The sequence below is a fragment of the Pleurodeles waltl genome, chromosome 1_2 (genome assembly GCF_031143425.1).
Source record: "Pleurodeles waltl isolate 20211129_DDA chromosome 1_2, aPleWal1.hap1.20221129, whole genome shotgun sequence".
NCBI classification, from domain to species: Eukaryota; Metazoa; Chordata; class Amphibia; order Caudata; family Salamandridae; genus Pleurodeles; species Pleurodeles waltl.
Window position 1 is genome coordinate 819475541 of NC_090437.1, and position 72089 is coordinate 819547629.

A 72089-nucleotide genomic window follows, 5' to 3' on the forward strand; every position below is an offset into this window, starting at 1 on the left:
GCATCCTCTACATATGTTAGGTGTCAGGTAATATGCAATGTGTAATAGATGTCTGAATACAGCATTACTAATAGTGTACTCCCTTCTCTCAACATAGTAATGCTACTATGAGGAGAGTGAGACCCCTCCAGTGTACCAACCACTAGTAGACATGGAAACCATGGAGGACAGGCATGTCATACAGACATATCATCTGAATCGTCTGACCATCATGGAACTTTGTACTCAGTTGGAGCCAGATGTGATACCTTAAATTCACAATCCCTGTGGCATACCTCCGATTGTTCAGGTCTTGTCAGTGCTACACTTCCTGGCAACAGAGTCAATACAGTGGCTTTAACAGCTGGGATGTTTCAGCCCATGTTCAGTCTTGTGTTGGAACAGTAAGAACTACCACCCAATCACCGTACTGGTGGTGTGTCTGGCAGACCAGTACATCTCACAAGTCACAGCCAAGTTTCCTGGATCTGTTCATGATTCCCCCATCATGCGGAACAGCAATGTCCCACATCTGATGGCATGACTGCAAACAGAGAGGTTCTGGCTGCTTGGTAAGTTAGTATTGTTATGTGTGTCTGTGGGCTAGGATCCTGTCATTACAATCTACCAAGTCCCACATACATTAGAGTTGTTGTCCCTTTGTGTACACAGCTGACTCTAGCTATCCAAATCATTCTTGGCGGTTGACACCAGTGAGGTACCCAGTCATGCCAGGGGAACTCCATTACAATGAGGCCCATGGGAGGACAAGGCATATAATCGAATGCACCTGTGGGCTTTTGAAGGCAAGATTGATGCCTGGACCTATCTGGAGGAGCCCTCCTCTACTTGCCCCTAAAAGTATGCCAAATAATCATTGCCTGCTGCATGGTGCATAAACTAGCCTTGAGATGTCAGATACCATTGATAGCAGATTAGGGGGAGGCAGCTGGTCCTGTGGCTGGAGATGGAGACACGGCAAGTGATGAAGAGGCTGAGGAAGAAGAAGACGTTGACTCTAGGGCAGATCTCATCAATCAGTACTTCAAGTGACTTACAGGTATGTGAAGTGGAGCATATGATGTGTTGAATGAGTACAACTTGTAGTAGATGGCTGCCTTTACACCTCTCTTCTAGCTTCATCAGTGGTGGTGAAATGTGCTCCAATGTTTATGTGTGAGTTGTGGATGCAGACTGACAGTCAGTTAAGTGCACAGTACAATATGTTCACCTATTTCATGTATTGTTACATCAGATTCTGATATACACTTCTGTAGTTCTTGCTTTCTCCTATCCTATTTTCTTTCCACTCACTGATATAGACATGCGCTGTTTGGATCTGCAACCTATGCTTGAGGTATTCTTTGTCAATGGGTACTGATTTTTGCTGACAGACATGAGAGCAGAACCAGCCAGGTAGCTGATAATATGCATGTAGGTACAGTGTGTTGAACCTTGTTAGTACTCCCTTCACACAAGTGGGGTTGTGACTGCTTCATCCCTTCTTTATACCAGTGGGGGTAGGGGATGTGCAATGATGTATTATGCGTCAGTTGTAGTGCATGGCCCTTGTGTGATGTTAGCATCATGCCCAGTGGCTTCACAATGGGTGGTGTACCAAGTGATGAATTTGAGACCTAGTTGTATTTGTATACTGATGTGGCAGTCCAAGTTTCAGGTCACTGTATTCTAACAAAGGTGAATGACAACCCTAGAGTTCTGGGGCCTAATTTAGTATATGGTTTACGTACTGTGTTCCTCAGTGATGTTCTTTGTGTGTTCTATAGTATAAGTGCATATGTAGCTATGATATGGTAATATGAAGATCCTGTACCTGGTAATGTATAGTTCCTATCAGGGTGAACCTGCTTGGTAGGTAGTCTACCATGGCCATTACTAATATTACCTGGAAGTGCGCTTAGTATGCCCCAATGTAGTAGTTTTGCATGCATGCATCCAATATATTCATTGAGAGATTGAGAATAACATGAAAATTGTAGAAATAATTAATTGTAATTTATTAGTAATTCCAAAATACAGTTTAGGAAATTTGGAATAGGGTTAGAAAATGTGGAATAGGATGGTCCATGATACTAGTATTATTATAAAGGTGCTTTGAACATCTGATGAAGAAATGTTACTGCATCTGCCTTTTCCTTTAAAAAAAAAAATCTTGGAGAGATTACTTATTAACAGTACCACTAATCTTTTCTATTTTTTTCTTACATCAGCCAGGATCAAGGGGCAGGAAAAGAGCTGGTGATGTGGGTGAGGGAGTGAAAGGCGTCCCCTCTACAAGTGCCGGGGCAGATGGCTCTGCTGCCCCCAGTAAGTCCTCCTGTTGTTGTTAATATTAATGTTTATTTCCCCAACTTTTACCACTCCACAATTTGAATTATTTTTTACCATTTTACTGTGGCGGTCATTCTGACCCTGGCGGTAGACTACCGCCAGGGCCGGGGACCGCGGATGCACCACCAACAGGCTGGCGGTGCATCCATGGGCATTCTGACCGCGGCAGTACAGCCGCGGTCAGAAACGGGAAAGCGCCGGTGTCCCGCCGGTTTCCCGCTGCCCTTGGGAATCCTCCATGGTGGCGGTGCAGGCAGCGCCGCCATGGGGATTCCGACCCCCTTACCGCCAGCCTGGCTCTGGCGGTTTTGACCACTGGCATGGGCACTGCAGGGGCCCCCTAACAGGGCCCCACACAAGCAGACACTGAAAATCGCGACGGGTGCAACTGCACCCGTCGCACCCCTTCCACTCCGCCGGCTCCATTCGGAGCCGGCATCCTCATGGAAGGGGGTTTCGGGCGGCCTTCTGGCGGTCGCCCGCCAGCCCAGTGGGAAACTCAGAATAACCGCGGCGGTCTTTTGACCGCACAGCGGTATTCTGGCGGTATTCTGGTGGTATTCTGGCGGTATTCTGGCGGTTCCCGCTTGGCGGGCGGCTCCCGCCGCCCGCCAAGCTCAGAATCATCCCCCGTGTCTCCTAATTATTTTCCAACTCCACTTCACTTTAACTGTTCCGTAAATTCTTCTTATCCCTACATTATCCTGTTTACTTATTTTCTGTATTTCAAGTTTATTTACGTGTCTGTCTGTACTAGTCTGTCTGTAGCTTCCTTTATTCTGCTTTGTCAGTGAGCTTTCCCTCTCCCATTATATATCTTCTGGAGTGGTGATAAGGCTGATAGAATCCATGTACTGAAGACTAAGGGGGTTAGTCCAACTTTGGAGGAGGTGGTAATCCGTCCCAAATGTGACGGATTTACCACCAGCCGTATTACGAGTTTCATAGGATATAATGGACTCGTAATATGGCTGGTGGTATATCCGTCACTTTACCGTCACTTTTGGGACGGATTACCACTTCCTCCAAAGTTGGAATAACCCCCTATATGCCCATGTAAGATATTTCACGTATATTTTTTGAGAAGACGTTATTTTTCTTGCTCCAGCTCAATCATTAAAAAAATGTTTTTAAACATGGTCATGTAATTATTTATACCTTCTAATGTTGTGTATGTATTATTAGTATACAAGCACTTGATGACTGTACACCACGGTTGGTATGAGGAGGATGGATCCATTGCATTAGCCAACCAAGACCATGGGGGTCATTATAACATTGGCGGTAAAAGCCGCTTACTGCCGTGCAGAAGACCGCCAACACACCACCGTGGCCGCAGAATTCCACCACGGTCATTATGACCCACAGCTCGGAATCCGCCAAAATCCAGACACCCACACAAGTCCGCCACACCAAAGGTCAGTGATAAACTGGTGATAACAAAACCTCCACCGTCACGCCAACAGGAATATGCCCACACTATCACGACCCACGAATCCACGCGGCGGTCTTTCAACCGCGGTATTCCATTGGCGCTACACACCGCGGAACTCAAAATACACACACATTTACAAAACACTACCACATTGGACAGTTACAAATACACACACCTGATACACATACACACACCACTCCCACACATCCAATACAATATAAAACACACACCCACATTACCCACAAACCCTTACGTCAACAATTGCAACTGAAAGCCAGAGAGAGACACCACCATCTACAAACTAGCATCCACAGGCACTCAACACCATCACTCACACAACATCCAAGCACCTCACACAACACACCTCTAAATATCACCCCACACATCACAACACACACTACCCCACACATCTCCCACACCACCCCATGGCACCGCAAAGACACCCCAGGTTCTCTGAGGAGGAGCTCAGAGTCATGGTGGAGGAAATCATCCGGGTAGAACCACAGCTATTCGGATCACAGGTGCAGCGCACCACCATAGCTAGGAAGATGGAGCTATGGCGAAGAATCATGGACAAGGTCAACGCAGTAGGACAGCACCCAAGAACTAGGGATGACATCAGGAAGAGGTGGAACGACCTACGGGGAAGGTGCGTTCTGTGGTTTCAAGACACCACCTTGCGGTTCAGCGGACTGGCGGCGGCCCCTACCTCCTCCCCCACAACTAACAACATGGGAGGAGCAGGTCTTGGCTATACTGCATTCTGAAGGCCTCGCAGGAGTAGCAGGAAGAATGGACTCTGGTAAGTCAAACCTTTAACTACTTCATCCCCCACCCACCTGCATGCTATCACATACCCCCACCCTCGCCCTCACCCCATCACTCCAACACCTCACGTATGTCACAATATCACAAACCACACATCCCAAACCCAAGCCCTGCATGTAACACCAAAGCATGGACACCCATCACCAAAGCATGGCCACTTCACATACCCATACACCCCCCTAAACCATTATCACACAAGGCCCTACACAGGAATGCAAGCACTGGGGTACAGGCTCACCCACCCATTGCACACCATGGCACACACAGATGTAATAATCATGCCTTTACACCCCTACAGGACACCTAGCCAATGTCACCGGACAGAAGGGTCCAGATATGTCCACTCCACCCACAGAGGAGGCCCACAGTGATGAGAGCAGCTCTGTCCAACTGGATCTAGATGACCAGCCCGGCCCATCTGGGACCTCAGGACAGTCGGTTCCCCTCACACTGGCACAGGCCACTACAGAGCTTCCCCCCTCTGGAAACACCAGCACAGCACCCACCCAGCGGGCCCATACCTCTGTCCCCAGGACACGTCAAGCAGCAGTTTGTCCCCCACTACAGGGAACCCAGGCTAACCCACCACCCCAACAATACCAGGGACCTGGGGGCAGTGGTAGTGGGCACACGGTTCAGGGGACAGAGGCCCAGGGAAACAGGGGAACTGGGAGGGCAGCTGTGCGACAGGGGGAGGACAGGCCCAGGGAACCCACTCTCCACGAGGCCCTCTCCAACATAATGAGAGCCTACCACCATTCCCAGGAGACGATGGCAACGGTACTGGCCAAGTTTCAGGAGACCCAGCGCCTGCAGGAGGAACAGTATTTGGGGTTCAGGGGTACAGGCACCACTGCCTGCTCTTCAAAAATAAAACTGAAACATGTCATTTTTTTTTTTAAGCACAGACTGGTTTCCGTTAAGGAAAATGGGCTGCTTTTAAAAAACAAAAAGATTTCTTTATTTAAAAACAATCACAGACATGGTGGTCTGCTGACACCAGCAGGCCACCATCCCTGTGATTTTTGCGATTCCCAGTGGGTCGCAAATTGCAACCTACCTCATTAATATTTATAAGGAAGGTATATTTGCGACCCACTGGGAATCGCAAAGGAAATTCAGTGGAGCTTCTTACATTTGGAATTGCGATTCCCTAATTGCGATTCGCAATTAGGGAATCAGAATTCCAAATATACTTACATGGGGCACCAAGAGTCTTTTTGTCCACCTGGGGCTGATTATGGGGTCTACTACTAATCTATGTTTCAAGGGTGGTAGAAAGGCCTTAAAAAACAGAGATTATGGCCCTCATTATAACATTGGCGGTAACACCGCCGACGGCGTGGTGGTGCTGGGCTGCAAGATTATGACCACGGCGGTCAACATGCTGCAAAGCAGCCAGTTCACCCCCTGTAACCGCCAGGGCGGTCGGGACGCCGTGGCGAAGGTGGTCCACCATAGACCGCCAACAGTATTTGGAGCCTCCTTTCTACCAGGAATTCCCTGGAGGCAAAATGCCAGGAAATCTCTGGTGGAAAGGATACTGGCAACAGGAATCTACATTCCTGTTGCCAGTATGTGACTCTCCCCAGCGCCCCCACACAGCCACGGTCCCCTCTCAGCCCCTAGAGACCCCCACCCCATCCAAACATGCATGTACCACACCCACACACACACGCACACATGTAATCACGCATTCAAGCACTCATACAGTCACACGCATACACTCACCCCTACCCCCACTACCTCTGCATCCATTCACGCACTCACACACTCACAATCACACACATATATGCATACAAAAACCATCCCCCTCCAATCACACAAAAGCACACCCCCATGAATAAACACACCACTCATTACCCCCCCATCGGACAGGCACTTACCTTTACACAGTGGAATTCTGGGAGGGGACGGGATCCTTGGAGCCTGCTCTGCCCATCACCACAACACCGCCACGCCTATTACCAACTCGTAATAGGCGTGGCGGTGTTGTTATGATGGTCTTGTGGCTGGCGGGACTTCAGCGGTATAGGTTATAGACCGCCAAAGTCATAATGAGGGCCTATGTCTTTTTTTATTTAAAAAATGAATATGGTAGCTCCCACCCCCTAGCAGCGAAAATAGTCATTCTACCATCCCGAGGGCCATTTGGAGGGTTTATCCCTAGTCTGGACTTCTGGAGAAGTAAAAAGACCTGTCGAAACTAGAATTGATGCAGCAGTCAGTCCCGCTCAGGTACCAGGCCACACCCAAACCCATGAAAGGCCTACCAGTCTTTCTGTCTTATCAGGTGGAATCATTTGGAAACTGACTACCACTCAGCACCACTCAGCACACCTCTGGGGTAAAAAGCCTACTAGACACCAGATATTAAGTTAAAAAAAAGAATGTGGTGGGGTGGCTTGACCTGGCATGAGGATGTTTCCATCCCTTTTAATAGCTCAGCTGACTTTCTACTTCCCTGGGACAAAATGGGGGGTGTAACCTGAATCTGGCTTGCCCAAGTGGGGCAGAAAACCCATTAGGCACAAGGGTCTATGTTAACTAAAAAAGGAATGGTGTGGGCGGGCCTGCTATGCAATCAAGGAATTCTCCAAGCCCCTAATTGCCACAACAATGTTTTTGCCCACCTTTAGTGACAGATTGGGAGGGTCTATCCCCATCTGCCATCCCAGTAGGACAGAAAGGTAACAGCTGAAATTATGGGACAACAATTCTTGGGATTGGACTGTTCCCCCTTCCAATAATGCCCCCAAAAGTATTTTTTCCTACTGTTCGGCATATTGGCCGGTTCTCCTTCAATTTTCATTATCCAGAGAGCAGAAAACCCACTAGACAACGGAGATATATATATTTTTAATAATTGAGGTGGGGGAGGTCAGTCCCGTCCAGGCATCAGACTATAAACCCATCCACGAAGGCCCACTAGTTTTTCTTCCCCGCTGGGGGGCATATTCACCTACAGTCTGCCAACTCCTTGGTGGGCGCAGAAAGCTCACTGGACACCAAAGATCATGTTGAAAGAAAAAAGAATGGGATGGGTAGTCCTGATCTTGCATTGGACCAAGCGTACACTCCTCATATCCCGTGAGTAGGGCTGGAAAGCTTACGAGACACAAGAGGTTATGGCCAGGATTGGAATCAGGCTATGCTCTCTCCCTATAACAGCCCCAACAATCTTTTTGTCCTCCCCAGGGAGACATATTGAGAAGTTTACCCTCAGTCTGCCCTTCCTGGGTGTTAGAAGCCCACGAGACACCAGGGATTGGTAAAAGAAAATGAGAATGTGGATGGGAGGTGACGAGTCCTGGAATCTGGCCTGACTCCACACCTGACCGTCTAGTTTTTTTTCCACACTTTGGGGCATATTAGAGGGGTTACATTTAAGCTGCCCCTCAGCCCTCCTATTAGACATCAGGGATTATGTGTACTGGACTGTACCCCAAATCCTAACGGAGCCAACAGATGATCTTTTCTTCTCGGGGACAGAAAGCTCAGTAGTCACCAGGGATTATTTTAAGAAAAATATTAGGATAGGAATCAGACCTGAACCCTACTTCTAATAGATGCGTTAATCATTCTGCACCCCAGGGAGGCAAAATGAGTGGAGTTTACCCTCAATCTGCCATCTTGATGATATACAGAAAGCCCACTCAAGACCAACGATATACTTGTTATTTTTAAAAAAAGAGTAAGCTGGGTTCCAAACAGATTTTCTTTCCCACTGGGAAAAATGGATACCCCAATCTGACTCCAGAGGAGCAGAAATCCCACGGTATGACAACAAGTAGATTTTTTTATGAATTTGGAGGCTAGCCCAAACACTCTTTCTGCTTCACAGGGGGTGGATTGGAGGAATCTCTCCAGGGATGACAGAAAGCCCACCAGATGCCAAAGATGACTTTCCTGACAACAAACCACACTCCCACCCCAATAACCCTGTGGCCTAGAGCATCCACATTCCTATGGTAAGTGAGAGGCAACTTGGATTATTTGAGTGAAGTTTTTATAAGTAGACTAGCACTGAAGAGATAAAACCCATTATTTTGCAAACATTTGGGAAGAAAGACTGTTTGTTGCTTGGTGGTGTGAGGTAGACTGCATTTCTAGGAAGGGCAAACCCAGTACCACATTCTGTTTCTCACTTTTTCCCTTTGTTTGCAGATTTTTATAGCACAAACTCAATGCAATGGTATCGGAGCTCTTTACATAAGCACTAGTTACATTATACTAGGGCACATTCATTTATGTTTTGTATTTTTAGGTACAGGGATGTTGAGCCTTGCCAAGATTTAAAGCAGGTTCTCCAGTTCCAAAGTTGGCTGCTCTAGCCATTACACCACATCCTTTTTTTGTGGCCGTTCTGGACCCACGTGGAACAGACAAGTAGTAAACACCCCAGGTTTCTAACCTGGTGGGCTCAAAGCTCACCAGACTACCCAGGAAAAATTGTTAGAGAACAAATGTTGTGGGGTGCTTGACCTTTTTTGTCATTCATCCCTGGTACGAGACAGTATTTATAATTACAGGCAGAAGCAAAATGAATTGTTTACTGCGTCTTTGCAGTTTATATGTAAAAACTATTCCCAAAGAAATCTAGTTTTCCTCTCACTTGCCATGGATGGCAAAAACAGTGCACTTTTTGGGCCTTGGTCATCTGGCAACCAGGTTACTCTACCAACTCGGGCCATTTCAGAAACCCAGAGACAAAAATGAATTCAAGGTGGTTTGAATTCCAGGACATTTTATTTTACTTAATGTCCACTGGGCATTCTGGGTAAGAAAATGTAGCGGGAGCCACACAAGTCTCACACCCATAGATGCTGCTAGGTGTAATTATACTGCAGATATCTACATGCCAGAATGGGTCAATTTACAAAAAGAATCCTTGATGCTTCTCTTTGCAACCTGTTGAGGCATTTCCTGTTGGGGGCAAAAGGTTCAGCAGGTACGTGGGGTAATGTGACTTTTTGGACCAAGAGTGGGAACATAAAATAGTAGAATATTTGTTATCATCAATTAAATTTTTCTCAGAATATTGTTTCCAAACGAAAGTCATTGTGCAAGAAAGAATATGGTTTTCAAAATACCATCTGTATCACATGATGGTATGGGAAACCAACCTCAAATTCAGAGTAGTACAAATAACAACTATTTCTAAACGTAAACATGATTAAAAAATGCATAGGTTCCCTTCAGTACAATTTGTTCTTCATTAGATTTTCCTATGTAAATTACTGCATGGTCAGTACACAATGAAATATCATTATAAGCTTCAGCTTAGTTGTTGGCTGTGGGTATCAAGGACTTAAGGCAATCATCAAACACTATGGCCCACATTACAACCCTGGCGGTCAGTGATAAAGAGGCTGTAATACCGCCAACCAGCTGACAGTAAAAAAAATGGGATGATGACCACGGCGGAAACCGCTCAGACGGACAGCCACTTTAACACACCGACCGTCACGGCGGTAGCAACAAGCACCACAGCGGTAACGGCCAACACCCAGGCGGAAGACAATGTACCGCCCACTCTATTAAGACAGGCCTATCCAACACCTTTTCCGGGGCAGTACCAACGACATCAAAAGCACAGTGGAAACAGAACACAGAAGTCAAAGGACTCATCTCTGGAGACTCAGGGGACAACCACGACGCCATGGAGCCCGAGTTACACATCTTCCCCATGCTTATACACCTTTTTCTGCATTACGAACATCAACGCCGGCAAAGACAACCATGTGAGTCCTGCTGCCTAGCACACAAGGGAGGGGGGAGGGAAAAGAGAGTGACACAAACGCGCAACACCCCCACCTACAACACCATACACACAACCAGATGGAGCAACATAACATATTTATCCTGCACCCCTCAGGAATAATGCAAGGACAAAATGATTTGAAGAAAGTGAGTGTAATACGATAAAATACTATGAATAAGTGCATCAAAATCCAAACGTTTATACATATTTACAAATGTAGGGACACTGCCCAGTCCTCAAAGTCCGTGGGCCACAGGGCCACAACACATAGGCCAAGGCACCACCTCACTCCTTCAACAACACGGAGAGAACAATGCAGGTGCATCAGGTCGAAAATACACAGGCACCTCAGGGGGACGAGGAATGGGGTAACCTCAGCCGGAAGATGGTACAACGCCACTTGTCCTGGAGGGGGATAGATGCCCTGTGCGATGTACTGGGGTGTACAAGGCCACAGTCTCTCAAGTGGGTGGTTTGCCCACTGCTTGGTCCTGGGGAGTGCAAGGCCACAGTGTTTCAAGTGGGTGGTTTGCTCACTGCTTGGTCCTGGGGAGTGCAAAGCCACAGTCACTCTAGTGGGTGGTTTGCCCACTGCTTGGTCCTGGGGAGTGCAATGCCACAGTCTCTCAAGTGGGTGGTTTGCCCACTGCTTAATGCTGGGGAGTGCAAGGCCACAGTCGCTTTAGACACACTACAGCCCTTGGAGGCAGGACTACACACTGCCCACCGGCGGTGTTGGCTGCTCAGTGGTGGCAGTGGCAGGGCTGGTGGTGGTGCTGGCAGTGGCGGGGGGAGGCTCCAGCCCTTCCCCTGCAGCCTCGAACAGCTGCCCACTGGGGCTGCTGCTGGCGGTGCAGGTGGTGGTGCTGGTGGTTGTGCTGGCAGTGGTGGGGAGAGGCTCCAGCCCTTCCCCTGCAGCCTCAGACAGCTGCCCACTGGGGCTGCTGCTGCTGGCAGTGGTGCTGCTGGCATGGCTGGCAGTGGTGCTGCTGGCATGGCTGGCAGTGGTTGGGGTAGACTCCAGCCCTTCCCTTCAGCCTTAGATGGCTGCCCACTGGGGCTGCTGCTGCTGGCAGTGGTGCTGCTGGTGGTGCAGGTGGCTGTGCTGGTGGCGGTGCTGGCAGTGGGTGGGAGGCTCCAGCCCTTCCCCTGCAGCCTCGGACGGCTGCCCCCTGGGGATGCTGCTGCTGGCACTGGTGCTGCTGGCAGTGTTGGCAGTGGTGGAGTTAGGCTCCATCCCTTCCCCTGCAGCCTTGGACGGCTGCCCACTGAGGCTGCTGCTGCTGGCAGTGGTGCTGCTGGTGGTGCCATGGGTGTAATGTGAGTGGTGTGTGTGAGGGTGTGTTGGGTGATGTGTTGGGGTGTGTGCTGTAAGGTGCATAGATGGTGTATGGGTGATGGTGTTATGTGGCTCTGGTTCTGTGGGTGCTCTTGGTGTCTCTCTCTCTCTCTCAGTTGGCAATATTTGTTAGTCATAAAGGGTTGTGGGTAATGTGTGTGTGCTTTATAGTGGTGTGGGTGTGTGAGTGTGGTGTGTGTATGTGTGTCAGGTGTGTGTAGTTTGAATTGTCCAATGTGGTGTTGTTTTGTTTGAGTATGTGTATTTTCAGCGCGGCGGTGTGTACTGCCAATGGTTTACCCCGGTTAAATGTTTGCCACAATGATTCGTGGGTCATAATGCTGTGGGTGTATTTCTGTTGGCGTAACGGTGTGGGTTTTGGTACCGCCAGTTTATCACTGACCTTTGGGCTGGCAGACTTGTGTGTGTGGCTATATAGTGACAGATTGCTATGTGTGTGTCATAATATGGGTAGCGGTAATACGCCGCAGCGGCGGTATGTTGATGGCAGTCAGCATGGTGGTAAGCGGGACTCACCACCAGTGTCATAATGAGGACCTATATACCCATGTGATCAGAAAAGTCTGACAGATATAGGGGGTCATTCCAACCCTGGCGGTCGGTGATAAACATGCGGCTAAACCACCAACAGGCTGGCGGTAAAATAAATGGGCCCTGGCGGAAACCGCCAACAGAGACCGCCACATCAACACACCGCCCGCCATGGCGGGACAAACAAACAGCGCAGCGGTCACCGCCAACAGACAGGCGGGAGACAATGTACCGCCCACCCTATCACAACACACCAATCCGCCACCTTTTCCAGGGCGGTAGCCCCGCCGATAAAAACACGGCGGAAACAGCCATTGCAAATGGAAAACGCTCACCTCCATACACCCCAAGAGGAATCAGGACAGCATGGAACCCGAACTCCACATCCTCCCAGCGATTGTCTTCCTGCTCCTCTACCAGGAGCACGAACGCCGGCGCAGAAGACAACGGTGAGTACTGCACCTACGACACAGGGGAGGGGGGAGGAGAAAATATTACGGGCACACACATACGCGACACACCCACCCCCACCCTCACCCACTACAACACACATATCAATGCATAGAAATACATCACAGTTCCCCCCCCCAAACCCCACGGAAGAAAGCAAAGACAAAAGGAAATGATTCTAAACATTGGGATATATTGTAATACTGGCTGAATTATATATATAGATTCCTACACATCAAAAACACTTATATACATATATGTACAAGTCCGAGCATTGTAGCAGGCATTGTCCGTGGACCACTGGGCCCAAATCACATGGGCAAAGCCCACACAGGATACCTGACTCCAACGGAGAGAACACTGCAGGGGCATCAGATAGGAAAACTACAGGCACCTCAGGGGGAAGGGGGGGGCACCCCAGCCAGATGAGTGCACAACGGCAGATCCACGAGGGGCCTCCATGCCCACTGTTCAATCCTGGGGAGTGCAAAGCCACAGTCTCTCAAGTCTCTACAGTGGGTGGCTTGCCCACTGTAACATCCTGGGGAGTGCAAAGCCACAGTCTCTCAAGTCTCTACAGTGGGTGGCTTGCCCACTGTTCCATCCTGGGGAGTGCAAAGCCACAGTCTCTCAAGTCTCTACAGTGGGTGGCTTGCCCACTGTTCCATCCTGGGGAGTGCAAAGTCACAGTCTCTCAAGTCTCTACAGTGGGTGGTTTGCCCACTGTTCCATCCTGGGGAGTGCAACGCCACAGTCTCTCAAGTGGATGACAGTCTCCACTGGTTCTGGAGGGGGACTGGTGCCCAGAGTGCTTCGTGCAGCCCTGCCCGACACAGATGCGGGCCTGCCCCAGCCGCGAATGGGTCAGCGGTGCCCAGTTCAGCGGTGCTTGAGACGGCGGTGCCCAGTTCAGCGGTGCTGGAGACGGCGGTGCCTAGTTCAGCGGTGCTTGAGACGGCGGTGCCCAGTTCAGCGGTGCTTGAGTGAAAGGGCCCAGTTCAGCGGTGCTTGAGACGGCGGTGCCCAGTTCAGCGGTGCTTGAGACGGCGGTGCCCAGTTCAGCGGTGCTTGACTGAAAGGGCCCAGTTCAGCGGTGCTTGAGATGGCGGTGCCCAGTTCAGCGGTGCTTGAGACGGCAGTGCCCAGTTCAGCGGTGCTTGAGTGAAAGGGCCCAGTTCAGCGGTGCTTGAGACGGTGGTGCCCCGTTCAGCGGTGCTTGAGACAGCGGTGCCCAGTTCAGCGGTGCTTGAGACGGCGGTGCCCAGTTCAGCGGTGCTTGAGACGGCGGTGCCCAGTTCAGCGGTGCTTGAGTGAAAGGGCCCAGTTCAGCGGTGCTTGAGTGAAAGGGCCCAGTTCAGCGGTGCTTGAGTGAAAGGGCCCAGTTCAACGGATCCGGCCATGGCGTGCAGGTCATTTGCCACCTGTCCTGTGGCTGGCGGGGCCTTCCTGCCCATCTGTCGGGTGGCTGGCGGGGCCTTCCTGGTCTGCAGTACCGGGCCTGTTGGTGTCCTCCTGCCCACCTGGGATGGGGCTGGCGGGGCCCTCCTGGCCAGCTGGGCTGATGGCAGTCTCCTCGGGCGTGCTGCCCTTCCCAGCCTTCCCTGTTCGCCTGTGGCCCTTCCCCACCTTGGGCAGTGTGCCACCTGTCTCCACACTTCGTGCCGGAGCCATGGTAGGGATTTTAGTGCCTGGGGTTTTCACCCTCTCGCGCCGGCCGCTGACTATCTTCGGGTGTTCTCCAGGGGTGGGCTGCCCGTGCCTTGGCTCCGTACTGAACTGGCTGCCCTTGAGGGTGGGGGACTCCACAGTCCATGGCAGACTGTCATCACAGGGCCCGGTTTTGTGGTGGCTGAGGTGCTAACTGGAGTCCTATGAGATGGACGGGGTGGGGGAGTTGTAGGAAAGAGGTTAAGTTTGGACAGGAATAGCAATTTAGGACCAGTGGGACGGGTAGGTGTAGTGGGTATGGGAGTGGAGGAAGAGGTTGTGGTTGTAGGAGTCTTAAGTCTGGTGTCTTTGGGTGCAGGTGCTTGGGCTGGAGGCTGTCGTGAGGTAGATGGCTGTTGGGTGAGTGGCTGCCTGCGTTTGTGTAGTTTGGAAGAGGGGGTGACAGACACACTGGGAGAGGACACAGGGGACTTGTAAATGGTAGTGGGGGTGGTGACTGCACGTGTGCAGAGTGTTCTGGTGGGTGTGCTGGTGATGGACGTAGTGGCTGAAGATGTTGTGCATGCAAGTGTGAGTGGAGACGTGACAGGGAGGGAGGAGGGAGACGAGGAGGAGGGGGACACAGTGGAGGCAGTGGGTGTTGGTATGTCTGTATATGGATGTTGCTTGTGTGAATGCTTGTGTGATGTGTGGTGCTTATGTCTGGATGAGCTTCCCTTGGGTGTTGAGGTGTGTGCAGGCTGGTCTGATGGTGTGTCTGGGATAGGCAGAGGTACAGGTGATAGGGTATGGGTGGAGGAAGTTGGAGGGGGGAGGCTAGAGACAGGCACAATGGCTGCCATCAGTGCTGAGGCCAGAGTCTGGAACGATCGCTGATGGGCAGCCTGACCAGAATGAATGCCCTCCAGGTATGCATTACTCTGGTGCACCTCCCTTTCTACACCCTGGATGGCATTCAAAAGGTTAGACTGCCCAACAATGAGCGTCCTCAGGAGGTCAATGACCTCCTCACTGAGGGCAGCAGGGGTGACAGGGGCAGGGCCTGAGGTGCCTGGGGCGAAGGAGATGCTCACCTTCCTGGGTGAGCGGGCACGGGCCAAACGCTGAGGGGCTGCTGGGAGGGCAGTGCTGGTGCGCTGGGTGGCGGCTGTACCTGTTGTTGCGGGGGGCACGGATGTTGCCGCCACCACAAGGGAGCTCCCTTCAGAGGACGAGTCTGTGTCACTAATGTCTGCACGAGTCCCTGCTGTGGAGCTCCCCTCCGTCCCACTGGTGTATTCGGAATCCGTTGCATGGTCCTCCAGGGCCATGTGGGATGCAGCTCCCTCGTGCTCCGATGCCACTTCTCCTCCACCTGATGATGCTAATGCACACATGAACAGGAAGACCACAAAAAAGGAGGGGGGGGAATAAAGACATGTTGAGTGCATGCATTGGCGACACCGTTGGCGGAGAGGACAGACACAGAAGCCCCCTGCACTACACCGCGCACTTGGGGTCCACTACTCAATCCGTGGGACATGGCCTACAAGCCTATGGACGACAACTGCACACATAGATGACACAGGGCCATGGATAACTGTACATGGCACCCTACAGAGGTGGGGGGCGGGGGCACAGGGCCATGCCTTACGGAGGGGCCTAGCCTACAGAAATCGCCCTGGCCTAGGGATACCCACAGACCTCCTCCCCCACCCAGACACCTCCACTGCGTGCAAAGTGAGCAGAATGAGGTTGTACTCACCCCCTTGTGTCTGCTGTGATGTCCTCACGCACCCATCCAAATCGGGGTAGGCCACCGCCAGGATCGGGGACATCAGGGGGATCAAAGTCCGACTGGCACCCCTCCCACGTTGGGAGGCCATCCCCAGCTGAGCCTCCGCCGTCTTCCTGATCCAGCGTCGGATGTCCTCCCATCTCTTCCGGCAGTGGGTGCCCCGTCTGTGGTGGACCCCCAGGGCCCGGACGTCCTTGGCGATGGCACGCCAAATGTCTATCTTCTGGTGGGCGCTGACGTATGTGAAATGTACAGGGGGAGAAAAAGAGTCATCACCTCTGCACCCTCAATGTGAGTGGCCCCCCATCCCTACCCTTGCCATGTGGCACATCCCGTCATCCGTCGTTGATGCATGCCTCATTCGCTCCCCTCCTCACCATCTTTCATCCACCCGACTCAACACAGGCATTGCCCACAAAGCATGGTTCCAGTGTACTTACCTGTTGGTCTGGAAGACCGAAGAGTAGCGCATACTGGGGGAGGACCCCATCCACAAGTTTCTCCAATTCCTGAGCAGTGAAGGCAGGGGCCCTTTCCCCAGTCGCATGAGCCATTGTCTCTTCCAGACCGAGGTCACAGCAGCACTTGCAGTGTAGGTCCTCTCCTGTCGAAGATCAGGTACCGAGTGATTAAGCAGAGAGAAAATGGCGGTCACGGCCGCGGCGGTGCGTACCGCTGCGGTGCGTCCCGCGACTGCTGGCGCACATCGTCATTGGCTCTTGAGACCAATAGGGTTCAATGTTAACCAATGCTGATTTGCGCCGCGGTCTTCGACCGCCTACCGCCACGGTGTGCCACGCCAGCGCATTGATCTCACATCCCATTGTCACAATTCACAGGTCAGGCAGCCGCCATTTCAAGGGCCCACATGGCTTACTTTTAACTGCGTCACACATACCTAGGCCTTGCATCAACACTCATACAAACCATTCAATGCATTTGAAATTGTGTTTTGTGCAAACTGTGGTTACGTACCTGTGGGCTGATTGACTCTGTGCTCGCTGTTGTCCTTCATAGGCACCGTCCGCTGGGACATGCGAGGAGATGGAGGAATCTTCCCATGTACAGACCGCTAGTAGACCTATCGACAATGGAGGAAAGACATGTCATACTGACATACAGGCTTGACCGAGCCACTATTCAGGAACTGTGTGCCCAGCTGGAGCCAGACCTGATGTCACCCATCCGCCAACCCACAGGGATCCCACCTCTAGTGCAGGTGTTGTCAGTACTCCATTTCTTTGCAAGTGGGTCATTTCAAACAACAGTGGCCATAGCATCAGGGATGTCCCAGCCTATGTTTTCCAAGGTGTTGTCCAGAGTGTTGTCTGCCCTTCTGAAATACATGCGGAGCTACATTGTTTTCCCTGAAGTGGAGGATTTGCCTACAGTGAAAGGTGATTTCTCTGCCCTTGGACATATCCCCAACATCATAGGTGCCATTGATGGGACCCATGTGGCTTTAGTACCCCCCAGCAGGAGTGAACAAGTGTACAGAAACAGAAAGAGTTATCATTCGATGAATGTACAGATGGTGTGTTTGGCACACCAGTACATCTCCCATGTTAATGCCAAGTTCCCTGGCTCTGTGCATGACGCCTACATCATGCGGAATAGCAGCATCCCTTACGTGATGGGTCAACTCCAGAGGCACCGTGTGTGGCTAATTGGTGACTCTGGTTACCCCAACCTGTCATGGCTACTGACCCCAGTGAGGAATCCCCGGACAAGGGCAGAGAAACGGTACAATGAGGCCCATGGGAGAACTAGGAGGGTGATCGAGCGGACCTTCGGCCTTCTGAAGGCCAGGTTCCGCTGCCTCCATATGACAGGTGGAACCCTATTGTACTCACCAAAGAAGGTGTGCCAGATCATCGTGGCCTGCTGTATGCTTCACAACCTGGCTTTGAGACGCTAGGTGCCTTTTCTGCAGGAGGATGGTCCAGATGGTGGTGTTGTAGCAGCTGTGGAGCCTGTGGAGAGTGAAGAAGAGGAAGCCGAAGAGGACGACATAGACAACAGGAACACAGTAATACAGCAGTATTTTCAATGACACACAGGTAAGAGTCCAACCCGTCATACTACATGTACTTAAACACTACTACCTCTCTACTGTCCGACCTTTTCCCCCTGTGTATGGTAACTGAGTTGGGACTTTCCCTTCCAATTTCAGAGATGTGGGCCATACTGCGTGACATCTGCTTTTTTTCCCCATGGACTACAGCTGTGTGACAGTGGTATGTTGGCATTACAATGTAAATATGCATTTTGGGACGGTAATGTCTAATACATTTGTACAAAATCACAGCCAGACTCCTGATTGTTTTGTCGAGTAACTGTTTATTTCAGTGATCTATTTTGGTGGGTGGTTGAAAGTCGGTGAGGGGTGATGGTGGAGGATTGTCCATGGCAGAGTCCAGACTATTAGTATCACAGGTGCAATGTCCAAATGCCTGTGGAAAGTGGAGCATGGGCAGTATAAGAATGGACAGGGTGTCAATGTGGGACAGTGGGATGACAATCAGGGAGGTATCCTTTCCAGGCGGGGGTCTTGTCATCTTACTCTGTCTTCTTCCTGGATCTCAGGGCCCGCTTGCGGGGTGGTTCTCCTTCTGCAGGGGGTGGGGTGCTGGTGGCCTGTTGGTCCTGTGGCGGGGCCTCCTGTCCACTAGCGCCGGCGGAGGTGGTAGGCAGTTCTTGGTCCATGCTAGTGTCACAGGCCCTTTGTCCTGCCACAGTGTCCCGCAATGTGGTGACTACCTGATTCAGAGCCCCTACAATGGTGGCCAGGGCGGAAATGATGTTTCGTACTTCCTCCCTGAACCCCAAATACTGTTCCTCCTGCAGAAGCTGGATCTCCTGAAACCTGGCCAGGACAGTCGCCATCGTCTCCTGGGAGTGGTGGTAGGCTCCCATGATGGAGGAGAGGGCCTTGTGGAGTGTGGGTTCCCTGGGCCTGTCCCCCCCTGTCGCACAGCAGTCCTTCCAGTTCCCCTGTTTCCCTGTGCCTCTGTCCCCTGGACCGTGTGCCCACTACCACTGCCCCCAGGTCCCTGTTGTTGTTGGGGTTAACCTGGGTGCCCTGCAGTGGTGGACACACCGCTGATTGACGTGTCCTGGGGACTGAGGGATGGGCCCGCTGGGTGGGTGCTGTGCTGGTGTTCCCAGAGGGGGGAAGGTCTGCTATGGGCTGTGGCTGTCTGAGGGGAACCGACAGTCCCGAGGTCCCCGATGGGCCTGGCTGATCATCTAGATCCAGGTTGACAGAGGTGCTGTCCTCACTGTGGGCCTTTTCTGGGGTGGAGTGGAGATTTGTGGACCCTCCTGCGCGGTGACGTGGCGTTCGGGTCCTGCAGGGGTATGAAAGTATGGTTATTGCATTTGTGTGTGCCAAAGCGTGTAATGGGTGGGTGCCCTTGTACCCCAGTGCTGGCATTCCTGTGTGGGGGCTTTTGTGACGGTGATTTGGTGGGGGATGGGTATGTGCAGTGGGCATGCTTTGGTGATGGGTGTCCATGCTTTGTGGTCGCATGCAGGGCTTGGTGTTGGGATGGGTGGGCTGTGATGGTGAGACATTTGCAAGGAGCAGGATGTGATGGGGGTGAGGGTGAGGGTGGGGGTATGAGTTGGCATGCTGGTGGGGTGGGGGGGATGAAGTAGTGAAGATGAGACTTACCAGAGTCCATTCCTCCGCCTACTCCTGCGAGGCCGTCAGGATGCAGGATCGCCAAGACTTGCTCCTCCCATGTTGTAAATTCTGGGGGAGGAGGTGGTGGTCCACCGCCAGACCACTGCACCGCGATGTTGTGCCTGGATACCATTGAACGCACCTTCCCCCGTAGGTCGTTCCACCGCTTCCTGATGTCGTCCCTATTTCTTGGGTGCTGTCCCACAGCGTTGACCCTATCGACTATTCTGCTCCATAGCTCCATCTTCCTGGCAATGGTGGTGTGCTGCACCTGTGTCCCGAAGAGCTGTGGCTCTACCCGTACAATTTCCTCCACCATGACCCTGAGTTCATCCTCCGAGAACCTGGGGTGTCTTTGCGGTGCCATGGGGTGGTGTGGGTGATGTGTGGGGTGGATTGTGTGGTGATGTGTATTGGTGTGTTGTGTGAAGTGCGTGGAAATATTGCTGGGTGAAAGTAAAATGCGCGTCTGAGTGCTCAGTTCTCTTTTTCTCAGTGCGTGGTCCCGATTCTGTAGAAGTGGGGGTTTGTGGGTGATGTGGGTGTGTGTTTTATATTGTGTTGGGTGTGTGGGAGTGGTGTGTGTATGTGTATCAGTTGTGTGTATTTTGAATTGTCCAATGTGGATGTGTTTTGTAAATGTGTGTGTATTTTGAGCGCGGCGGTGTGTACCGCCAATGGATTACCGCGGTTGAAAGACCGCCGCGTGGATTCATGGGTCGTGAGAGTGTGGGCGTATTTCTGTTGGCGTGACGGTGGAGGTTTGGTCATCGTCAGTTTCTCGCTGGCCTTTGGTGTGGCGGACTTTTGTGGATGTCTGTATTTTGGCGGTTTGCCTGTTGTGGGTCAGAATGACCTTGGCGGTTTACCGCGGCCGCAGCGGTATGTTGGCGGTCTTCTGACATTGGTAAGCGGCTTTTACCGCCAATGTTGGAATGACCCCCATAATTTTTGTAAACTGGCCATTAAAGCAAAAAAAATCAGGGTAAAATGCTGTCACCTATTACTATTTTTTCACACTTATTTTCATTACTTTTAGATTTTAACAGTATGTTTTAGGGAAAAACAATGAGCAACCTACACAAATGACCTGTTGCTAAATTCTGAGTTTGTCCACGCTTCAAAAATGTATAAATTTCATCCATGGTTTTTGCATCTGTTTTCACCACAAACCAGAAAAAAATACTGAAATAATTAGATCAACCAATTAACACTTACAAGAAAGCAAAAATGGTTGTTAAAAAATGTACAAGTCTAGGACTCCATGTTTTGAAAGCTAGGATTTTAGCACAGCATCCCTTTTGTTGCGACAAGATACTTGAATCCAATAATAAATAATTCCATAACCAGAAAGGTAAGAGAGATATTCCAGGATATAGAATACAGTCTCGCTAATCAATCTGTTCAGAGTATGGGGTATCCTACAACATATCATCCAAAGATTGTTTAAAATGGCAATTAGGTCAAAAACAATGACATGTAACCCCAAAGCAACTTCATTAGTTATTCACTAATATTTTATTCAAAGATCACCTGTGTTACTTATACATCCTCAGTACTGTGGGTAATACTTTCATGCTGCAACCTAATCTTCTGCAACATGAAAAAAGATGATGGACTGCCATCCCAAAAGAGAATCTAAATGATTTCAGCCCAAAGCCTGATTCTAGCTATCTAATTTGGAACCATGACAGCCTCCAGACTTCTCTGTAGCAACTCTGTTCCTGGACCATCAGTTCTGACTTTTGTTAGGGTCAGCATGCATTTGTTTTGCTCCTGCCCGAAAGTTTAGCTGAGCGTGAGGGCACCTGTATCTCTGCACTTTAATAATACACCCTGCTTTCCTGGACCACTAGTCCTCACCTTCACATGAGTGCCAACAAGCCTTCATATCACTGGAACTTCAACATTTTGCCTCTGCAGGAGATACCAACTTACTCAGGAGAGCCTATATTCCTCACTGGCCCCTAACTCAACAATCACCTGAATTACCCAAATTGTGAGAGCATAATGCATTCAACTCTGGAAACTGAAGACCAGGTTTACTTAACTATGGTGAAATGCATTAAGGGACCTGTCAGCCTTAGGGATGGTCTTCACCCAAACTTATTTCCTGCTTGCCTTCCATTTTTGCTGATCCTTTCTGTTGGCCTTAGGGACTCTGAGCACTTTACCACTGCTGACCAGTGCTAAAGTGCATGTTCTTAATCCCCTAAACATGGTAACATTGGTGAATCTACAACTGGCATATTTTTTTAATTTACTTGTAAATCCGTTGTAAAGTGGTATACCTTATACCCAGGGCCTGCATATTAAATGCTACTAATGGGCACCCAGCACCAATTGTGTCACCTGCTTAAGTAGCCCTTGAAACGTGTCATAGGCCTGCCACTGCAGACCATGTGTGTGCAGTTTAAGTTCCACTTCGACTTGGCAATTAAAACTATGTGTTAAGCCTTAAACTCCCCTTTTATTAATTATAGGTAGACCCTAGGTTGCCTATGGGCCAGGATGCCTTGTAAGTAAAAGATGGAACATGTTTTTAAAATTTTTACATGTCCTGGTAGTGACAAACAGGCAAATTCATTTTTCTCTACTGTGAGTCCTACTCCTCTCATAGGGTAGCATTCAGAATTCCTCAATTCATGTTTATACTGCAATTCCTGATTAGAAAGGAGTAGTTGCATCATGTTGCATACCTTTGGAATGCTAATGATAAATCTTCTTTGATGGTAAAGCATGATTTTACATTACTATTTTAGAAATGCCACTTTTAGAAAGTAGAATTTCTCTGCTCATATTGCTCTGTGTGCCTTGCAGCCTGTCTTCAATACATGGTACTTTTTTAGAGGGCCCTGCGTGGGTCATGTATCCAGTCTGCAATACATCATGGTTAGCCTGAAATTTGGATTTATCCTATTCTAGTGCGACCTTAAGTAACCTCTAAGCTGTTTTGACTTCTAAGCACTACTTTTGTTTATTCTTTAACCCCTTTGCTGCCAGGCCTTTTCCCCCTCAGGTGCCAAGCCTTATTTTGGCTATTTGGGGCAGTTCGTGCCTAGGCCATCATAACGTTTTGTCCACATAAACTACCCAGGCCTAATTTGCGTCCTTTTTTCCAACATCCACGGGATTCTAGGTGTACCTAGCGTTTGTGGGTTCCCTTGGAGGAGACCAAGAAATTAGCCAAAATACAACAAAAAATGTGTTTCTTTTAAAAAAGGGTGGAAAAGGGCTGCAGAAGAAAGCTTGTGTTTTTTTTCCCCTGCAAATGGCAACAACAAAGGGTTTGCAGTGCTAACATCACCTTCTTCCAAGCTTTCAGGAACAAGCAGACTTGAATTAGAAAAACAAATTTTTCAACACAGTTTTTGCATTTTACTGGGACATACCCCAGTTTTACTATTTTTTGTGCTTTCAGCCTCCTTCCAGTTTGTGACAGAAATGGGTGTGAAACCAATGCTGGATTCCAGACAGCTAAACATTTCTGAAAAGTAGGGAACATTTTGTATTCAGCAAGGGGTCATTTGTGTGATCCTCTGAGTTTTTCCTACAGAAAGTAACAGCTAAAATAAATAAATAAAAAATTGAGGTGAAAAATAGAGCCCTTTGTGTCCACGTTTTGTTCTATAACTTTTTCCAGCAATAGCAGATTTTTGAAAGCAATATACTGCTATGTCTGCTGGACTCTTCTTGTTGCGGGGTTATATAGGGCTTGTAGGTTCATCAAGAACCCTAGGTACCCAGAGCCAAGAACAGAGATGCACCTTGTAATGGATTTTCATTGTATACTGGGTATATAGAAATTCATTTGGTGAAATATGAAGAGTGAAAAAACGGTATCAAGGAAACCTTTGTATTTCCAAAATGGGTACAATCTACGGTGTTGAGACCAGTGGTTATTTGAACATCTCTGTATTCCGAGGTCCCCATACTAGCATGTGAATTACAAGAAATTTCTCAAATAGATGTCTTTTTTACACACTGTCTTACATTTGGAAGGAAAAAATGTAGAGAAGGACAAGGGGCAATAACACTTGTTCTGCTATTCTGTATTCCCTCAAGCCTCCCAATAAAAATGGTACCTCACTTGTGTGGGTAGGCCTAATGCCCGAGACAGGAAAAGCAACATGGACACATCACATTTTTACATTGAAATCTGATGTGTTTTTTGGAAAGTGACTAGCTGTGGATTTTGGCCTCTAGCTCAGCCGGCACCTATGTAAACCTACCAAACCTGTGCATTTTTTAAAGCTAGACAACTAGGGAAATCCAGGATGGGGTGACTAATGGAACTCTCACCAGGTTCTGTTACCCAGAATCCTACATTCCCCCAAGTCTCCTGATAGAAGTGGTGCCGCACTTGTGTGGGTAGGCCTAGTGCCCGCAACAGGAAATGCCCCAAAACACAACATGGACACATCTCATTTTCCATAAGAAAACATGCCAGTTTTTTGCAAAGTGCCTAGCTGTGGATTTTGGCCTCTAGCTCAGCCGGCACATAGGGAAACCTAGTAAACTTATACATTTTTGAAAACTAGATGCCTATGGGGACTTCAGAATGGGGTTACTTGTGGGGCTCTCACCCGGTTCTATTACACAGAATCCTTTGCAAGCCTCAAAATTTGGCAAAAAAAACATGTTTCCCTCACAGTTCTGTGATAGAAAGTTCTGGAATCTGAGAGGAGCTACACATTTCCTTCCACCCAGCATTACCCCAAGTATCCTGATAAAAATGGTACCTCACTTGTGTTGGTAGGCCCAGTGCCCATGGCAGGAAATGCCCCAAAATGCAACATGGACACATAACATTTTTACATTGACAACTGACATGTTTTTTGGAAAGTGCCTAGCTGTAGAGTTTGGTGTATAGCTCAGCCGGTACCTAGGAAAACCTACCAAACCTGTGCACTTTATAAAGCTAGACACCTAGGGGAATCCAGCATGGGGTAACTTGTGGTGCTCTCACCAGGTTCTGTTACCCAGAATCCTTTGCAAACCTCAAAATGTGGCAAATAAATACTTTTTCCTCACATTTTGGTGATAGAAAGTTCTGGAATCTGAGAGGAGCAACAAATTTCCTTCCACCCAGCATTCTGCCAAGTCTCCTGATAAAAATGGTACCTCACTTGTGTTGGTAGGTCTATTGCCCATGACAGGAAACACCCCAAAATGCTACATGGACACATAAAATGTTTACATTGACATCTGACAGTTTTTTGGGAAAGTGCGTAGCTGTGGATTTTGGTCTCCAGCTCAGCCGCTACCTAGGAAAACCTACCAAGCATGTGCATTTTTTAAAGCTAGACACCTAGGGGAATAAGCATGGGGCCACTTGTGGTGCTCTCACCAAGTTCTGCTACCAAGAATCTTTTGTAAACCTCACAATTTGGCAAAATAAATACTTTTTCCCTCACATTTCGGTGATAGAAAGTTCTGGAATCTGAGAGGAGCCACAAATTTCCACCCAGCATTCACCTAAGTCTCCCGATAAAAATGGTACCTCACTTGTGTGGGTAGGCCTAGTGCGCGCGACAGGAAATGCATTGAAATACTACATGGGCACATTACATTTTCACAAAGAAAACTGAAGTTTTTTTTCCAAAGTGCCTAGCTGTGGATTTTGGACTCTAGCTCATCCGGCGCCTAGGAAAACCCAGCAAACATGGACATTTCTGAAAACTAGACACCTGGGGGAACCCAGGATGTAGTAACTTGTGACACTCTCACTAAGTTCTGTTACCCAGAATCCTTAGCAAACCTCAGAATTTGGCAAAAAAAACCTTTTTCCTCACATTAGGGTGCTGCAAAGTTCTGGAATCTTAGGGAGCCGCAAGCTTCCTTCTACTCAGCATTCCCCTGTGTCTCCCGATAAAAATGGTACCTAAAAATGGTACCTCACTTTTGTGGGTAGGCCTAGTTCCCGTGACAGGAAATGCCCCAACATGGACACATCACATTTTCCCAAAGAAAATAGACCTTTTTTTTTGCAAAGTGCCTAGCTGTGGATTTTGGCCTCTAGCTCATCCGGCACCTAGGAAAACCTAGCAGACCTGGACATTTCTGAAAACTAGACACCTAGGGGGACCCAGAATAGGTTAACTTGTGGCGTTCTCCCTAGTTCTGTTACCCTGAATCCTTGTAAAAATGGTACCTCACTTGTGTGGGTAGGCCTAGTGCCCGCAACAGGAAATGCCCCAAAACATTATGTGGACACATCAAAATTATCAAAAACAAAACGATCTGTTTTTGCGGGGACACCTCCGTTTTTGGTCCTGGGCTCAGCAGCTATCTAGGGAAACCTACCAAACCTAGACATTTCTGAAAACTAGGCACCAGAAGGAGTCCAGGGGAGTGTGACTTTCGTGGACGCCCCAGTGTTTTTTTACCGAGAATCCTCAGCAAACCTCAAATGTAGCTAAAAAAATCACATTTCCCCCCCATTTATGTGTGGGATCACTGCACTAGTACACATTTCCTTCCACCCAGCATTACCCCAAGTATCCTGATAAAAATGGTACCTCACTTGTGTTGGTAGGCCCAGTGCCCATGGCAGGAAATGCCCCAAAATGCAACATGGACACATAACATTTTTACATTGACAACTGACATGTTTTTTGGAAAGTGCCTAGCTGTAGAGTTTGGTGTATAGCTCAGCCGGTACCTAGGAAAACCTACCAAACCTGTGCACTTTATAAAGCTAGACACCTAGGGGAATCCAGCATGGGGTAACTTGTGGTGCTCTCACCAGGTTCTGTTACCCAGAATCCTTTGCAAACCTCAAAATGTGGCAAATAAATACTTTTTCCTCACATTTTGGTGATAGAAAGTTCTGGAATCTGAGAGGAGCAACACATTTCCTTCCACCCAGCATTCTGCCAAGTCTCCTGATAAAAATGGTACCTCACTTGTGTTGGTAGGTCTATTGCCCATGACAGGAAACACCCCAAAATGCTACATGGACACATAAAATGTTTACATTGACATCTGACAGTTTTTTGGGAAAGTGCGTAGCTGTGGATTTTGGTCTCCAGCTCAGCCGCTACCTAGGAAAACCTACCAAGCATGTGCATTTTTTAAAGCTAGACACCTAGGGGAATAAGCATGGGGCCACTTGTGGTGCTCTCACCAAGTTCTGCTACCAAGAATCTTTTGTAAACCTCACAATTTGGCAAAATAAATACTTTTTCCCTCACATTTCGGTGATAGAAAGTTCTGGAATCTGAGAGGAGCCACAAATTTCCACCCAGCATTCACCTAAGTCTCCCGATAAAAATGGTACCTCACTTGTGTGGGTAGGCCTAGTGCGCGCGACAGGAAATGCATTGAAATACTACATGGGCACATTACATTTTCACAAAGAAAACTGAAGTTTTTTTTCCAAAGTGCCTAGCTGTGGATTTTGGACTCTAGCTCATCCGGCGCCTAGGAAAACCCAGCAAACATGGACATTTCTGAAAACTAGACACCTGGGGGAACCCAGGATGTAGTAACTTGTGACACTCTCACTAAGTTCTGTTACCCAGAATCCTTAGCAAACCTCAGAATTTGGCAAAAAAAACCTTTTTCCTCACATTAGGGTGCTGCAAAGTTCTGGAATCTTAGGGAGCCGCAAGCTTCCTTCTACTCAGCATTCCCCTGTGTCTCCCGATAAAAATGGTACCTAAAAATGGTACCTCACTTGTGTGGGTAGGCCTAGTTCCCGTGACAGGAAATGCCCCAACATGGACACATCACATTTTCCCAAAGAAAATAGACCTTTTTTTTTGCAAAGTGCCTAGCTGTGGATTTTGGCCTCTAGCTCATCCGGCACCTAGGAAAACCTAGCAGACCTGGACATTTCTGAAAACTAGACACCTAGGGGGACCCAGAATAGGTTAACTTGTGGCGTTCTCCCTAGTTCTGTTACCCTGAATCCTTGTAAAAATGGTACCTCACTTGTGTGGGTAGGCCTAGTGCCCGCAACAGGAAATGCCCCAAAACATTATGTGGACACATCAAAATTATCAAAAACAAAACGATCTGTTTTTGCGGGGACACCTCCGTTTTTGGTCCTGGGCTCAGCAGCTATCTAGGGAAACCTACCAAACCTAGACATTTCTGAAAACTAGGCACCAGAAGGAGTCCAGGGGAGTGTGACTTTCGTGGACGCCCCAGTGTTTTTTTACCGAGAATCCTCAGCAAACCTCAAATGTAGCTAAAAAAATCACATTTCCCCCCCATTTATGTGTGGGATCACTGCACTAGTACAAATTTCCTACCACCCAACGTTCCCCTCGGTCTCCCGAGATAAATGATACCTCATTTGTGTAGGTGGACCAAGTGACAGGCCAAAAACATGTTGAAATAGAGGGGGAACCAAAGTGGGTCCAAAAGGGCAGTTTGAAAAAAAAAAAAAAATTAGGCTGAAGTGGGAAAGAATTTTTATTGGTATAGATACGACAATTTTGGGTGGTACGAATTTTGTAGATTTCTGCAGATTCCGTAAGGTTCCATCACAAAAATGTGGGGAAAATGTGTGATTTCAAGAAAAGTTTGAGGTTTGCAGGGCATTGTGAGCAAACAAATGGTGCGTGGTGCATGTGAAGCACACCACCCTGGACTCACCCAAATGTTTCGTTTTCAGGTTTGTCTAGGTCTAGTAGATTTTTCTACATGGTAGAGTCCCAAAGTCCAAAAAGTGCAGCCCTCACCATTCCAAGTGGGATGATTTTGAGAGTTAGACAAGCTCTCGTGGCCCAAATGTAAAATCAAAACCCAAAATAATCAAATGTCCTCTTGCTTGCCATTGGGATAAGATCTTTTAGAGCTGAAAGACTGTTATCTCCTTCAGTTGGGGTGGGGGCATAATCATGCCCATACTGGTTGATAGCCACCACCCCACTATTTTTTTTTTATTCCCTGGCATCTAGGCTTTCTGCCCCCCCAGGGAGTGGATCTGGGGTAATTGCCTCATCTGCCCACCGGTGGGCAGAACAACTTTGTCCCCACCCTCTTTTAAAAAAAAAAAAAAGGTCCTTGCTCTCTGGTGGGTTTTCTGCCCCCCTTGGGGGCAGATGGGCCTTACAAAAATAGGGGGGCAACAGTAATGTGCCCCCATGGGGAGCGAGCCTTGCCCAAGGGGTTGCCACCCAAACAAAACACACACACCAATCCCTGGTGCCTAAGTGGTTATGCCCATACTGGTTGATAGCCACCACCCAACTATTTTTTTTTATTCCCTTGCATCTAGGCTTTCTGCCCCTCCCCCCCCGGGGAGTGGATCTGGGGTAATTGCCCCATCTGCCCACCGGTGGGCAGAACAACTTTGTCCCCACCCTCTTTTTTTGAAAAATAAATGTCCCTGGTGGTATTTCTGTCCCCTTGGGGGCAGATGGGCCTTACAAAAATAGAGGGGCAACAGTAATGTGCCCCCATGGAGAGCGACCCTTGCCCAAGGGGCTGCCCCCTCAAACAAAACACACACACCAATCCCTGGTTCCTAAGTGAATTCTGCCCCCCCGGTGTCAGATCGGCATAATAGAAATAGGCACATCTGCCACCAAGGGGGGCAGAAATGGCCTGAAATAAATTTGCACCCCAGGGAAGCAACCTTTGCCAAAGGGGTCGCTCACCATCTGTAAATGCTGCAAATTTTGCTGCAAAAAAAAAATCCCTGGTGTCTAGTGTTTTTTGCCCCCTTTGGGGGCAGATTGACCTAAGAAAAATAGGCTGATCTGCCCCCTGAAATGGCCTAAAATATAATTGCCCCCCAGGGGAGTGACCCTTGCCTAAGGGGTCACTCCCCCTGTGTGAAATTGATGTGACCAAAAAAAATCCATGGTGTCTATTTGTTTCTGCCCTCTTTGGGGGCAAATTAGCCTAATAAAAACAATTTTCTCCCCCAGTGGAGTGACCCTGGCCTAAGGGATTGCACCCCACGTCTAAAAAAAATATATCTAAATTATCTCTGGTGTCTAGGGGTGTCTGAACCCTCGGGGGGGCAGAAAAGGCCCAATTGAAAAATGCCCCACAGGGGAGCAACTCTTTCCAAAGGGGCCTCTCCCCTTCATTGTTTATAGCAGGTAAGTAAACATCTTTGGTGTCTAGTGGGCATTCCTGCAGCCCAGTCGCTATGCGATCGGGTGAGAAATGCTCAGAAAGACACAAAAGGAAAGGAAAGTCCTTTCCTTACCTTTCATGTTTCTTTGCCCGCCCCAACCCCCGATCGGAAGAGAAATGCAAGCAATTATTTTCCGATTGCGCTGGAAGCTGAGCTTCCAACGCGATGGGGGCAGCCTCAGATGAGGTCAGTGGGCGATAACGCGCTGATGTCATCAGACGTCACTGGGAGGTTGTGGGGATCAGGGTGAAAGGGGAAGCGATTCCCCTTCCATCCCTACCCAGGGGTTGGGGGCGGGCCGGGCGCAGGACATTAGGGTTACGCCCTCAGCACCAGAGTGGTGCTGCCGAGGATATAACTGTTATGTCCCGGGCACCCAAGCAGTTACAAATTCATAACTCAACTTTTACTTATCGGCTTTTTGTGGTTTCGGTCTTGTTTTACTCATAAAATATAATCTATTTTTCTAACTCTGTGGGGACTACGTTTTGTGGTGTTTTCATTGCATTACTGTATATGTGTGTTGCACAAATACTTTACAATTGCCTTTTTAGATAAGCCTGACTGCTCAGTGCCAAGCTACCGGAGGGTGATCACAGGTTATTTCCAAGTGTCTATATAGCTTACCCATACTAGAGTGGTGGTTCCTCCTTGTACGGGGTGTATACTCTGACAACCAGAAACCTGAATTCTAATACATACATGTGACATATCTAAAAAGATATGATTCAGGCAGGGACCCCTCCATGAAAAGGCTGGTAGAAGGGGGCCTCATAATCAGAATGGGTGGCTGACCACAACTCTAACTGTTGCCTACCCATCAGGAACCATGTTCCTGCCAGTGGGCCTGGGTGATCCAACCACCAGGGTCATAATATGGCAGTCATACTGCCAGGAGTGCGGTGGTCCGACAGCCACCGCAACTCTGGTGGTCTTAAGACAAATCTTGAGTTTGTAGCTTCCAAGTACTTTTACTGATGCTCTGTCATGATTACTTTGTCTCAAAATCCTGACTTACATGCGTGCACGAAGGTGGTAAACATTAAATGTACTTAGCTTTGTCTTGTCTCGTTTATCTTTTGCAGATCATCAGGAACTCTCTCCAGGAAGTGCAAGGTTCACAGAGGGAGAACATTTCCTGGATGTTCAGCTAAACTGGGTCGGCCTGAGAAACATGGGTGATGTCTTTACTGGAACTCTGATTGCCTAGAAAAGTGTGTGGTCCAAGGAAGTGGTATTTATACCATCCTGAAATCATAGATGGCTGGTACTATCACATGGCTGTTTCCAGAACCTTCTTGCTTGCTCCAGAACAATTGAACTTGTTCCAAATGGATTCCCATGTGCTGTCAAAGTCTATTTACTGACTTGTTCCAGAACCTTTTGGTGTGTTCCTGAACCTTCTAGCTTGTTCAAGAACCTTCTGGATTATTCCAGATAGATTACAATGTATTTCCAAAGTCTATTTATAAGCAATTAGTTGACAACCTTGTTTCATTTTATCAACAGCATTAAGTTATGTTTTTTTCTTTACACCTCTATCACATTTTAACACTTGTGACTTTCCCTGCCATCAAAGCTTTGTGAACCATCTGTTTGCATCGCCATGAACATACCCAAAATACCAATTCCCTGGGATATTCTGTAATCTGAGTGGCCATGACACAATGGGGGTCATTCCAACTTCGGCGGGCGGCGGAGGCCGCCCGCCAAAGTTCCCCCGCCAGAAGACCGTACTGCGGTCAAATGACTGCGGCGGTCATTCTGACATTCCCGCTGGGCGGGCGGGCGACCGCCAAAAGGCCGCCCACCCCCACACAGCGGGAAAGCCCCAGCAACGATGAAGCCGGCTCCGAATGGAGCCGGCGGAGTTGCTGGTGTGCGACGGGTGCAGTGGCACCCGTCGCGATTTTCAGTGTCTGCTTTACAGACACTGAAAATCTTAATGGGGCCCTGTTAGGGGGCCCCACGACACCCGTTCCCGCCAGCCTCTTCCTGGCGGTGTAAACCGCCAGGAACAGGCTGGCGGGAAGGGGGTCGGAATCCCCATGGCGGCGCTGCTTGCAGCGCCACCGTGGATAATTCCCTGGGGCAGGGGAAAACCGGCGGGAAAACGCCGGTTTCCCTTTTCTGACCGCGGCTTTGCCCCTGAAGCACTGCCAGCCTGTTGGTGGTGCTTCCTCCGTCCCCGGCCCTGGCGGTCCATTACCGCCAGGGTCGGAATGACCCCCAATGTCTTTAGTGAGAGGAAGATGACCCCACATGGTGAGTGCATCTTCAACTCATACATAGTGTGGACTACAATAATTAGGTTTGTCATGCTTCATTGTAGCTCTTAACTCAACCTGTCAATTTTCTTCTCTAGTCTGTTGACACTTGGGTGCTAGTGTGAGGTGAAGTTGTGTTTGAGCTTTAGGACCCTACACTATACATCAGAATGTTATACCTAGCTTTTAGTCTGGCATAACTAGCCTTCTGTCTGTTCTATTCTTGGTGTATGTTCATTAGTCCTTCTTGCAATTAAGATGAATGTTCTCTGAGGTGGGAGTGTAAAATTGCTTTGCTTTTTTCTCATTTTGTAGAAGGTGTTGAGATATGCTATCCTCCTGATGAAGAATTGTGTTTAGGTGAGTCAGAGGCAGATGGCTTTTGAGTAGTGAGGAGCCTGTTGGGCTGCCACACTGCTGGATCTGAGTGAGGGGCTCCTTGGGATTGTGTAGGAGCACCCTTTAGATAGGCCTGATGTAGTTTCTGGTATCCAGAATTGATTTGTCTCCTTCTCTTTTGGCATTTCTGAAGCCAGATTGGGGCCCACTGTGGTCTGCCTTCAAGAGGCGATGCTTCAGTGTCGATAGGTATCTGGAGTTCTTTGTTGGACATGGACTCAGTGCCCTGCATCAGGGTCTGTCTCAGCCTCCTTATGGGTGAACTGGTGTTGAAGGGTGGGAGTAGAAAGGCATGGTCAGAAGACGATAAAGGGGGGTGTGGCACTGGAGCAGTGTGTCCAGGCTCCATTAGAGTTGTATTGGACTAGTCATCGTGTGGCAAGGGTTTGCACATTCATTGGATGTTCTGTGGACTTTTACGGTCTGGAAGAGTCAATCAAAGATTTAAAAATGTGGATCAGATTCTTGCAGAAGAATATTGCTGTTGTCACAAATTGATATTGCTGCCTATACCATAAAGAGGAGGGAAGTGGGGGTGGATAGTTTGAGTCCATGTGGAACATTTTTGCACACTGTGATATCTAGATGTGCAGTTGGAGAATCTCCCCAGCAGGCTGCACAATGTGTGAAAAAGATCAGGTCCATTTTCTGGGCTCCTTTCTTCCTTTCTTCATGAAGAATGGTGCATCAGAAATGAGTGTTTCAAGGTGGTCTTTTAGTAACCTCTTCTTAAAGTTCCTTTATGCATTTTTTATTAGGTTTATTTGGTAAATAATTTTATAGGACTTCAGACCCATACAGGACAGACTTAAATTTAAGGTTGAGTGGTTTGGCTCAGCCATGGTTTGATCTAGTCTGTGTGTGTTGGAAGTGGTGGCACTAGTCAGAGCTTGAGCCTGCGTCTAGATTGTAAGAAGTAAACCAAAGAGGCACCCTAACTATTTTGCCTGCCCAAGTCTGAAACATGTGAGGCTTTTGTAGGAGGCTAGCTGGTGTGTATAGGGTACCTATGGTACTTACACCTTATACCAGGTCCAGTCATCCCTTATTAATGTAGTGTAGGCAGTGTCTAGAAGCCAGGCTCTCTAGAGGTAGCTGTTGATGAGCAGCCAAGGCTTATCTAGGAGACATGCAAAGCTCATGCAATACCACATGAAAGAAAATATTCAGTGTTACAAAAATAAAGGTACTTTATTTTGGTGACACAAATGACAAAAATACCAGAGAGACTATACTCCCTTAGGAGGTAAGTAATACACAAATTATATACACTAGTATGAAGAAATAGGCATAAAAACAGTTAGAAAACAGTGCAATTAGAGAAAATCACAATAGTTAGAAATGGGCCTAGTGGGAGCACGAACCATATACTAAGTAAGTGGAATGCGAAAGTCGGCCCCCCACCTAGGAAAGTGTAGTGTGTAGAGGGGAGCTGGGAGTACCAGAAAAGCCCATAGCTAAGTAATAGAACCCACCCCAGTGACCAGGAATGCAGGAATAAATTCCAGTAACTTTCCCAGAACACACACAGAAATGAGATGAAGAATTATGCAAAACCCAGAAGAGAAACAGTGGATTCCTGGACAAGAAGACCTGTGGAAGAAGGGGACCAAGTCCAAGAAGAATAGAAGAGTCCAGGAAGAGCGAGAGCCCCTGCTAACCCGGATGAAGGTGCAAAAGGAGAACCACCAGTGAAGAAGAAAAGTCAGCACTGCACCCAAGCAAACAAAGTCAATTCCTGGAGGGTGCAAGTGGTGTCCCATGCCGGATTGAGTACTTCAGTCGGGTTTGCATTATCGGAGTCTGCCAACAAGCCGTGGCACATGCAAAGATTGCAGTTAGCAGAAAATGGTGATGCCCGGGACCAGGAAGGACCAGGTGGACCCTACTCAGAAGGGTGAGTCAGAGGGGGCCCTCAGCAACTCATAGAGCCAACAGAAAACACAGGAGTCTTACAGCACGGGGACAAGGAAGTTGCAGAAGAGGCCCACGCAGCACTATGACAAAGGTTCCTACACCGCTGGAGAACCACTCAGGAAGCTGTGCATTGCAGGATACAGTGCTGGCAGCTGGAGCTACACGATGCACAAAGGATTTGGAGGAAGGATGCCAACAAGCCTTGGCAGCTGCAAAACATGCTGAGCACTGGGTACTGTCTTGTGTGGAGAGGCAAGCTCTTACCTCCACCAAAGTTGAACAGTTGGAAGGGAGAACCATCGCGACCACTTAGTCTACCACCCGTGATGCAGGATCCATGCAGCTTAGCAGAAGGGGATCCATGAAGCCAGTCGGTGTTGCAGTTGGTTCCTGTTGGAGCAGGGGAGTGACTCCTTCACTCCAAGGGAGATTCCTTCGCTCTTCTGATACAGGCTGAAGATGGGCTGTCTTCAGAGGATGCACAACCAGGAAACAGTTGCAATTGCTGGCAGGAGCCAGAGCTACAATGTTGCAGAAGGTGTCATGCTTCTTTGTTGCAGCTTGTAGAGTTCCTGGAGGCTGCAGATGCAGTTTCTTCAGTGAGAAGTTGAAGTGGAGGATGCAGAGGATTCCTCCTGGAGTCTTACAATCTGAATCTGAGGAACCACTCAAAGGAGACCCTAAATCACCTAATCAGGAAAGCATCTATCAGGGAAGGGCTCTGATGTCACATGCAGGCACTGGCCAATCAGATGCTCCCAGAGTTTCCTGCCAACCTTGAATCCAAGATGGCAAAACCCAGGGACTCTCTGGAGGAGCTCTGAGCACCACCCCTGGGGTGGTGATCGAACAGGGTAGTGGTCACTCCCCTTTCCTTTGTTCAGTTTCATGCCAGAGCAGGGACTGGGGATCCCTGAAACAGTGTGAACTGGTTTATGCAAGGAGGGCACCAAATGTGCCCTTGATAGCATTTCCAGTGGCCTGGGGAGGCTACCCCTCTCAAGCCTTTGACACCTATTTCCAAAGGGAGAGGGTGTACCACCCCTCTCCCAAAGGAAATCCTTTGTTCTGCCTTCCTAGGCTCGAGCTTTTCAAGCAACAGGAGGGCAGAAACCTGTCTGTGAGGTGGCAGAAGTGGGGGCTGCCTGGAAAACCTCAGAAGGCTGAGATAGCAATACTGGGGGTCCTCTAAGAAATCGTACAACCAACGCTTGCAAAAGCCTTGGGGTATGATTCCAACCTGTTTGATAACAAACATGCCTATGCTAGGAGTTACCATTATGTAGCTGGACATAGGTAGTGACCTATGTCCAGTACATGTGTAAAATGGCATCCCCTCACTCACAAAGTCTGGGAAAGTGGTCCTGGAGTTTGTGGGGGAACCTCGCTAGTGCAGGGGTGCTCTCTCACACAGGTACTTTACACCCTGCCCTCAGGGCTGGAGGGCCTGCTAAAGGGGTGACTTATAGGTGAGTTGGTACAATGAAAATGGCAGTGAAAGGGTGCTTGCACCTTTTCACGCAGGCTGCAATGGAATTCCTGCAGAAGCCTTTGCGTGGGCTCCCTATGGGTGGCGAAATATATGCTGCAGCCCTTAGGGATCCCCTGGAACCCCCTATGCCCTAGGTACCTAGGTACCATATACTAGGGACTTATACAGGGGCACCAGTATGCTAATTATGAGTGAAATACTGTGTTAACAGTAACCAACAACCACATTTAGGGCCTCATTCTGAGGCTGGCGGGCGGCGGTAGCCGCCCGCCTGGCGGGAACCCCCAAATCCGCGGAGGCCATTCTGGTTTTCCCGCTGGGCTGGCGGGCGACCGCCAGAAGGCCGCCCGCCAGCCCAGCGGGAAACCCCTTCCCACGAGGAAGCTGGCTCCGAATGGAGCCGGCGGAGTGGGAAGGTGCGACGGGTGCAGTTGCACCCGTCGCGAATTTCAGTGTCTGCACAGCAGACACTGAAATTCTTTGTGGGGCCCTCTTACGGGGGCCCCTGCAGTGCCCATGCCATTGGCATGGGCACTGCAGGGGCCCCCAGGGGCCCCACGACACCCCATACCGACATCCTGTTCCTGGCGGGCGAACCGCCAGGAACACGATGGCGGTATGGGGTGTCGGAATCCCCATGGCGGCGCAGCAAGCTGCGCCGCCATGGAGGATTCCGTCAGGCAGCGGAAAACCGGCGGGAGACTGACGGTTTTCCTCTTCTGACCGCGGCCAAACCGCCGCTGTCAGAATGCCCTGCGGGGCACCGCCAGCCTGTTGGCGGTGCTCCCGCCGACCCCGGCCCCGGCGGTCCTTGACCGCCGGGGTCGGAATGACCCCCTTAATGTGGAGAGCATTACTACTGGGGTCCTGGTTGGCAGGATCCCAGTAGACACAGTCAAACACACTGATAAACAGGCCAAAAGTCGTGGTAACCAAGCTAGAAAGAGGCTTCTTTCCCACAGCTTTCCTTTGGTTGGAAAAAACTACCCACACAAAGTCATCACTAGAAGTCATGCTTCCAGTTCAGCATTGTTCTGGTTGTGGTTTACCTCTAAGAATGCAATCTTGCCCAGCTGGCAGTAAGCATAAACACACTGTGATGAGAATAAAGGGACCAAGGTGTGGATGTTTGTCTGGGTGATTGAGAGCCTTCAATTTACCCTAAGGCATGGGAGCTTTTTTGCACCACGGGGTGGGCTCTTACGTTTGCCTCCAAAATCATCTGCCACCCACTGAATGATAATTGAGGAGCTTGGGTGTACCTGTCAGAATTTGTTACCCAGACCTGAAGATGCATTAATCAATCTGAGTCAGGTCTTGGTTGCCCTCTATCTGGCAAAACTATTTTATGTATCAAAAACCAAGCCAGTGAAGGGACCTCCTCCCTGGGCATAGTCCTATTTCTATATCTGTGCAAACAGATGGGTATGAAGATGTGTTTGAGATTCAGCCTCTGGCTAAGTCCTCTTTTTAGTCAACATGCCTAGGAGCTGACGCTGGTGACCTTTGAGGTCTTTTGTCATCATTGTGTATGGTTTTAAAATGTCCACTTTAGCAGAGCCCAGATAGGTTCTTCTTACCCCTCCAGCCTGTGGTAAGGTGAAGAAGAAATGTGACTGTAAGGTGATGGTCCAATGAATCTGAAGTGACCAGCCTCCTGAATTATTAGGGCACCTGCTCCTTCTTGCCCGGATGTGGCTTCAAGCATCCTATGTCTCTGAATGTCCCAGTCGGGCATGGCTTTGAACACTGCTCATCTGCCCATGTACTCCGCACCTCCTACTGCTTGAAGGCTCCCATTTAGGCCCCCAGTCAGTGTAGGTGTGATCAGTAATCTGTCTCAGTGAGATTCATCCACCCTGTAGCCATGACTACTCTCCAAACCCGAAGGAGAGAAGCAAGACACAGACAATGAAAGTCAAGGTGTGTCAGTTTTTCCCTGTTTGTGCTAATGATGACATCAGATTCCCCACACCATGGAGCAGCCAAGCCGATAACAATGCTTGATCTCTCTGTGATGGTGTAGCCAGGCAGGTGTTGATGGAGGATGGCAAGTTGTAGGTGAGTCTCTCCCAATGAGGTTAGAGATTCTTCAGCTCCTCTGCACGAGGAGAAGTGAGGTCTGGCTCTTTCACAATCCCAGAAATAACTTGTATAACTTGCACAAACCTTGAGAGTACCTTGCCTCCTTCATAATTTCAAAATGATTTTCTATTAAATTGGCTCTTCATTGTTGGTGGATGGCTGGGACAGGTCAGAGATTTTTATTGATTGTGATCCTAGGCCCAGGGAGCCCATTCTTGAGCATCTGTGTTGTCAATCATCTTTGAATGTAAAAAACATAATTACAAAAATATAAACCTATCAATATTAGCCTGACACATTGTTTAAGGACACAGTGTGGTTGTGTAACCTAAAACAGGCATTGTAAGTTACCTATTTTAAGGTTAAAACATGAACATTATTGAATTCACTTTCTCAGCATTGTAGTACATGAGCCTAACATTAGGTAACATATCTATTTTTAATAAGATTATCCAATATACCTTTTGAGCTAAGTTTTTACTTGTGACTGTATAAAATATGTGAAAACGTTTGTCTTTACATTGAAATGTTAAAATGGGATTCTATTTTTCTTTACTGAGTTAATTTTATTGTAATCAGTATCAAAGGATAACATAATATATAATATAATCTTTTGAATGACTGGCCCTTTTTTCAAAATTCAATTTATTTGGAAACATGGATCCAATGATGTCTCATGATGATTAATTAAATTGTTCAACATCAACCCTGTTTTTTTCTTAAACTGTAATCTTCCATTTGTAGTGGAAACATCTAAACTAAGGGATATATGTATGAGATTTGTGGTGCAGCACAGCAAGCCACCTTGCTGTGCTGCATCACAGAGAAAAGGCAGGTATGTGGCATATGAATTTATGATGGAACAACAAATGCTGGAACCACGCATGCCTAAACAATGCAGTCTGAACAACAACTGCGTTGTTACCATGAATGCCTATACCACGCATGCCTTAACAACAATTTTTCATTAGAGAGGGATACCTAGTAAGGCATGTGTGGGACGGCATGCGTAGTTTCAGCATTTGACCCCCCACCTGTCCTAACGCCCAGAAGTACTACCCCTAAAACGACCCCGACCATACACCCCTGTCCCTAAAACAAAAACAACCCTGACCCGCCACCCTGTCCCTAAAGTTAAAACAACCCTGACCTCACACACCTAAAAACAAAACTATTCTGAACCCCCACCCTTGCCCCTAAAAATGAAACTACCCGACCCCCCACCCCACCTCTAAAAACATAACTACCCCAACCCTCACCCCACCCCTGAAACTAAAACTACCTGACCCCCACCCTGCCCCTAGAACTAAAACTACCATGACCCCCAGCCCTCCCCTAAAACTAAAACTACCCGACACCCAACCCATAATACTAAAACAACTCTGACCCCCACCCCAAAAACTAAAGCTACCCTGACCCCCATTCCACCCCTATAACTACAACTACCCTGACCTTCCCAATACTAAAACAACCCCGACGCCCTGCCCCACCCCTAAAACTAAAACTATCCCAACTGCCCACCCTGCCCCTAAAACCAAAACTACCCCGACCCCTTCCCCCTAAAACTAAAACTCTCACGACCCCAAACCCCACCCCTAAAAACTAAAACTACCCTGACCACCCACCGACCCTAAAAACTAAAACAACCCAACCCCCACCCTACCCCACCCCCAAAACTAAAACTACTCCAACCCCCACATCCCCTTAAACTACCCTTACATTCCACCCCACCCCTAAAACTAAATCTACCCCGCCCCCCACCCCACCTCTAAGAACTAAAACAACCCGGAGACCCCAACCCGGCCCCTAAAAACGAAAACAACTCGACCCCCTACTACACCCCAAAAAGTAAAACTACCCTGATCCCCCACCCTAGCCCCTAAAACTACCCCAATCCCCCATCCCGCCCCTAATACTAAAACAACCCCGACCCCCCAGCCCGCACCTAAAACTAAAACTACTGCAACCCCAACCCCTGCCCCAAAAAGTAAAACCACATGACCCCACCCCCAAAACTACCCTGAACCCTTCCCCCTAAAACTAAAACTCCCACGACCCCAAACTCCACCCCTAAAAACTAAAACTACCCTGACCCCCACCGACCCTAAAAACTAAAACAACCCAACCCCCACCCTACCCCACCCCCAAAACTAAAACTACCCCAACCCCCACATCCCCTTAAACTACCCTTACATTCCACCCAACCCCTAAAACTAAATCTACCCCGCCCCCACCTCTAAGAACTAAAAAAACCCTGAGACCCCAACCCCACCCCTAAAAACTAAAACAACTCAACCCCCTACTCCACCCCTAAAAAGTAAAACTACCCGATCCCCCACCCTAGCCCCTAAAACTACCTCAATCCCCCATCCTGCCCATAATACTAAAACAACCCCGACCCCCCAGCCCGCACCTAAAACTAAAACTACTGCAACTCCCACCCCTGCCCCAAAAAGTAAAACCACATGACCCCACCCCGCCCCTAAAACTTTCCTGACCCACACCCCTAAAACTAAAATGATACTGACCCCCACCCCATCCCTAAAAACAAACCTACTCCATCCCCCACGCGACCCTTAAAACCTGAACTACCCAACCCCCACCCCAGCCCTAAAACCCAAACTACCCTCACCCCTAAAAACTACCCCCAACCCTCCCCTATCCCCACTTACCTGACTGCATCCTCTCCCGATGCTGACTCCCTTTTTCTGGTCCTTAACCACACATGTGGGTTGTTCAGCACATGCGTGGTTAAGGCACAGAAAAACAAAATAATTGTTCACGCAAGCCTTGTTCCACATACGTTTTTTACTACTTTGTTGTTACGGAGTCATGCTTCCGGGTGTTTCCCATGCCATATTAAACCCAATATAGTGCATTCCTGTCCTTTCCCCTGTGCTGGCACACAATGGGCTGCCTAGCACCAACGCAGGCACCGTGAACCATAGTGGAAGGGTGCCACTGTTGCATGTAGGATTGTTTTTGTGCAGGAAGTCCTGAGGGCTTTTCCTCTTCCTATGTGTTAACATAGACAGAGGAAAAACGAGGAAAATAAAGATATTTCTTCTTGTTATGCCTCACCTAGGGAGGTGAAGGTTTTCAACTCGTTCCCAGGTCTACCACTTCTGGTAAATCTGAGAATGTGTAAAGATCCCTGGATGTTGTGTGGAAGAACCCACACAACACCCATGGAACATCTCCCTGGCGCAGCATAAAGCAACGCAGTGATTTGCACTGCAATGCTTTACTCAGAATTTATGAAGCCACTCAGAGCCATGCAAAGTGACCTTGCGTGGCTTCATAAATCTCATTTTGGGCTTGCGTTACTCATAAATATGCACCTAAATATATTGGAATCTAATGATGTGGATTACCTGTCTATGATGGGGTGCATTGGAAAGCTCCTATTAATGTTGGATGGAGACTTGATGCACAATATAGTCATAAACCAAACTCTGACAAATTATTGTACTGTGACTGTTCCTTTCAATACAGAAAGATAGATATAACCTCAGATTATCTTTCTGGACTGGACTGAGAACATTCTATCTAAATTATGGTGCAAAAAGCAAGGCTGTCATGAGAATCACGCACCTAGAACAGAAGCTGTGAAATTGTTCTTGAGCAGTCTTTTGGATGTTAGCAAACTATGGGAACAATTCACAAAGGTAAACCCACATGTGTAAATTTGCTCTTCTGTAAATTTACCTAAATACAATTAAATATGTTTATATTGTAAATGATCATTGATTTTATTTCACAAAAAGAAAAAAACATAATCTAATTATTTTTTAAATTAAAATTATACATTTTAAATTAAAATGATAAATTATTATATTATGATATGTATAGGAAAGAAGCTTATAAACAGCTCAGTAATGCAGAATGCTATGCCAGATGCAATCAAAATGATATAGTGCTAGTGAAGGCAAAGTACAAGTCTGATTTGATTGAATGGCACAGCAATGGGCTGTTAAGTCAAGATAAATATATGTTTTTGAGCAATGATGACCCTAAAAATCCAATCTTGAGCTTCATTCCCAAGGTCCATAAAAACTTTTTGATGACACCAGGGAGGCCAACACCAACAGCTCAAGGTAGCCTCATTGAAAACATGTACAAATACATTGATTATTTTCTGCAAGAAAACACAAATAATTTACTGTCTCATATAAAGCTGGTGACTTTAGGAATTTGATTTATGACATTTTCTGGGACGATGAGTATCTTCTGCTGTACCTTGATGTAACCACATTGCATACCAGTATCTGACAATACGATAGCTGGGCCTTGGGGCATTATTTAAAAGGTTATCCACTGAAACTGTACCAGCATACTTAAATGTTATTAAACATGATCCAATGGTGCTCATAAAACAACTGCTTCATGTTGAATAATTAATTGTTTCATCAATTGCGTAGAACAGCAATGGGCACCTGTTTCACCCCCCCAGCTATGCATGTTTGCATATGGGCTGGTGGGAGGAACAGGTTCTCGGCAATGACCATAAGATTACGTGGGATGAACATGTAATATGAATAAGGCTCATTGCAATGTATTTGCTGTGTGGAGATTTTCTAGTGAGAGTGCTTGTAGATTTGGAAATGAAATCAATGATAACAACTTAAACATGTACTTTACTAGCCAAATCAGCAAATCCAATTTTCAGATTTGGAAATTTCCATTACAGACAACAATATAGAATTCCAACTATTCAGAAAGGAGACCACTGGCAATACGATATTGCATGCTTCAAGCTTTCACCCCCATAATTTGAAGACTAGTATACCCAATTGGCCAAATGCTCCAGGCAAACAGTAGTATAAATGCAGCTGCATTAATATCACAGAATGATACGATAGCTAGATTCAGAAAAAAAGGATACAATAATGAGCTACTAGTATGCTCATAAGACATAGAAAAAAGGAAAGGGGTACAATTCTATTTGCTAGGAGAACAAAGGCATGTAACAATGGTGGGCTTAGATAATTACCAAGGATAGCAACCAGGCCAAAGCAATGAGAACCCTAACCTGGAGGCATTGGCATATTGCTAAAATCAGACACTTCAGTTTTCCCTTTTCCCGCCGCTGCGTCTCTGCGGCCCCACCCCCCTGCTCTCCTATTCGCTGCTCACTCCCCTCCCTCCTCCCTGCAGCCACTCCCTCCCACCTCCCCTCATATGGCAGCTGCGGTGCAGACGCGCAGCAGATGCGCCATTGGACGCGCCGAAGGCGTGCCTAAGGCAATCCCGTCTGCGTCCAGACCATGCCCAGCGCCAGGACCCCTGGTCCCCAAGACCAGCACGGCCAGCAACGCCGTTACACCGCCAGCACCCTCCGCGCACTCACCTGCCGGAACTGCAACCTCACCAGTATCCAAATCACTCAACCTCCTGCCGAGCCTGACCGCAACTACCTTCAATGCATCCAACTTAACACTCGCTCCGCACGCAAACACGCCGGTGAACTCTGGGACCCGCTCGACACCTCCACCCCGGACGTCGCCCTCCTGACAGAGACCTGGATGAATGCCTCCTCAGCCCCAGACATCGCCATAGTCATTCCGGATGGCTACAAGATCACCCGCAGGGATCGCACCAATGGAGTCGGAGGCGGAATTGCCATCGTCCACAAGAACACCATCAGGGTCACGACCTATACCGACGACACCCTCAGTGCCGCCGAACACCTGCACTTCCAGATCCACACCAATCCCAACACCACCCTCAGAGGAACCCTTATCTACAGACCCCCCGGACCTCCGCCTCAGTTCTGCGACGCCATCGCCGACCTTGTTAGCAGCCACACCCTAGCCTCCGCCGACTACGTCCTCCTCGACAACCTGAACTTTCACCTGGAGAATACCAACGATCCCAACACCACCACCCTAATCGACAACCTTGCCACCCTCAGACTCAGAAAACTCGTCACTACCCCAACACACTCTGCTGGCCACACGCTGGACTCCGTCTTCTCTGCTAGCCCCCACGTCACCTTCAGCCGCACCACCAAACTCCCATGGACCGACCACCGCTACATCCATTTCACCTTCCAGAAACCCACCAGGCACCACCGCACCCAACAGATCCCCCGCCGTAACTGGAGCAAAATCAGCCAAGACCAGCTGAACACCAGCCTCGCCCAAAAACCACGCACCGAACCCACTAATTCCAACCATGCAACCTGCAACCTCTGGCGCTGGATCGACGACTGTGCCAACACCCTCACCCGGCCAATAAACCTTCCAACATAGGTGCCAACAAGAGAGACAGCTGGTTCACCTCGGACCTTCAAGTCTCCAAGCAAAACTGTCGGAAACTGGAGAGAAAGTGGCTCCTCGAACAGACTCCGGACAACCATGCCGCCTTCAAGAACGCCATCCGCAACCACCATCACCTCATCAGATCTGACAAGAAAACCTCCTTCAAAGACCGCCTGGACAACAATGCACACAACAGCAGGGAGCTCTTCAACATTGTGAATGAACTCTCCAACCCCAGCTTCAGCACAAACGACATCCCACCTTCATAAGACCTGTGCAACTCCCTCGCCACCTTCTTTCACCACAAGATCACAGACATCCATGACAGCTTCAACAGCCAGACCACCCCGCCAATCAATGACTCCTCAGACTCTCCTCCCACCTTCAACTATGACCCCCTGCTGGTCTGGGCCAACGTGAACGAAGACGACACAATCAAAACCATGGGCTCCATCCACTCTGGATCTCTGTCAGACCCATGCCCGCACCACATCTTTAACAAAGCAAGCGCCAACATCGCACTCCACCTCCGCAAAGTCATCAACATCTCCTTTGAGGCCACGACCTACCCCGAGAGCTGGAAACATGCTGAGATCAAACCCCTACTCCAGAAACCCAAGGCGGACCCGAAAGACCTCAAGAACTTCCGCCCCATCTCCCTGCTCCTATTCTCGGCCAAGGTCATCGAGAAGATTGTCAACAGACAACTGACCCACTACCTCGAAGAAAACAACATCCTGGACCCATCCCAGTCAGGGTTCCGCTGCAACCACATTACGGAAACCGCCCTCATCGCCGCCACCGACATCAGGGCCCTGCTTGACAATGGCGAAACCGCGGCCCTCATCCTCTTGGACCTCTCAGCCGCCTTCGACACCGTCTGCCACCGCATCCTACACACATGCCTTCGCAACGCAGGGATCCCAGACAAGGCTCTGGAGTGGACCACCTCCTTCCTCTCTGGCAGAAACCAGAGCATCCGCCCTTTCCGCTCCGAAGCCCGCAAGATCATCTGCGGCGTTCCCCAAGGCTCGTCCCTCATCCCTACACTTTTTTAAATCTACATGGACCTGCTCGCCCGTGTCGCCCGGCTGGACAACCTCAACATCATCTCCTACGCCGACGACACCCAACTGATCCTCTCCCTCACCAAAGACCCCCTCACTGCCAAATCCAACCTCCACAAAGGAATGAAGGCCGTTGCCGAATGGATGAGGAACAGCAAACTGAAATTGAACTCGGATAAGATGGAGGTCCTCATCTTCGGCGCCAACCCCTCAGCCTGGGACGACTCCTGGTGGTGGTGGCCGACTGCTCTGGGAGTAGCCCCAACAGCCACCAAACACACAAGCAACCTGGGCATCATCCTTGACTCAATACTCTCCTTGATCAAGCAAGTCAGCGCTGTCTCCTCAACCTGCTTCAACACCCTCTGCAAGCTCCGCAAGATCTAGAGATGGGTCCCCACAGATACAAGAAGAACAGTCACCCAAGCCCTCGTCAGCAACAAACTTGACTACGGAAACACCCTCTACGCGGAAGCCCCAGCCAAACTCCTCAAACAACTGCAACGCATACAAAACGCCTCTGCACGCCTGATCCTCGATACCCACACCCACCGCCACATCACCCCCCTTCTGAGAGACCTGCAGTGCCTCCCCGTTAACAAAAGGATAACCTTCAAGCTCCTCACCTACGCACACAATGCGCTCCACAACACAGGTCCAGCCTACCTCAACAGACGACTCACCTTCTACACCCCGTCCCGCCAACTCCGCTCAGCTGACCTCGCCACCGTCCCCCGCATCTGGAGAGCGACTACCGGAGGCAGATCCTTTTCCCACCTCACCACCAAGACCCGGAACACCCTTCCCTTGCCCCCACGACAGACTGAAGACCTGCTGACTTTCAGGAAGCGGCTCAAAACCTGGCAATTTGAGCAGTAGCAGCACCCGCCCCACCCTCAGCGCCTTGAGACCCTCACAGGTGGTAGTGCACTCTACAAATACATTGATTGATTGATTGATTGATTGATTATAAACGTTGTCATGAGTGCTGTAATACCTGAAGTAATTAGCAGTGCATGAAACTTGAAATAACTCTAACTGTTGAGTTTCTATGTTTTTGTGTGAGTAAATTAAGAACCTAACTATAAGGTCTCCATAACCTTTGTTTTGTGAATGTCTCTTCAGAGCGGTTCCCCGCTCATTAACTGTGACAGCAAGGGGTGCATTGGGGTGGGACTACATCCCCTAATGTATAGTGGGGCATAACTTCACCACAGGACACTTCGAAAGTTGCTTCTGTCTCTGGCAGCATGGGTCTTTTTGCGCCGGTTCCCTGCTCGCTAATTATGACAGCAAGGACTGCATTGGGGTGGGACTACAACATCAAATATGCATTGGGGCATAACTTCATTGCGGGATACTTCAAAAGCTGGTTCAGCCTCCCACAGCATAGGTCTCTTCAATGTGGTTTCTTGCTCACTAACTGTGACAGCAAGGAGTGCACTTGAGTGCACCGTGGTGGGAGTACATGCCTCAATGTACAGTGGGGCATAACTTCACCAGGGGACACTTCAAAAGCCACTTCAGCATCCTGCAGTGTGGGGGCAGGTACAGGGCACGCCCAGGCATATGCCCAGATGAAGGCCGGGCCAAGACTGGACAGGTCTTCATCTGTCATTGCCTGGAGGAGGCTGGGCCCTGTCTCTTTATTTTTGCTAGGATTTCCTGAGGGTAACACTGGGATTTTGTAAGTACCTTCCAGTGAAACTGCTTTTCTATTTTGGTAAATTATCTTGCTTATCCACAGACTGAGATCTTAGGGAGCTAACATGGGGAAATGGAAGGGATCTGAATTGAATAAAACAGACATTAAGAAAATAAAAACAAAAACAACATCAGAGGCAACTCTTCCTAGGTCTAGAAACAGCACAGGGAGGAACTGTAGTCTTGATCATATTGATCATCTAATTAGGAAGGTAGAGTCAATATTGCACACTGAAGCAGAAACTAATGGTTTCTCAAATACAAAAGTACCAGCTATGTTCAAGATGAAAGGACTACAAACCATTTTCAATACACAAAACAATGATGTGCAGGTTAGGTGAGGGAATAAAGGGGAACTAACAGAATGTGTTTCAATCTTACACTGAAGTTGACAGGGGTGTGTACTCACACCTAACTTGTTCACTGTGTATGTTAATGATCTAGTAAAGGAATGTATGAAGTGCACAAATTATTCCCCAACACTAAATGGTATGCAAATCCTGATATTAATTATTTGCTTATGATTCACTGCTAATCTCAAAAACCCTATGGGCCTACAAAATCGGAATGATAGACATCTGGTGTTCTGTAGGGAGAGGGGCCTGCAGTTAAATGTGACCAAAACTAACTTCATGGTCTTTGGCAAGAATGCCCTGAAATGCAGATCAATTTGTGTTGGTACAGATAAGTTTCATAGAGTGTACAGTTATATTTTCTTGGGGGTGACCTTGTCAGATAAACTCCAGTGGTGAGCCCAAATGACTTAAGGCTCTCTATTAATCCCCTGCAGATCTAAACCTATTTTACATTTCCATAGGAGACCTTATGTGCACTCTATTTAACCCACCTTGGAAGCATGCAGCACCAAGGCTCAAAGTGCTGATCTTTATAGAGCAGAAATATGGGGCTTTGCTAACACCAACAAGCTCACCATAGCAGAGAATAGGTTTGTAAGAGTATTGGTTGCAGTACCTGTCAGTATCCCACTCATTCCATTATACTATGATCTGGGTATCAAAAGTTTATCTGACTTGGCCCAATTGAAGCCCTTACTTTTTTAGATTCATATCTGGACAACCTCTGAACTCTCCAATTAGAGAGATCATTTGCAGGGTACCTTGGTTCAAATTCATTTTTGGTTGGTATAAGAAACTTGGTTTGATTACATTTTGGACAGCACCTGAACAAATTTGCAGTACAGACAGGAGGGTTTTAATTATGACTTATTGATTATGTGTATGAACATCTGGCTGCAAGAGGTAATCTGGGCCACTTGACTTAACAGTTTTTGGATTTCAAGCTATTACCTGCATTTGAGCCCTTACTAGATAGTATATCTCCACCTCTGGCAAAAAGTCTATATTTAAGATTTAGAATATGGTGTCTCCCTCTTAGAACATTCAGTAGGATTTGGAGAAACAAACAGTCAACTGACTGCCTTGTTTGCGGTATGTTTCCGGAGACAGTGGAGCACGTTTTGTTTGCCTTTTTATGGTATTGTGGCATACTCCGTAAATAGTTGCGCTCACTTTGAATTAACTTAGGGGTTGCTCATTACCTTAATGCCAAACAAATTCTGAGGATAGATACCTCAGGCCTAATTGTATTTTCAGTCTCGTTATCTGTTCAATATTTGGCTCAAGTGTGAGAAGTCTTTGAAATCTAGTGTAACTCCACTGTAACATTATAGTATCAGAGGGTTTGTTAGTTACCTCCTGCTGATGTTATTTCTCTGCTTTATGATTTTAGACCCCTAATTGTGTCTTTATACAATGCAGGAAAGCTAAGCAAAAATTCTTATTGGGGGTGGAGTTATGGTTTTTGACGATTAATAATTCGGGTCAAATGTATGTATGATTCTATTATGCCTGTGGATTATTATTTTACATAGTATGCATCCTATGACGGTTATATATTAATTGTATTCCTCTTTTAATGTCTTAAGTGCTTCCACTTTCCCTGTTATTACATGAATGTGTGATGTTGTACATTGAATTATGCATTTTTTAATTCTTGTTTTTATTGTTGTTTACTTCGATGGTTAGCAACCGAATAAAGTGTTACTGAAAGTTGAAAAATGAAAGAAAGTGGATTTTTAAGGTTTTTTTAAAATTCTATTTCCTAACTATAACATCCCTGTAACCTCTGTTTTTTCAGCAAATTTCTATGTTTTTTAATTACTGTACATCAATTCAACCACCTCCGTGCACGGCCTTTTGCCATGCACAGCAGTTGTTGGATGCCTGGAAAAAAAACCTCTAACCACTCACCCATGTGCCATGCACAACCTTGCCTCTGTGTTGCGGGGGTTGGCTGCAAGGCCTGGTCCCCTAAACACCCAACCCTATGCTGCGCATGACCTTTGGCCATGTGCTGCAGGAGTTGGCTACAGGTCATGCCTCTCTGGGTGTGAGAATAGGTGTGAGAGGGTTTGGCTAGGTATGAGACTAGCTGTGAGAGTGTCTGTATGGGAGGGACAGTGGCTCTGAGAGTGTCTGATTGCGCCCCACTAGATGAAAGATCCAAAATCTTCCACAAAGGATTTCACATCATTTTTTAATATACAAAATTTGAAATGCGAACAGCAGACCGTCTAAAATATAGGTAATATTTGGAAATATTTGCAAATACTTGGAAAAGTTTGGCAATATTTGAAATCTGTCTTTTGTAAAATTGAAAATGATTGACAACAAACACTATTATTAAATGAATATAATTGTTAGAGATTTAGTCATTTTTGGCACGGATTTACCGGTTCTGTCATCTACCGAAGTGGAAGATCTCCTGCTTTCCATGAATTGTGATTGATTCAGAACTGTTCTAACTTGACATTCCAATTTAAATTTGGCTCTGAACTGCATGCTCATTTCTAAATTGTCAAGTAATATGCTTGTGTGTCCTCTTAACTTGTCAAAATTTAGTAGGGTTTTAAATATATTTTAGGTTAGGGCATTTTAACTTTGGCTTGAACCACTTTCTACCGACAAGGGGAGGGTGTTGTGTAGCCATTTTATGTGCAGCTCCATGCACGTTAGTTTAACATACTAGGCCGCTGTGCACTTTGCCCTAGATATATTTTATTCAGCTTCGCACTGTTATTTTACAATAACCAGTTTTTACGGTCTTGTTTCAATTTCTTCTATCACACTGTTTAGCTTAGTTCAGCACTGTGTTCTCAAATAATGCATTCTTGATCGCCCTGTGCTTCAGTCAAGGCTACAGTCTGGTACATTGCCGGTAAACGTGGAAGAAGTTTAGTCTGCAGCACTCGTAGAAAATACACATCCTACACATGTGGGGACATTTTCCTAGAACATCTGCGTGTTAGTTATAAAAACATTTTCTAGTCCTAGTACACGTCAAGAGGGAGATTCCAGCCAGGGAACCACAACTGTATGCTGAATGCCCCGTTGCAGATGCTGATGCAGATTACAGGCCTTTGCTCAGGTATGAGGGCTGAAATCCTCCCGGGGGAACCTGAAAGGCAGGTTTAGAGCTTAACATGCTGTGCTCGAAATATAACATAGAGAGAAAATAATCTAGCGGCAGTATGATAGCCTTATTCTTGTGCTTCACTCTCGTAGTTACTATTTTAATATTACTTTGTTGTGTAGTTCTGGTTATTGCAGCTCACGTTTTGCTATCCAAAATGCAGTCGTTTTATTAAACCAATCTTTAAAACTTATACTGCCTTTATTGTCATTTATAGATGAGACTGCATTGTGTATGAGAGAACCGGTTGTGACCTGAGTGACCACGACTTCCCTGAGAAGTACTGATATGTCATGCGCTCGGCTGCCCAATTGTCTCTGCCATTGGGGGGAGATGAGGCACTGCTAGTTAGCCAGAGCAAAACCCGGTTTTGGAGTGACAAGCGTCATCCACCGTGGGTCAAACTCAGTCCCCCACATTGTGGACGATCTTGCTGCTCAAAATCCAGTAGTTTCATTAAGATAATGAGAGCCTACGCATCTGTGGAGCCTCCGTCCGTGGAGATTCTCCCCTTTCTTTTTTAGGCGTTTGTTGCTTTTTATCCCAGCGTTTCTTATTACCCTCAGGATGTTGTTTAGTATTATCTTTATTAATTTTACCCTGAAATTGAGGTTTTTGTGGTCTAGTCCCAAGGATATCTCGACCGATACTCGAATATGTTTCCACCATTATTTTAGGCAGCTCCCATTCCTGATCTTGTTGTGGAACATCACGGAGCCGCATGCGCACTGCAAGTGCAACTGCTTCCCCTTTAAGGTTACTTAGGATGATTGAAGAAACTGTGGCAAAATTGCCCATCAGTTGCATTCCCAAATCTAGTGCCGGGGCAGCCCCATATTCATCTTGAATTTGTTTAAGTACTTCCGGTAAGTTGGCAAGTGTCGGTGTACCATGTGTCGTTGTATAGAGCGCGGCAAATACCGTGCCCCATGTATTCCAGTGTTCAACTGTAGGGACCATCCCCAAGGGCAAGCACATAGTCAATATTCTATATTTATCCTGAGGTCCCGTATGGGGAAATACTGCTTCCAGCGTATTCATTTCTTGTGCTAGCCATAACGGAGTCTCCTCTCGTTTGATCGGGACCTTACCCATAATTGAATGTACAGTCACTGGATTTATACCTGGTGTTACTGCATGTGGTTGTGCTGGAGCAGCACGCGCTGGGTTTGTATTTAAAGTTTGCATCACAAATTGTACTAATCGTCTGTATATTGCTATTAACTCAATGTATAATCGTCAAACCTCAGCTACTGCTAAATTCGCAACCGCAGGATGTGGTGTATATGTCGCCAACAAAGGCCGGGTAGGACCGTCATTACTTAGTGGACCTAACCTTACTGGTAATATTGTATGGGGTAGGGCGCAATCAAGCCAATTATTATGTTCTTCATAAGATAGAGGTATCTCTAAGTATGCGTACGCCCTGTATTGTCCAGGCGCGTTCGCAACTGTATATGTGTGAAATGTATTTGAGTTTCCATCAACTGCTGGAGAGGTTGTCTCATGTTAACAGCTATTTGTACAATCTGGGGATTCGCCATCATAGAAGCACTAAGAGTTCAGAGAAGGCACACCAAGATGGGTTTTTTTCCTTTTAAAGTTCAAGCTTGAACAACCGCCAGCCGAAAATAGGATTACCTATACGGCTGTGGTGGAAATCCTCATTACCACGGACGTCTCCATATACGGAACTGAGATGTCATTATATAAAATGAGACTGAGAGGTTCCGGTGGACCCAAAAATTAGAGCCTGACCAAATGTTGGCGCCGCCAACGACACTATTTCCCTCGGGATGAAATGGAGACGAGTACTGCAGTTGGACCCCCAATGAAGCCATGGCGTCCCTGAATGCCCTTGAGGCGAAAGCAGGGCCCTGGTCCGAATGGAATGCAGCAACTGCATATGTACTGATAAAGACTCGCAAATCTTTAATAACAGTCCGAGCGTCAGCCGAGCGTTGTGGCCACACCCACACAAATCTGGAGCATGAATCAACAGCGACTAATACATATTTGTATGCACTATCAGGTGTTAATGGACCGCAGTGGTCCAAGTACACACATTGCAATGGTCTATTGGAAATTAAGGGGGGTGTCTGCGGCGGGCGCTTGGCCGTGGAAACTTTAATTTGTTGACAGATGTCACAACAAAGGATATACTGCTTAGTCTCTTTATAGAGACAGGGCCACCAATAATAGGCCTGTAAGAGTGAAATTGTAGCCGCCACACCAGCATGTGCAAATGCCACTCCCTCAGGCACTGCTTTAATCAATTGTGATCTTACATCTTTAATGGGGATGTTGCGTACGCCTACGCCTGGAATTTTAACTTTAGGATTCAGCATACCTCCCATCAAGTATTGATATTTATTAGGAAATCCTTTAGGATAAGGCGTACCATCAACCGTAGCTTTTATGGCAGCCATAATGTCTGTGTCTGGTTTGGTACTCGAACGAGTCACTGCAGACTATATGAAATAAGTGTAGCTTTGGAAAACACAAAATATACATATTATAGATATGACTGTTTAACGGTAGGATAAAACAAGTTTAAAGATGGCCGCCGTATTAGAGAGAATGTTTTAGACCGTCATTTGTGTTATTGAAATGGTGTAGGGAACATATAGTAATGGAAGTATGGACTAGGGTTGCTCGTGAACAAGGGAGCTTTGACTCCCGAAACGCGTTGAGTTATTTTTGCTTTTGCTGGAATAAACTAATTTTGCAAGGTGACATTGAGTGATGGAGACGTTTTTTTTAAAGGAGGAAACATAAGGATTATTATTGTATATATATATATATATATATATATATATATATATATATATATATATATGTATATATACATATATATATATATATATATATATATATATATATATAGGTGTGTGTATATATACACGAGCAAGACAGAGACTCTTTATAGAGGGAGAGAAATTTCTCTCTTTCTCTCTCTCGAGAGAGAGAGAAAGAGAGATTACTTTTGTCATTCCATGTGTAGTTTCCCTGGGGGCTGCAATCCACCCCCCAGGGAATCCAGAGTGAGCAGTTTGTGGAGCCCTGCATATTCCTGTAGTTTACATCACAGAAATGCAAGGAAAAATAGAGCTTTTATTCATTGTTTTACCTTTGCAGGGCATTCTGGGGAAAAAAGCTTTGGGGAACCACACAGGCAATATCTCCCTGGACTCCCCTTAAAGTCTATTTTTTTGGAAATATCTGGGATTGATAGGTTTCCCTAAATGGTTCCTGCCCCAGGACTAGTTTGTACACTCACATTGCTTATCATTATTGCCACAATATGTTTTCGGACCTTCTCTGTCACGGGCACTTGGCCTACCCACACAAATGAGGTAACATTTTCATCGGGGGACCTGGGTGAATGCTGAGTGGAAGAACGTTTGTGGGTCCCCCCAGATTCCAGAACGTTCCATTAATGAAATATACAGAAAAAGTGTTTTTTTAGCAAATTTTTGAGGTTTGCAAAGGATTCTTGGTGACAGAACCTGGTGAGATCCCCACATGTCACCCCATGCTGTATTCCCCTAGGTCTCTAGTTTTAAAAAATGTATAGGTTTGCTAGGTTTTCCTAAGTGCTGGCTGAGCTAGAACCCTAAATCCACAGCTAGGCACTTTGCAAAAAAACTGGTCCGTTTTCATTGGAAAAATGTTTTGTGTCCACATAGTGTTTTGGGAGTTTTCTGTTGTGGGCTCTAGACCTACCCACACAAGTGAAGTACCATTTTTACTGGGAGACTTGGGGGAATGCTGGGGGAAGGAAGATTCTGGCTCCTCTCAAATTTCAGAACTTTTCATTGCTGAAATGTGTGGAAAATGTATTTTTAGGCAACTTTTGAGGTTTGCAAATGATTCTGGTTGACAGAACCTGGAGAGAGCCCTACAAGTCACCCCATTCTGGATTTCCCTGGGTGTCTAGTCTTCACAAATGTACAGGTTTGCTAGGTTTCTCTAGGTGCCATCTGAGCTGCAGACCAAAATCTATAGCTAGGCACTTGGCCAAAATCGAGTCTGTTTTCAGTGGAAAAATGTGATGTGTCCACATTGCATTTTTGGCACGTTTCTTGTTGCCATCACTAAGCCTACCCATACAAGTGAGGTACCATTTTTATAGAGAGACTTGGCGTAACACAGAATGGAAGAACGAGTGTTATTGCCAATTGTCTTTCTTTACATTTGTACCTTACAAATGTAAGACAGTGTGTAAGAAAGAAGACATTTTGAGAACTGCCTTGTAATTTACATGTGAGTATCCCCACAATCAAAGGGACTAGCAGACGTAACAGTATATTGCTTTAAAAAATCTGCCCTAGCTGGAAAACATTACAGAAGAATGCATTGACAGAAATTGTGGTTTTTAACTCAATTTCAATATATTTTTTATTTCAACTTTTATTTGCTATAGGAAAATCTTAAAGGATCTGTGCAAATGACCACATGCTGTATTTCAAATTTTGTCTTTTTTTCAGAAATGTTTAGCTGTCCAGGATCCATTATTGGTCTCTCACCTAATTCTGTCACTAACTGGAAGGGGGCTTTGAGCACAAAAAATAGTGCAATGGAATGGAAACATCCTGTCTGTTTCCCAGGAACCACCACTGCCCACCTACGGGTTCAATCCCATGTAGAAAGTGCTCAATGCCATGCCCCCACACAACAGATGACAGTACTCAGGGATACAATGACTTGGGGTTCCCTGAGGCACAAGGTGGTTCCAACCAACTCCTGGTTTCCAGTATTCCTCTGGATAAAGGTGCTCCTTCCAGTACGCTCTAATCAGAGCCATTCTAGACTCTCACTGGACACAAGTTCTTTCATGCTGCACTAGGTATTGTGCAATACTCCTTGGGTTGTACCCACACCTCTGAGGGTCCTAACCTATCAATGGGTACAGCACACAATGAGCATGCAGTTGAGGTTTTAAATGAGAGAAATGCTCCACTCAGTGGTGGTTCCCTTTGGGAGGGACTACTCCTGAGCGCAGGTGCCTGCAGGACCTGCAGGCCTACTCCGTCGGGCCATGGACGTGGCTATGGGTGTGGGTGTTGCCAACATGGACAGCGTAGGTGCCCATACTTCTCCTAGCAACCAGGGTCACCCCCTCCCAGGTACTTAGTGTATACCTCTTCCTGAGTTAACTTGGGTGCTGTGCTTGCCATGTCTTTCCCCCACCTCTTCCAACTACAGGTGGGGCAGGAGACTCAGTTTCCCCCTGCCAGTCAGCGGGGAAGTGTCCAGGATACTAAGGCCTAGAATGGAGAGGCAGCATATGCAGGGGGAAAAAAGCAAAATGTTTCAGGATTTTTCCCTAAGGAGAGTCATGTCCAACACCAATTATACTGGATTTTCATCACCATGTAACACAGTATACTGCAACGTTATCATGGTATACCATGCACCAAAATATAAATAAGGTTTAGCTGTATTATTGGATTGTGGTACCCTTGCCTCACTCATGTTGTTGTGTGGGCAATTCAATACGTAAATCAGATTTGCAAAGGACAGCAAGGCCACCATGTGTGGCCCTGCATTGTTTGGTAAATTTGGAAAAATGCAAGGCAGCACAATTCACTGTTTTGCATTATATCATGATCTGCATTGCTGCTTAATTTCACATACACCTGTATGCCACACCAGCGTATCCACATCATTATAGGCTATTCCACTCTGCCACTTTACTCTATGCCTCTCTATTCTACGACACTCCACTAAACCCTATTACACTGTACACAATGCCATTATATACCACTCCAGTCTATGTCACCCTACTGAAGGGCACTCCACTGGATGCTACTCTACTATAAGATATTCCATTCTACACAACTCTACTGTAGGCAACTCCATTCTACTCTATTCCACTGTATGCCACTCCACTCAGTATCTACAACACAGCACTGTAGGCCACTGCACCCTGCACCACATCTGTGTATATCATTCCACTCTATACAACTTCATTCTACAATATTCAATTGTACCCCACTTCAATGTACGGCACTCCACTGTGTGGTTTTACACTCTACCCAATGCCACTGTATGCCACTCAAGTCTACACCACTCCATCATACAGCACTCCACTGTATGCTACACCATTATTTGCTATGCCACTCTATGCTATTATGCTGTACGCTACTCCACTCTCTGCCAGTCCACTATGCTATTACACTGTTTGCAACTCCACTCTAAACCTCTTCAATGTATACTGCTGTATGCCACTCTGCCATATGCTACTCCAGAGTTAAAAATTAGGTTTCGGGTATGGAGAGCTATGCACCCTGTCCAAGCAGGAACCACAATCAAGTAAGGGCAAGTCAGATACACACCCTTAATTAACCTGTGTTCACTCATTGGTAGCTTGGCACAGAGCAGGTAGGCTTAACATAAGAGGTAATGTGTAAAGTATTTGTGCAACACTTCAAACAGTAGCACAGTATAAAACCACAAAACGACTCCACTCCAAGTTAGTAAAATAGATTATATTTATATAAATAAAACAATACCAAAATTACAAAGATTTAATGAGTAGAAGTCGAGATATTAATTTTTAAAGAATACATTAACCTGCAGTGCTTAGAAGTTTAAAGCACCAACCGGGGCTTTCTGTTCATGCCAGACCATATCTTATCTGCAAATTCAAGCCAACCATGAAGATTGGATACAGGGACCAGCTTTGGTCAGCTGAAACAGTGCCATCAGAGATGCGTCAACATCAAGAACAGGATGCGAAAAGCAAAGGGGGCGATACGTTGGTGTTAAGGCATAGTCAGAGATGCACCGGGAATGGAGCAATGTGTCACTCAGTCGGTGATGCGACGTTCCCGATCCTCGCAGCAGCAGCAGCAGCACCAGCATCAATGGCCATGCAAAGTCCTAGATCCTCACAGCAACAGTGATGCATCAGCATAGATAATCATGCACAGGTTCTGATCGGTGCAGCAGCGTTGTGTGCAGGTTCTGGCAGTTGCATCATTTTATACCTACTTCCAAGAGCCCAGGACTCGATTGGAACCACTTGGCAGAGCAATACTTGCAGCAAGCAAAGTTCAGGTACTGTTGATGATGAGTAGGAAGTTGTTTGGGTCCCTGAGACTTTCATAGAACAGTCTTGCGGGCCCACAGATCAAGCAACATCAGTCAGGACAATTTTACCTGAGTCGGGGCCAGGGATGCAGAGTGGTGCAGGCTGTTCTTTGTGCTGAGCAGGGATTGTGGTCTTGTGTTGGCACCTTAGCAAATTGTACCTTGCAGGTCGAGTTCAGTGAAGCCCTTTGGTTCTTGAGATGGGACTTGGCCTCACATCAGGAATCACCAGGCAGAGCAGCTCGGTAACACTCGGGTGACTCGGGTACAGAGGTGCTCCTGGCTGTTTGGAGTGCTGAATGGGATCAGCTGGTGCTGGCTGTGCCAGGCTTAACAATGCAGACTGAAAGGAGATGCAAAAACTGGACAATGAAGCCACTGAGGTAGGTTTTTGGCGGTGACGATGGTTCCTTGGCCTAGGAGTGTTGAGTAAAGCAGGGAGTAGTCAGACTGATCACCAAAAAGCCTGGTGCCGGCAAGCACAGCAGTTTAAGAAATCTTCTTCCAGAGGACCAGGGGAGCAATGCAGAATGTTGAGCCTCACTGAGGGTTGGGGTTGCAGTTCCCTGAAGGCTCTTGGCTAGTTACTTTTGGGCAGCCACGCTCCAGAGCCCAGTGGACAGTTCTTCAGTGGTTGTGGAAGTGCGGTCTGGTCCTACCATCATCAGGGGAAGAATGCAGACAGTTGAGCCTCACTGAGGTTTGGGGTTGCAGCTCCCTGAAGGCTCTTGGCCACTTACTTTTGGGTGGCCACGCTCCAGAGCCTGGTGGGCAGTTCTTCAGTGGTCGTGGAAGTGCAGTCTGGTCCTGCCGTCATCAGGGGACTAGTCCTTCTAGGCACAGGGAGTTCTGGTGAAGAGGTCTAGTTTCAGAGGTGTTCACCTTACTTTTAAAACTGCTATCTGGTCCAGGGTGAGTCAAAGTCCAGCATTGTGCAGAGTGCCAACCACAGGTGCAGATAATGTACCTCTCCTTTGTGGAGTCCTTCCTTGTTGTGGAATCAGATCACTTCTTGTTTCACAGCAGATCTAAGGTTCTGGTGCCGGGGTACCTTTTAAATCCTAGCAGTGGAGGTGTTAGGGGGTATGAGGATCAGTGGCCAATAGGTACCTAGTCCTGCATGGTACACTCCGGCTGGCCACTCTAGAGGTGTGGTTGGCTACCTCCTGACTAGCTAATTTTCCCACCTGCCCACCTCAGAAGGTGTCAGGGGCAGGGGGAAGCTTTGTCCTTGAGTGGGAAACAAATTCCTTTGTCCAGCAGAGGTGGTGCAGCTTTTGAAGCTCACCGCTGTGATGTGTCTAATCACTACCCATTCTGGCAGGACAGAGGTATGACTTCCTTCCTGCAGATCTCTGTGTTCTGACCTCTGCAAGTGGCACACACTCCCCAGCATGTGCTCCGAACTCTGTCTTTGCAGTAAACATGCAGGAAAGCCCGCCAAGGCAGGGTAAAGCTAAAAACTCAGTGGGCATCCTCAGAGGGTGCCACCTGGGAACATTCTAGGTAAACCTTTGTATGAGAATCATTCTCAGGGTTAAAAATCACGGTTTTTGATGCCAAACACAAGGGAATTTGGTTAGCCATCATGGAGCTGGACATCCGGGGATTGCCTGGGTGCCAGCCCATGTTATCCTATAGAACACCAGTCACTTGTGGTAGGATTAAGTTTTAAATGCCACCACAGGGCCATATATGCGTGCACATATATGTCCCCACTCATACCACAATGCATCCTGCCTCTTGGTCTTGTGCTATTGGCAGTGAGGTGACTCTGTCTGCACCTGGTGTGGGCATAGTCGAGCTCAAGCAGGCAAGCTGTTCGTGCAGGCTGTGATGGCAGCTTTGAAGCCTGTGCTTTTACTTGGGTCAAGCAGGGTGGTACAATCAGTGCTGCAACCTTGGTGGCCCCTCTACCAACACTGCCCTGTGTACCACTGGTACCATCTACTAGGGCCATACAGGGGGTGATAAAGACCTTATCAATTGGGATTACCAATCACAATATAATTTAAAGGAATGAGCATTGGTACTAGAGTCTGATTAGCAAGCCGCAGTGCACTTTCAGATAAAAAATGTCAGAGACAGGCAGCAGAAAGTGGGGATTGGTCATCTAAAAAAGGGCACTTTACAACAAGAGACAAGTGTGCCCTCTCAATTCCTTAAAACACTGACAGTTCAATATTAGGGCTGAGCATAATTCAAACTAAGAGTCCCTTACAATGTGCCTTGCCATTGTCGACAGTGGTTAAGAAGCTGTGACTGTGACCCAGGGCAGTGTTCCAGTTGGCCCGGGGATGAAAAACTCCAGCCCTGGGTTTTCTTCTCCAGCCCACAAAGATACACCCAAACCTAATTATCATAATTCAACCAAATCTAATGTTTATTATTCATGTGTACTATTTACCATTCCATACTGTTCTTGGTACACTTAATTCACTTGAGCACTGAAACCTCACTGTTCCAGCATACCTATCACCATTGCATTATTCGATGCGATTGTCATTTAATGTATGTGCTAAAAATAAGCTATTGCATTCAGATTGTTTTTAATTTGGCGCTGGAATAATATTTAGTCTTTCAGGAAACATTTCTTGTATTATCATATTAGGGATTAACTTGTTATTTGCATATTCTGAGACATGAACGTTCATTATGGTATTTACCTTATCCATCGGATAGAAAATGTCACTTAAATGTTCATTGAAGAAATCTTGTTCCGTGAAATGCATTTTATGGTGTGGGTTCCGAGGTATTATTACTTAAACGTTAAAAATGTTATGTGTGTACAGTGGCAGAAGAAGAAAGGAAAATTAATAATGACTCGAAAGTTTCCTGCATGGGGAAAACATCGATGAAAGCCGGGAGTGGTCCAAGTTCCCTCCCCCCCACCATCCATATTGCTCTCAAGATTCCATAGCGGAAGTTGCCCTATAGGGACATCTTCCCATTTGTAAATCAGATACCACCCCTTTTGTCAATGGTTTGTGATGGCAAATTAGGTCATAAACAATTGTTACATTCCTGTCCAAATCGCAGTAAGAGGGAACAGCCCTTAGACGCCGCCTCCAATTTGTGATTCCAACAGTCATCAAAATTCTTTCATAAGTCAAAAAGACGCTTCTGTCTATTAAAGAGGCTTCTGCAAATAGTAAAGGTGGATTTAGGGGGTTGCAAACACCGTTAAACTTTCAATTGCAGAATTGTTGATCTCAAATACCTTGGTACAGTAGACTCTGTCTGCTTCCTATCTCTAAGGCATTTGTGCACCACGTGAAACATTCTTTTATCTTAGCTAAGGATCTGATTAGAGTGAAAATTGGTATAGTTGTACCAACAATAAATGCAATCACTAATTAGTTTGGTAATTTTCAAAGTGTGGCTGTCTTTCTAAAAAAAAAAGACAAAACTGACCACCCTAATATACAAATAAATACGACCAAATCATTCATAATAAGTTACACCTCTTTGTGGACTGTGGGAACTCTCAAAAGATTCAACGAGGTTTAGGCAACCAAATCTGTACGGAACCAGCAGGTAACCACAGTGATGCGGGACTTTTAAAGCATATCATTTCAGTGAATGAGGGCCTTTGTCCTTTTTAGGTAAGACTACAGCATGGGTCTCTACCATTAGGGTGTCAGCTCCTTGTGTTAGGAATCCCACTAATTACTACTTTGTGTGTTTCTTTCCCAATCCCATGAACTCAAAGGAAACGAGATAGACCATACACGTTCCTACTTTATGATCCTAAAGTAGGACATTCATTTGAGTAGCCGTAAATAAGAAAAATATGTTTTTTTTTAAATGGTGGAACCAGCGTTCTTTCCTGAATTAGTGCCTCGGAGAAGCCTCACATATTTTTCATTCCTGACAAGAGGAAACCTTTCAAAATGCATTTTCCGTAAATAAAGGATTTTTTTTCATTATGTTATGGTCGTATTGCTACTACTTGTAAATTAATTGTAATGCACTGATTCTGGAGAAACCCAACGTGTGAGTTGCTTAATGGATGACATACATTCTGAAAATCATCTCAGCCCATTCTCAAAGCTCAGACGATCCAAGAGAATGGTTTTGTCCATTTTATTATATGCCTCAGAGCGACTAAATAGTATTAAGACTCCAGGATGACTTATGATGTTCTCTGATGACTGCTGAAGACGATGTCATGCAATAGGTTGGTTTGATCCTAGACTCCTCATCGTGGAGGATGTTTTGGGTCTTCACATAGGTTTAGAGCTTTCGTGTGACCTTTTTTCTATGATTTTGCTTGGGAAAGATATGTGAGAAATAGGTCAGTGGTTTATTTGTTTCTTGTGGCCCCCCTGTTTTATTTGTTGCTTGTTTTAGCTGATTAGGTACGCAGAATGTAAGCATGTTTGTGTTATCTGGAACACAGGTATAAAGCACTGGGCAAGGCGTTTATTGATGCTTGGATTTTTCCTGCATCCAGATAATTTCATGTAGGTTTATTGATGAGGATACTGCCATCGTTGCCTTGACCAAGTGTGGCACTGTGCATTTAAATGCCAATTTTCATGGTTGTCTCATATCAGTGCAAATTTTTCAGATTTTGTCTCAGACAACTTGTTTGAGTCTTGGCGTTGGTGCATGCTGCGGTGAGGAGAATATGTTGAACAAGGCCGTTTTTGCAGGGACTTCCTCAGATTTGTTTTTGCCTTCTATTGTTGAAACTGTTTTTGTTGGCATTATTACTCTGTGCAAGTTCACTCTTCTATATAAATATTGATCAATGGACATAAATTATAAACGGGGGACATGATTCTCTTATATTTTGAAATGTTTTCGATTTTACACAGCGCTGTCTTTCTCCTCATAGCTGGTGCATGGCTACATATGAAACAAACAGAGTTCAAGACCTCATCCTAATCCTGGGATTCCCTTAGCAATCGTTAATATTTATTGCTGATCCCTATGTCACACCATCTATATTAGAAATGAAATCGGAAGAATGAGCTACTTTCCTTGCCTGCAATGTCAGTAAAATGCAAGGAAGAGCATGGTTTTCTATTTTTTTTAATACACTGGGGGCTAAGGACAAAAAAATGATGTACGAATGTGGATGTCCAAAGCACAAAGATATTTGTGCGTTCATAGTGCTATTTATGGAAGCTAGAATCAAAGCAAATAATAATACTACTACTAGTAATACGAGTCGTTTTTATAATGCTCATTCTGCACCTCGGTGGTTTCTGTTTTTAATAGCAGAACTTACAGATTCCCATTTTAATTGCACTATTGACCAAGGAAGGATTGAAGGCAGAGGTACCCTTACTGGGATTCCAACTCGTGACATACAGGTCACTGTATATGCGGGCAGTATGTGCTTTAATGTGCAGGTTGACAACTTGTGTCCATTATATTCCTTACAAGTTTCTGGGCTTTGTAGAAAAAGTTTGCAACAGGGCAAAAATTCTACTTACAACATCCTAAGCATTGGAAACACCTTTGAGTTATTAGACAGAATTGTGTCAGCATGACAAATTGTATGTAACAGAAGACTGTCTGCACCAGGTATTAATCTGTGTCCATGTGCTTGTTTTGCTTCAGAAGATAGGTACATGCAAAGTTTTCACTAAAATATGAAGGCTGTAGGCAGTACACTTTTTAGCACCTTCAGACCTTGGTTATTTTGAGAGAATAGTCTGCTTTTGGACAAGTTTTACAGGGAGTGTGCACTGTGTTTAGTAGATACTTTTACTCTGTGATGTATTTCCCATTGGAGATTCACTGTGTGATACAGAGCAAACACCCTCCATTGAGTGAACAGTGTTAACAGTGCCTGCTTTTCTACTCATATCCACTTCATTTCTCAATGTAGCCTCAGTGACTGTCAGGGATTTAAAACAGGTAAAGAGTGTCCATAGCAGGGCATTAGTTATGTAACAGGGCTTGAGTATTTGGAGAAACTTGGTTTTCCCTGAACAGTTGTATACAGAGTGTACAGCATGTGCAGGAAAGGTTAACCTTTCATCTGTGGTTCATTGTCAACATGCATTTGGCTACCCATGACGTGTATGGAATAGGATCAATGTTGCAAATAACACAAGCTTGCTTTACATTTTGGGGGTTATATGTATGATAACAGTAAAGACACTCTATATTATTCTGAGCTATTTTTCATTTACTTTCATTGCCCTAATGGTATACCCGTTTATAGAACAATGTGCTTAAAAGGAGCTTGGATAATGTAATTTCAAATGTTATCAGTTATGTCATAAATTATTTCATGGAACGCCATGAGTGTATTCATACGTGACGTCATTATCAGGCGACAAATAGTGCATACCGTTAGAAGTTATAGTTAGCTAGCTATAACTGGTGAATTTCTGTGGGATTTTGTGTTCAAAATAGTAATGTTGTCACTGCTTTAACCTTTGTTTTTCTTCATTGAATATATATATGTTGGAAATTGCCTTCTCTACAGTCACCCCCAATTTTTTTGCCTTAGAACTCTGTGCACTTCACCGCTAACCACTGCTAAAGTGCATGTTCTCTTTTCTTAAAACAGGATTTAATTGGCATATGCCTGGTTGGCATATTTAATTTACATGTATGTTCCTTGTAGAGTGGCATACCATACACCCAGGGCCTGTAAATCAAATGTTACCAGTGGGCCTACAGCACTTATTGTGCTACCCACTCAAGTAGCCCTTTAAAACATGTCCCAGGCTTACCATCGCAGCCTGAAGGCAGTATCTCTCTATCATGGTGACTTGGCATTTAAAACCTTTTGCCAAGCCTTACACCCCTCTTCTATTATAAATGTCACCCCTAGGTTAGGCCCTAAGGTAGCCTGTAGGCCAGGATGTTGTGGGATTAATAGATAGGACATGCACTTTTAAGTTGTACACGTCCTAGTAGTGAAAAACTACCAAATTTGTTTTTCAATACTATGAGGTCTACTCCTCCCACAGGATAACATTAGGAATTCCTTATTACATTTAATAGGTTGCAATTCCTAAACCAGAGGTGGTGGCCATGTCCTGTTTGGTATCTAGGAGCTTGTAATGATAAACCCTCTTTAATGGTAAAGTCAAATGTATCATTACAAGTTTAAGAAAGCTGGCAGTTTCCTGCCCTTAACCCTTTGTGCCAGCAGCCTGCCTTAGGTCACATGAGTAGGCCACTAACTGACTTGATGAGAGGTAGAGCTAAGCACAGCCACTCTTACACCTGAATAGGCTGAGAGACTAAAATACTCGCATAATCAACTAAAATACTCTCATAATCAACAGTACAGGACATACTACATTTATAACTTTTAAACATGTACCGCGTACTGAGTAGGTTACGCATGTACAACTTGTGTGATGTTTGGTGTGTTTCACATGTTTACTTGTTTACAAGTTTTAAATGTAGTATGTCTTGTATTGTTGATTATGAGAGTATTTTAGTCTCTCAGTCCTGATATTCATGAGTGCTGTTTACCACAAGTGGAGTGCAGTTTGCAAATAGGTGGCACTACACCCACAAACAACATATATAGCAGCGCATTACAAATGGGGGCTATGATAACTATGCCTCACTTATATTTCCACAGGTATCAATGACGGACACCATCCACAATAGGTATCATCTTAGGACACCACATTAGTAAGGTGAATCACCCCATATCACAGGGCGCGTATTATTTATGCTTTCATGAGAGGTAGTCAAACAAGGAGTGGCACCAGGGAATCCACCTTTGTCCTGGAGAGGAGCCTAGGGGTAAGGCTCCAAAACATGTAGACAAGGAAGTCAGGTAAATTATATCCCCCACTTCCGGAGCCCCTTTTTAATCATACCGCCTCCAAGAGATCTATTAAATCATTGGAATTGCTAGGAGACAGGCATTTTTAACTCACCCAAGACCCCATCACTCCTATCCCTCCTGTGATTCACATTGACAAGACTACATCAGTGCTCCCACATATCCCCTAGGTCGTAGCACACCCCACCCTGTAGCGGAACGGGAAGAAACCCAATGATGAAGCATGCCACCAAAGGGTAACCCTGGTGGGTGAGGGTTTTTCTAACAGGGAAATCCTTTTTCCTATCCATTCTGTGGTAGTTCTTTTAGCTGGGCCTCTTTTGTAATGTTATAGAAATTCTCATCACCAGGAGCAAATTAATGTCTAAAGTCTCAATCCTATAATTGTTTGCTTTTCTTGTGCAAGTGACCAAGAAACCCCAACCCTGCAATAAACTATAAAAGACCAGGGCCTGATTTAGAATTTGGCAGAGATGTCACTCTATGAGAAAAATCCCATCCACAACATTATGATTCCTGTAGGATATAATGGGATCATAATACGGTGGATGGATTATCCGTCACATTTGTGATGGAGTAACCCTATCCGGCAAATTCTAAATCTGGCCCTATGGTTCTTATTACCAGAGGCCTAGTTTTTGGTGCTGTATTTATCAGATCTAATAAATAACTATATTTCAAATCTTTCCCCTAAAATGGGGCATACAGTATGGGTTTTGGTACTCACCACACTATCATCTGCATTTCCTGGTATTTACCAGGCATTTTCCCCAATTAGTACTGGCAGGCTTGACCTGCTGAAATGTATCCAGGAGAGGCAATAGTTATCACACCCAGTGTGTACCAGGTTTGGAAAAATGCTAAAGTAATGATTCTGATGTGTGATAACAGAAGTTACAGCATAAATTAGAATTTATCAGGCCACAGGTAATGAGGGTATAAACTTGGCCCAGTCGATAATATCAGTAACTATGTCAAACATTGAAGATTGACAGTCCATTTTTAACACTGATGAAATGGCTTATAAAACAAATAAAATACTTCAACTAGACAGTTAAAAGTTATGCAGAATTGGTGGCATGCTATTTGAGATACAAAACAGTATTAACATTTTATCTCTAAAATTCTACCCCTGACATTTGGGCTGGCTAGTGGAATGTCACTGGTGAATGTCCCTCGTAATTGCCCCTGTAACAAGTAGACTGATTCTAGGTATCTCAAAATTCTGCCTTAAAAAAAAAAAAAAAAGTTACAGAGCTGTTGGTGAAGCTAGTCCTTCACAGGGCAATGAAGCACATTGTTAAACATTCATATTCTGGAATAAAGACCGGAGCATGGCATTTTGTTTCTAAATATTATTGCCCAGCTGGGTAGACTCCTGCAAGACAGGGCAACTTCATATTTTGGACGGTGAAGCTGGGGATACTTTTTCAAAATTACTCTAGTGGAAGTACAGTATCCTGCATGCTTTTGCAACTTTTTTGATATCTCTTTTGCTTTGGGACTGGGTTGGTGATGCTGATCACAGTGGTGGATAAACGCCCACTCCCACTCAGACTTAAGTATTCTACTATGCATGTGTTGCAAGTGGGAGCATAAGTTATTAACAGAGTTTTTCTGCTAATTCTTATTTGAAGGTTGAGCTTGCTCTTTGACTGGCCTTTTTCTTGGTCTGTAAACATAGAAGAAGGATTATTTTTGAATGTATAAGATTTACATTACATCCATCCCTGCAGATGTTCGCTAGCTTAAATAATTGTTTGTTTATACTGTGAATGGTGGCATACATGTTTATCTATCCTTGTGATCCAACAGGGTTGTCAACTTTTGAAAATTAATGCATTATATTTTGATTGTTTAAAAAAAAATATATTCACACTGCACTGCTGACACCTATCTTCCTTGGAGTTCAAACTAAAAGGTGCCCTACTCCATGAAATACCATCCACATTGAAAACAAATCTGAATAAACTGGAAATGCAAGCGATTTTGATTCATACTGAATATACTTATCAGGTATTCATTCTAGTCATAAATGAGTACAAAAAAGGTAGCCAAATAGGGAAAATGGCTGTTTACAATAGACAATTACTTGATTAGAAAAAGGCCCTTTGTTGGAGTTAAGCCACATCTCTTGCACCACAAGGAGTCAGTATTTAGAAGGATAATAATAATAATAATAATAATAATAATAATATTAACTGATCTAATTTAAAAAGCAACTTTTGTCCTATCAAATGCAAGGGTGTGATAGTGTACCCTCACACAAGTGACCTCTTATTGTAGCATTCCCCTTTACATGTCTCTGCAGAAGGCCTTTTGTGGTTGAAGACTGAGAGAGTTAACTCAAAGGACAAAAGGGCAGAAGAAAAGGATGATGATTGAAGATCCAAGTTATAAATTTGTGCAGATCGTGACATTAGTGAGTCTAGGATATGTAGCTTATCTGAGGAGAGCAAAAGCAATATTAGGCAAAACAGCATCAATAGGAGAAGGACTGCAGTTGATGGAAACATTATCAAACTAATGATTCTAAGAAGGTGGAAAGTGCAAAAAAATCTTAGAAGTGGTAGAAAGAGAAGGTAATAAGAAGTAAAAGGGACCTCATAACTATGAAAACAAATGATAGTGTTAAACCTGAATTGACTTAAGTGTAGATCCATGGAAGGTATGCTACAAGTCACCCAACATCCCTGACTAACTTCATTCTTGTGACCCGAGGCAAGATCAAGCCACTTGGGCCCTCATTTCAACCTCTGCAGGGCCAAAGACCGCAAGTGTTGGCGGTCTTCCGCCAACCAAGTTATGACTACTGGCGACCCTCCACCCTTTTTTGGATGGAGAGCTGCCAGCAGCCATATGGCGGTCGGCAGTGTAGTGGAGGCTGCTCTACTATCACTGCCACGCCATCAGAACACCGCCCACCGAATTACGTCCCAGTATTCTGTGTGGCGGTGTTCTGGTGACGGTGTGCTGGTGGCGGAACAGCCCCCATGGATCCCGCTCCCTCCTGGAGGACCACCGAAACAGGTAAGGTGATTGTCCGTCACGGGAGGGGGTATGTTGTGTCATGTGTGCGTGCATGGGGGTGTGCGTGTGAGTGTTTAGAGGGGGTGTGTGAGTGCGTGTATGTATGCGGGAGGTGTAATGTGTGTAGGGGAAATGTTCCATCTATGTATGTGTGCATGTGTGCATGTATGTGCGTGTGTATATGTGTGAGTGGTGTGAGCGTGCGTGAGGGGGGCTGGGGGTATGTTTGGGTGTCAATGGGGGTTGGGGTGAGGGTGGGGAGGGGGTCCTACTAACTTGTGGAATTGTAGGGGGTCGTGGGTGTTGGGGGTGGACTCAGGGGAGGGGGAGGAGGAGACCCCAATCAGTGCCAGGGAACAAATTCCTTGGCACTGATGGTGCCTACCGCCATGGATTTTCTGGCGGTTCAAAACTCCACAAAATCCATGGCGGTATGCGGGGTCATGATACCGCCGGCGGACTAGTGACGGCCGCTGGGATGGAGACCGTTGTCTCCAGCCTGCGGTCATTACTGCCGTGGCAGACAGTGCAGTACATTGGCGGTTTGGCATATGCCAAACCACCAATGTCATAATGGGGCAGTATTGACCGCCGGCCTGTTTGCGGTCCTACCGCCATCATTGCACCGTAATGAAGGCCTTGGTCTCGTTATACTGTTAGATGTGTATTTAGCGAGAAATGATTCTTAAAGTCAATGGACTATCGTAGGAAAATGCCTGTTTTTGCATTATCACTTCCATATTTTTGGACTAAACCTGCTGTTCTATTTTACTCTTTGCACTAGGACTCTGTTAACCAGGCTTCAGTGCTATGACACCTTAAATATGTAAAAGTTAGCTACATTCGTAATTGGCATATTTAACTTACATGCAAGGACCTAATTTATGGTGCAAAGTACATCTAGGGCCTGTGAGTTAAATAAAACCTAGTAGACTGCAGCACACATTGTACTACCATGAAAGTGACAATACAAAACATAACTGCAGGCCTGCTACTGTAGCATGTCTGTGCAGATTTAGTACTGCAATTTTGATCTGTAAAAATAAGCCCCTAAAACAGGCCTAAAGCCTCCTTTTATTCATAAGTCCACCAAAGTAGGCATCAATGCCTAATAAGGCAGAGTATTTAAAAGTAAGACATGTTAAAAGTTAGTGTTAACCAGCTACAAGGCCCAAAAGCTATTTTCACTGTAGCAGGATGATCTGCTTTATAGCAAAGAATTGTAATATGGTATTAATATTAAATAATATTCTCTATTTAGGAAACAGCTACAAAGTATATGTTTGGACATTTTAAAATATAGACCTGCTGCTCCTTTGTCCCTCTAGTTAGTCAGACACCAATTCCAGTGGGAAAAGATCTGCCTCCAGAGCCAGGTTTGAGAGACCCCAGAAGAGGGGTTGCTCATTTCCCTGGCAACACCTCTAGGGTAGGTACAGGAGCTTCTCACAGAGAAAGAAAGGATCTGCTATTTTGGATTAAAGTAGAGAGTGGCACTGTGATGTTGTGTGCAGTAGAGGACAGAAGAAATACTACAAATGTGGATAGGGATTTCCCGGAACCTTTTTCTCTTATTGGTTAGGGATTGGCCAGAAGTCGCCCTCACACACAGGCTAATGCCAATCATAAATGTGGCACCACTGAGTACCATCTTCAGAACACTACCAAGCCTCTGGATAATAAAAGAAGGGCAGCTATTGATTTCTGCGAGGAGACATAAAAGACTGGACTTGCTTCCTCCTGCACTCAGGACAAAAAAGTGAACTTCAAGTGTCACCTCCAGACGTCCTGTTAAGCTACAGGGACACAATGAGCTGCTACAAACTATTTTCCTGGGCCTGCTCTGAACTCTGCTAGAGTGAGTCATGACACCCAAGTGCTGTTCCTGAGCTCCTGTGAGGTTTGGCTGTGCAAAGTGTTCTCCTCCTATCATATCCTGAAATCTGGGACTTAGAAACTTTCTAATTGCAAGACCTCCGGAGGATCAGGACTAACCTGCCAAATCAATACCAGAAAGGCATATTGTTGATGGGCCAAAGACTAGTTTTTTCCTGCTCAGAGATTTTCCACAGCAACTAACCTGTTTCAGCGGGACTCTGTGGTGAGTCTAGAGCTTTCAGCCTTGCTCTACTGGAGGAACCTCAGCTGCAAACTAAGTGAATAAGTCCAAAGGAAGAAATGTTCATCAAGCAAAGGTGCAAACTCCCACTCTGAGCAAAAGTCAACAGCCTTTATGGTTCCTCAGCCAACAGCTATCCCACCTCGTGAAACCCATCTTGACCATAGTCTGCTGCCTTGCCCTGCTGAGGATTTGTGACTTCTATTTCAGAGACTATGGGCCTGATTCTGAGTTTGGTTGATGGGAACACTCATCCACCAAACTCCCAATGGGGTGGTTGCCACCGTGCTAGCTCCCTCCCCACCAGCCCCATTAAGACTTTCCCGTTGGGCTGACCAGCAGAAACAAAGGTTTCCGCTGGTCAGCCCAGTGAGAAAGTGGCTGCAGCATTGTTGCTGGCTCGTAATCGAGTTGACGGCAGTGCTGCCACCCGCAGGGGGTACAAGCACCATAGTAATGTGCACTGTCTGCAGACAGTGCGCATTACTAGGATGCTGAGCAGGGGGACCCCTGCACTTGTTCCCTGACAGCCTTTTTGTGGCAGTGAAACCACCATTGTTTCCATAATTTTTTATGCTTGGTCAGAGCATGTGTTAAAATGACACCCAATTGATATCAATGGGCCTCCATGTGCTTTGCTGCACTAGAGTCAAAACTTTTGATGCTGTTGTGGTAATGACCACCATAGTGCACAGTATTGTAAATATGGCACAACCATGGTGCTGTTAGGTGGGGCAAGGGGAACATAAGAAAAGTAGTGTATCAGGACCGATGTAAATCTGCCTTAATAGTGTCCAGGGCTTTCATAGAGATAAAAAAGTGCTCCAGGTCTATTCCTCTGATTAAGGGGAACAGACATACAAGCAACACTAATTTCGTGGGTTAACTGTCTTACTAGCCCTTTCACTTGGAGTGAGATTCAATATTTATTTGATGTTTCAGAAATGCTGAAAGCAACAACTGGGGAGGGGGCATGGTCCCGTAGCCATACAATCATTAAGGGTGTCATGCCATATGTATACCTAATATTTTTCCTACTCCTGTTGGCTCCATCTTCAATCTGAAAGACTAAATTGATGCCCAAGAGTAAGGTCCAAAATGCAACCTCTTAATAAAAAATGAAATAAATCTTTTTGTTGATTATGTGCCCAGATTGACCTGAAAGAATCATGTCATGTGACAAACGTAGGGACGTGTCTGCCCTGCCTTAAGGACAAAACTGACAACATGGATTTGAAACTGAACCTCCATTTGTAGAGGAGTCCTCAATTCAGTGGCGGCCACCACAAATGTCAAGGGTGGAGCGGTGGGGACAGGGGGACAATGGGGATGGGGGTAACAAATAATTAAAAAAAACACTTATCCTTCCCACTGCCGTCTTCCCTGAAACCTTGCTCCTCTACAGTACTGGTGTCCCAGCATTCACTTGGACACCAGCACAGGCT